The sequence below is a fragment of the Eimeria tenella genome, genomic scaffold (genome assembly GCF_000499545.2).
Source record: "Eimeria tenella Houghton genomic scaffold, Eth_scaff112, whole genome shotgun sequence".
Lineage (NCBI taxonomy): Eukaryota > Apicomplexa > Conoidasida > Eucoccidiorida > Eimeriidae > Eimeria > Eimeria tenella.
In genome coordinates this window covers 1-69,082 of record NW_013543592.1, presented here as the reverse complement: position 1 = coordinate 69,082, position 69,082 = coordinate 1, and the positions used below count along the sequence as shown (strand labels likewise).

The window sequence follows — 69,082 nt, the reverse complement described above, 5'->3', positions numbered from 1 at the left end:
CTTACGGAAATAATTATCGAGCAAAGAGTGTTGCGCATGCTTCAGCAAGTCATTGTTCGGTAATTTCTTCGGTAATGCAGGGATAACCGGGATAACATTGCGAAGTTCAACCGAAAATGCATTCAGAGAAAGACATCCCAGTCACATTACCCTAACACACAAGGTAGCCTCTTGTCTTGCCGCCTTCGATCTGATGAAGCTCCACTATTGGGAACAACTCCGTGCGTGCTGAGCGTCCTCTTCGAGTTTGGGAAGATGTATAGTTGTCTTGTCAATTTGACAACAAGATCAAACTTAGACATTAATGCTCCCGCGCCAAAGCGTGAGGCTTGAAAGCATTCACTAGCGTGTTGCGTTGAAGATAGCACGTCTTTTTCTGAAGGCTTTCACCTCCCGGTAGCTTTTAATAGGACGTCTGGCGCATAAATCGCGCACAGTAACCCTGGAGTAGAAACATCGCGGTGGTCAGACTCAACCCGCCCTTCTCCTGTCACGCACAGGAAGTCTGCAGGTGCTCATGAAAACAATTTCTGCTTAAAGGAAGCGCGGTACCGTGACAGCGTATGGCCATCCACCACCAACGCCAAAACGCTTACGCTTCCTTTGCTGTAAATGCTCAAGACATACTCAACCATATCGCTGCTAAAGCATGGAAGAAAACCGAAGGAGTGGCGGGACTCGCACCTATTCACACACGAAAAAAATCTATATGAGCTGACGTGGAGTGCTTCTGCATTAGCTTTTCACTAGCTGCATGACACTATTCTAAGGCTACTCCAGTTGAACAGCGTACGCCCTGCGTCAGCACCAACTTGTCGGCTCACAACAACTTTGAAAGGGGATAAGCTGCTGGTCAAGCAAGCATTCTTAGTTACACAACGCACCAAAGTCCATAGGCCACGTCTCATTGGTGACATTGAACGGGTTTTGGTATTTTGCACTCCTGGCCAACGTGGATGTGTTTCAGCGTGAACGTTCTGCGACTAGCTGAAAGGGATAGACGTCACGTTGTTCAAGGGCTTGATCGCTGGATCTTGCTAAAGGTATCTTTTGTGGCTGGACTAGTTTTTCTTAGACGTCATCAAAGTAGCCTCACGCATGAAGTGGACAAGCAGGAACGTGGAAAACATGGAAAAGTAACAGAAGGCACATGGCATCCACAGCGGGAGCACAACGACAAAACATAGATCACACAAGCACAAAGAGTGATCCGGCAATGTGGTCCTGCACTGTTCAGCAAGTGGCATTCCCATCTTTATTCTTCATTTAATTTCATGAGCGTAACGCAATTCAATGGACGGTGCTGCCTCAGAAGTAGTCAATCACCCACACAAAACGCAAGTTCAGAGGCTGAGGCCATCACTAAGATTCAGACCGCCTTTTCCGTTTTTCGCCGGTCAGCATGAGAATTCTTTTGCAGTGCCTGGGCCCACCTGCCCAAGCTTCAAAAGGCTGTTGAGCATCCTCATCCGCCAAAAGAAAGCTAGCCATCGAAGAAAAAATTACGCACACGAATATTAGTCATTCGGCTGCCATTTTACTTGATTGCCGGAACGTGGCGGTTCCCTTCGGTAATCAGCGGGCAATGTTAGAGTGTGTCGTGGTTTTCTATGGACACTTGCCTTCATCGGCGAGCCCAGACTTACCCCGCAACCGTCTTCGTCTTCCGCCGCTAACCTTCGTGTAGTCAAATCGTATTTAATGTAATTCTGTTGAGCTTTCAGTGACTTGTAGCACTGCAATGTGACAAAGGCCACGCCCAATATGACGATGACTGCCGATAGTTTGGTGAAGACAGACGCGTCGCGCCAGCGCGTGTAAACCGTTGCAGAGACCCTTTTAGAGTTTACAGCGTCTTCATTATGCAGCGTGATGTGTTTCGTTTCAGGGAAAAATGCGCCTTCCGCCTTTAGGAAATCGTTCACTGCGAACGCCGCAAGTGGGAAACTAGACACAAGCAGTGGAGAATAGCACATCTCAAGAAGTAAAGAAATCAAGGCGATAAAAAAATGTTTGTACTTGTTCTTTCCTTGTTTATTCTTTGATTTGTAGATGTTGCCAGTTTCTGCGTTCCAAGACGCATCATGGAACAGCTTGAACACTCCACGTCACCATGTTCCGGGGGTCTCCAGACAGGGTGAGCGGCACTGCAAACAGCAATAGAAATACGGTTTGAAATGCCTGCGGTTCTGTGCAACGACATTTTTACATTGAATCCATTAAGATTCGGAAGAAAGGTGCCAATTTCATGTTGTTAATGACATTAGGAGTGTATTTGGAATGTCCACAGTGGCGCCTGTGGGGTGCTGATACAATGTGTGTTCTTTTACATCATACTTCGGCAGGGTCAGCACTATTGCAAGACTTCATTGTATTAACACTGCATTTGGGCTGCCAGAAAAAGAGTTAGCTCACAACACTAATTTTCGTCTCCAAGGAGCCCATTGGATTGCTTTTGCCGACTCACGCGGAAATTCAAAACAAATGAACGGCCTAAAACGCTAAACTGCATTTTTTTGTGTTTTATGTGACAATCTGTATCCATCTGAGAGTAATTGCACACTATGTTACTCTCAGCGTTGGCTGTCGGCTGTGGCGCAGATCCACCATAACCACACCGCCCTGTTCGTCGCAGCGGCTCACATGAAATTCCTGTGTGATGCAGTGCTTTTGCACCGACTAGTATGCCCCCGTCTACATCAGAGTATACACATATGTCTTGTTTGCTTGTGAGACACTGAAAGACAGGCGTTCGTTTTGTTTTTAAGGGGAGGCCGCTACTTCACAGAGTCTTTGCAGCAGGACACCACCTTCAATGTACATGCAGAATCCCCACCGTAAGCGACACAAAAAAACGATGAGTAAAGTACGAAGAGGAACAGTACGTAAAAAGATATTTCGGAGCACTAAAAGTTTTTAACCATGACAAGCAGCTCAGTCGTTACAAGGTAGTTCTGGAGCCAGTACATGTTTGCTGTCCGCAGATGCCTATTTGGTAGGTCGGGTCATGCATCTCCCTTGGGCAATTTTTGTGTTTCGCAAATGTGCCTAGCATTTATTACCATTTAATCATTTGGGGCATCGTCAAAGGGTGGGTTCGGCTCCTCACGAATGATCCTGCATTTCTCATGGGAGGCTTTTCAGCTTCAAGCACCGTCTTTTCCTCAGATCATGAATAGTATTGATGTGCTGATATTACATGTACTGGTGATTTGCATTTAGGGGAGGCCACGTTTCGGTCTGAAGCATTGGTGATAGGACTTTGGCACTGGTTCGGTAGGACGTGGTGTTTGTGCGGTGTCTGACGCTGCCTCTTCTAACGTTCCCTTCAAAAGATTGGATGAATTTTACGCGTACCATTAAAATTCTAGAACCTCAAAAGTGAAGCTCTCAGCATGCCCGCTTACTGCTGCCATATTCTCCAATTTGTCAATGCCGTAGATTGCTGAATATGTGTGAGATGTTTTGGGTCCATGAAAGAGCAGCTCCGCCTCAAAAAGGCGCATGTTTTTCTTTTAAGCATGAGGCCTTAGGCCTCCGCTGGGGGCACGAGCTTGCTTGTCAGCCTAGGCAGCAAGCTAGCTCGCATGACCTAGCAGTGGCTGTGGTGACAGTACTGACCTACTCGCGACTGAAGCCGATATAGGTCTATATTGCTTCTCTTTTGCACTATAGGCAAGTTTAGGGCAAGGGACACCGGCTACATTACTGCAAAATGACCTCACACGTGGTCAAATGGCCACCTTTTAACCTGGCAATATCCGTGGAAAATTCATGTGCGAGACACCATGCCTGGCAGCCAAATGGGTGACGGCTACGAGGAAACAGACTAAAAGTCATCTGCATTTCATACTTTGTTATCGAAGTTGTAGCTTTCATTGTCACAAGATTCTGCCTTTTACGCTTTACTTCTACCCGCTGGCTTCCTCCATTTCGGGTTTGACACGTTTGAGAGCAGAATATCCCCATTTTTTCTTTTTCTTAGTCTTTACAGTTACTATGTGCTGGCGTTTAGGGCTTCTTACAGTCAGGTCCTGGCATATTCGCTTTACAGTAACCGATTATGGACGCTAAGCAGCCAGCCTGTTGCAAGCATGCGCTCCCAGAGCAATAAAATACAAAAGCGAAAGTTCAAAGTTACTTGAGAATTGGTGCCATGCATTACAATTTGCATCGAAGCCTTTTAGTGGGCGTCTTTGCACATGAGCCGACAGTGGTGTACTGACGCTCGTTCAAGCCTCGGTAGGGACAGAAGGAGCCAACTTCGCCGTTATAAAGATTCATTTGAGAAGCCATAATTAGCTCTTTTCATAAGCAATTTCTGCTTTAGCAATAATCTGGAGACTTTGCCGCACGGGGCTAGCCAGTACTACCACCTGCTGCGGACATCTAGAGGCCTAGCTACTGACAACAGCCCCGTCTGCAGCCTACCTGTGGAATGCAAATGACAAATGATGAAAATATACACAAAGGGTGCGAGTAATCTTCTATATTGCGCAGAGGAGGGTAATGTCAGCCACTTCAGACTCTGGTTGTCACCTAACGCCTTTCCACAATCTACTTCCCGAATGCCAGTACTTCGATTTAAATTGCGCATTATACTCCACGAACGTATTCTCATAGTTCCGCTTTAAATGTTGGTATTTCATGCTGAGCTTTTTCCCGAGCAGAACCTACTGGGTCTCTGCAGCGTAACAGTGAGTGGAACATACAGAAGTGAGATAGGACTTCACAATTCCGCTCAACCGCGTAACGGTGAGTGGAACATGAAGAAGCGTTCAATACGATTTCGCTGTGTCGCCAAACCCTAAATTAATTTCTATGGGCGCATCAGTTATTGAGCTCAAGCTGTTCGAAAGTCGCATGAAATGTACCGAGAGTCTGCTGTATAGCACGCAGGTGGCGGGCGGCAGGAAGTACACGCCAATATCGCGGTTTTGCATGGGCTGAGCATAAGCCCTCTTTCATCTATATGGTTGTGTTGATTATTTACTTAATGCTTGAAGAACACAGCAGTGGTGCGAAATATGATTCCAGCAGATTTGTCACGTTGCCGCTAGCATGCAATCAATCTGGGACCTTCACCAGCCTACTCCTCTACAGTTACAAGTGAAACGCTACCGTCTGAAACCTCAGCCCTTACATTGCCGCTCACAGTACACTATAAATAAGTGTCTCTGCAAATGACTCATATATTGGGTGGACTGTAGCTTGCGCATATGAGAGCCGGTCACCGATACTACCTTTGTTTCGCAACCAACTAGGGCTCCTTTCACTTAAAGCTCTTCCGGCTCCGTCGTCCAAGAATGGTAGTCCTCGTGCGATTTTATTGAGCTCATCTAATTTGTCCAGGCATTTCACTGTCCCATCTTCTCTCGGCAGCATTACGGAAGGCTGCAGATGCGCTACCAGTGTAAGGCTAAGAATCCCGAGATCCGGGAAAAGCAGATTGAGCAGGAACAGGATTCTGCATATCAGAGGGCTTCCCGCAGCACAAACACATTTTTAGGAGTTGAATGTTCGATCCGGCATCAACGAGAAGGGAGACTGGAGCTGAAGCTATGAGGGCCGCAGGAACAGCGATAGGCGTACATACGCGTGAGCAACGGAAGCAAACGCAGCATCTGCTTTGAATGAAGGCAGCTGCGGCGCGTGGACGGAGGGGTAGAGTGGCTGTTGTAGCTGCGTAAGAGCAGTCTGAATTGCAGTACGGGCAACAACGTTCAACGAATCGGTCTGTTGTGTGGCAGAGAAGGCGGCCGCGGGAGCAAGATCGGGGACAGCAGCAGGAGCAGCAGAAGGTTAGATCCTCACGTTTTGCCGCGCTCCAAGATTCATCAGCTGCAGCAAGGGTTCAGTGCTGCCTTTCTATAAATTTTGTGCGATTGCCCCCGGTGGTTCTCTCAGCAAAAGCAGCAGCAGTAGCCCGAACAGCAGCACAACGCGAGGGAACCACACCAAACTCGACAGCAACACCACCGACTATTCTGCAAATGTAACTAAAAACAACTTGACGCTGAACGCTCGTTATCGCGCACAGAGGCTGCAGGAAATGAAGCTATGGCAGAAATAGCACACGGCAGGCAGACCGATTCTTTCAATTACATTTACAACGAACACAGGCACCGCAGGAACGTCAACATAGTGTGTGAGTTGGCTAGACCAGCGGCGCGTCTCTTTGACAGCAACAGCGGCAGCGTCGGCAGTAGCAGCAGGGACAGCAAAACCGCGGACAGTAGATACGACAGCAGCAGTGGCATGACTGACTGCCGCTCGATGTTGAGAGGTCCAAGGGGCTGCGAAAGGAATAGCGGCAGTGGCAATAGTAGCCGGAGCAGAAGTAATAGCCGAGGACAACACTCCAAGCACCTTTGCCCTGCCGAAGCATTTGAGTTGTCCGCAACTGAGGGTGAGGAGACGGCGAAGGCAAGGGATGGCACGAGTAGCAGAAAGAGCAGCACGAGATGCAGTAGTAGTAGCCCCATATCGCAAGACAGACGCGTCTGCCCAGCAAGTATGGCTAGTGGGTACGGTGACGGGGCAAACAGCAACGACAGGTGCAGCAGTAACAGCAGTGCCGTCAGGGAACTAATTGACCTTGACAGTGAAGAGGACGATGACTGTCTTTTTATTGGTAGAAGAGATGCCGCACCAGCAGCGGCAACGGACTCGGAAGCAGAGCGACTACTTGGAGTGCATCATAACGGCTGCCCGAGGAGAGCCAACGATAGCAGCAGGAGCGCACCATTACCATTCGATTACTCTCTTCGTGGAGCGCCACCGCATCAGCAGCACCAGCAGAGTCCGCTACTTCCAATTCGCTTTTTGCCCTGCAGCTCCAGAGGGGCAGCGGAAACGGCAGAGGCAACAACGATAGAGGCTGCGGGAGGCTTTGGCAGGTTGTCACCGACGGCAGCTTCTGCCAGCTCCGCCCCAGCATCTGCTGCTGCAACAACCGTGGAAGGTTTCAGCGTCGATTCAAGTGATGAGGAGCCTGAGCTATGTGGCTTTACAGCCCCTACTTCGGCGCGGGCATCTGTGTTCGCAGCGGATCAGCAGCAGCAGCGCCTGCAGCACGAGACAATCTGCGATCGAGATACAGCAGCATTTTTGTGGGGCGAACTTGGTCGGGATGAAAGGTCTGCCACACGGATGAGCCACCGCAACTTTCCTCCAGCAGCAGCTACCGCTGAAGGACACCTAGCTGCAGTTGCAACACATCATGCTGCTGCGGCTCCTGCAATGGACGAGGCCGTTTCGGGACTTAGGTCTACTGGTCTCGAGCCAACGGACTTACTGCCATACCTCGTGATTCCACAGGGTCTCCCACACCAACTGCAACTGCTGCAGCACCAACAGCAAGTTCACCAGCAGCTCCGGCATCAGCAGCATCCGTTAGCTGGGACAATGAGATCACAGCAGAACCTAGCTGCAGGCTCTGCTGCAGCCACTGCTGCTAACCGTGTTGTTTCCCGCCGCCGGATTAGGAGGACAATGCTGCCATGGCAGCGGCAGTTGCAGCGGAGTGCAACAAATTCTGTAGTAGCAACAGCCACATCAGGAGAAGCGGCTGATAGTGCGTTTGGTCAAGTGTTAGTGTCGCTGCAACAGCAGCAGCTGTGGGGTGAGATGGACTTGTGGCAACAACCGCAGCAGCAGCGAGGAACCCCGCTTCACGTGCTGCAGCAGCTACCGACTCTTCCTTTCAAACACCGGACATCAGCGCCCCGCACCACTGCTGCCTCTGCGACCTGCTGCAATAGCGGCGAGCGCAGCAGTGGCAGCAGTAGCAGCGCTCAGGCTGGGGAGGAAGATGACAAAGAAAAATGTGCCATCTGTTTGGATTCTTTTGTGGAGGCTCAAATAGTGCGTTTCCTTCCCTGTCTTCATTTCTTCCATGTGAGCTGCGTAGATACGTGGTTGCAGCAAAGTGACGTATGCCCCATTTGCAAGTGGCCCGTGCAGTGCACGGCTTCGCCTCATACAGAAGCTATCTCTTAGGATGTCTGGTGCAGGAGCAGGTGCTGCCGTTGTTATTTAAGCTAGCGTTGGCAGTAGGAGCAGCTTTAGATGCGGGTACTCTAGCTTTGCCCAAAAAATTGGGCAAAGCTAGAAATTGCGGTGCCTTGACGACGGTTGTTGCTGCTGCACGAGCAATGACTGCTATCATGAGGTGTACCAGTATTGATGGTACCATCATGTTGTGGTTGAAAATGTTCATTTGCAACTGCGCAAGTCCCAGCACCTTCAGCATTTGCTGCAAGAGCGAAGACAGCAGCCTTCGTTGCAGCGGGAACGCCTGTTGCGCTTGTTCAAGCGTGACTTATACCAACAAGTTTGGCTGTTCCTAGCGCTGTCGATTTTGCTGATGCTGTGTGTTCCTTTCCACGACCTACTGAGCTGCCACTGCGGCAAGGAGAATTTTGCCCTCGCCTTTGACGTTTCCCGCTCGTGTGCCATTCTTCATCCGGTCATAGTGAACCTTCTGCTTCTTTTAATGCCAGCCTTTTCAAGGACATTAGCAAACCCATTGCGGCTGTAGGTCTTGGTCGTAATCGCTGTGACCTACTTACTTTCGACTTAGCGTCTCTTCCACTATCTAGTTGGCGTGTAGTTTAGGGTGGTGTTGTGAATGTTCTCCGGCTTCTCGCCGTGCATTTTTTGACTGCATATCACAGTTGTTGCATCGAGCTGAAGGCGGCTGTAATACCCGCAGCGACTCATCACGTACCTTAGCAACATATTCAACCTCCAGGAGCTGCAATGCAAGTCGCTAGAAAGACTGCATGGTGTGCTGTCGCTATGAAACAGCAGCTTCGTGCAACGATGTGCACACTGATTGCAGAGGGCAGATGCCAGCCCAGTGGCGGCGAGGACAAATGCCCCACAAGCAGCAACATGAAGGCCAAGGAGAGTGCAATGTGTACACTACAGCTAAACGTTGACAGCCCAACATTTAGGTGGGCATGGAAGAAGTAACAGGGCATCTGATGGCAAAACGATCCATGTGCTAATTTATTGGGGCTGGAACTGATATACGATGCTTTGAAGGGAGAAGAACGTGAGCTAGAAGGCAAGCATGATTAGATTAGTGGCGCACGGCCAGTACAGGAACACCAGTGCGCAACCCTAAGATTGGGGCTGGCGATAGCGCCTGCACCGGTGCGGGCCACCTCTCCACGGGGCCAAGTAAACAAGAACGCTGAGTGGGGGGACTTTTAGGTAAATCGGATTGAGAACTCGCAAAGATGACTGATTTTATTGATGCTTTGGTATTTGTTTCATGAGAGATGTGTTGAAAGTAGGGTGGTTTTCAAAGGGTGCGCTATTCGCGGGCCAGTTAGCACCGTAGTCGCAGCAGAAGGTGCTATTCACTACATAGCTATCTTCTTAAGGTCACCAGCAAGCCCTCTTATAGTGCCTGCGCACTATAACTTCCCCCCTTGCCGCACTGCACCGGCCTACTCAGAACACATTATTTCTGCTTTTTCAGTCTCTATTCTCTTCTAAAGCTAATGCCATGAGGGCAAGCGGTGCGCAGCGCTCCCTCCCCGCTGCGGGTGGCGGAAGCTCACGGACTCAAGCCTCTACGCCTCAGGGGGAGCAGCACGGTGTCGATCCTGGATGTGTCTTAGCTGGAGGCGGTGCCAAGCATGAAGCATAGCCGGGCATCCTGTGAGGTGGTGAGTGAGCTCTCAGGTGGGTTGATCTTCAGGGGTTCCGCGCCACTTGACGAGGTACTGGCCGTCGGCTCCCGAGCCGCGCTGGTCCACGATATAAGCTACCCCATGCTCCTCTGTTACACTGCCTGCCGCATCGCGTATAGGGGGCCAGGCCGCGTCGGCTTCCTGGGGAACACCAATCCGGGAGGGCGGGGGTGATGGGGAACTAAGCGCGAAACATGGAAAGCGTTTTGGCATTCATAGGTGGGAGGCAGAGCGAGACGGTAAGCGACTCCCCCTATACGGTCGATGACTTCAAAGGGTCGTTGGAAGTGGGGCTTGAACTTAGGGCAGCTGTTCAAAGCCGGTAGATGCTTCTTACTGACACAGACCTTGTCGCCCATTGCATACTCCACGGCTTAACGCCTTGTGTCCGCGTAGTACTTCTGCTGCCATTTTGCCATCAAGATGTGATTCTGTGCTCCGTCGCAGAGCTGCCGGAAAAACCTTAGTCATCCGAGGAGTGAGCATAGGGGCTAACCCGCCTACGACATCAAGATTCGCAGCAGTTAGCGGATTCTTGCCGATCACGGCATCGAAGGAAGAGAATTCAGTGAATGAATGGCTTGTCATGTTGGACGCAAGTTCCAAGGCCGGAAGCAAGCTCTCCGACTCGCGTTCGCCAGATTGAATGTAGGTACAGAGCATCTGCTCCAATGTGCGATTAACCCTTTCAGTTTGACCGTCACTCTGGGGATGGTGGGACGAGGGCATGGCGCAACTGATGCTAAAACGCCGACATAGTTGTTCCCAGAGATCCGACAGGAAACGGAGGTCTCAGTCCGATAGGAGCACCTCCGCAAAGCAATGGTAGCGGATAAGACGTTCCGCTAGAAGCTCTACGGTATGAGCTGCTAGTGAATGACTCCTTTGTAGGAACGAAATGGGCCATCTTGCTGAGACAGTTGACCAGCAAGACAATAAAGCTCGTGCTTCTGTCGAATTTATCCATTCATCGGAGAGTGTGTGTTCGAGTTTTGCCGTAGGCCATGGAGACTCTTCTTCATCTTCCGCTGTTATCAAGGCAGTAGAGGCCAAAGGACGGCTACAACCGGAGGCTTTGGGTCAATTCCGATCAACGCGCAGCAAAGTGCGCCTTGCCATTCGTCCGTGAACCTCAGTGCCACTGACGAGCCATCGTCGGGCATGGCCAGGATGTAATGCAAACCGTGCAATAGTGCCCTGAGATTCTTTGCGTCGGCCGCCGCCTGGCGAACAACCGACGTTATATGTGCCTTCGCCTTAGTCTTCGCGTGGGAGTTATTTATACCCTGTAGGTGGCGGCCGTACGAACATTTCAGCCTCCCCGCTGACATACCCGCCACGCATCCTCGCATGAACTTCCTGCGAGCTCAACGCGAAGTACCGCTGTTGCATTCACGTAACAAAAGTCTCCTCCTTGGTTGCAAGATTCCTTCGCGGTAGTTTCCCGCCACCAGTGCGGCATTGTCTCTATCGCTTCTGGCCCGCAGGGTTCTTCTGTCGCTTCTGTAGATTTCCCGCTGCTATCCGCCTTCACGCACGGAGCCTCTTCATTCCGCATTGGCGCCGGCCCAAACTCCAATCGCGCTTCCAAAGGCGGCTGAGTCCCCTGCACGACCTCATCGCTCATTTTGTTCTCCTCTTCCGTGTTGCGGAGGCTGTTTCCCCGCTCTAAGGATACCGGAATGGCATTAGGTCCTGTCGCTACCGCACGCATCATCCCTTTGCCCTGGCTTCGCGGCCTGGAACGCTCGTCTCCAACCACGCCTAGGCCTCGCGGTTTAAACGTTCGGTCTTCTCAGTACTAGGACGGATAGGTTGCGTACTGCTCTTGTTTTCCAGCTCGGCACGGCCTCAGCGTGTGTAGGACATAACGAGCATAGTGACCCACACATCCACACTTCTTGCAGGTCTCGCGCGGGCGCTTGGTTCGTTCCCCTTTGCTGGGACAAAGTCGTGCGGGCTGTCCACGACCCTGACACTCGCAGCAGTTACCGGAGTTTCCTCCAGGCCTAGCTCCATTTTCCTGCCTCTGTTGGGTTTCATTTGCCTCAGTACCAGCTCTTACGGCTCGACTAGCCTTTTCACGTAGCTCTAGCACGGTCTGCTTAGGTTCATAGAGTCGCGGTGCTGCTGTTGCCGCTTGTTCCGACGAAGTATTCTTCACCAGCCCATTATTTGTAATGAGAAGATGGAGGTCAGTTGGTAGCCTAGTGCAGTAGAAGTCAGCGAGTTCGTCGGGGGCGATCCCAACTCCACGCTCCGCTACAGCCGCAAACTAGTCCGTACAATCTTGTCAAAACGTTCCACAAGCCGGCGCTATACAGTCGCCCAGTCGCTTAGGTCGATAGTTCGCTGTAGATACATCCAAATAAGTTAGAGCCGGACCTACAAAATGGTCGAAAAGTGTGTTTGCCCACTCACTGGTCTCCAATCCCATCTGGGTGTACCGTCGTTGGGTACGCATCAAAAAGGCCTGCATAGTACTGCAGTCTTCAGGGAGTATAGGCGACGTTGCGCTCAATTCTCCAGACCCGCCTATAACATTCTCTATCGCAGCCATCGCAGAGTGGAATTGGTCTCACGTGACGTACGGACTGTCCCCTGACATGCCGTTGACATTTGCTGTAGGTGCCACCTGCTGGGGTTTCTCCTTATGCCCGTTCGGCCGCTCTGCCACAAGTGCTTTCGGGGTAGCATGTTGAAGTTGGGTTGGTGTTCCACTGGGCAATTTGTTTGCTGACATTGTAGAAGTCTCCTGTTGCATAGGTCCGAGTACGCGTCCGTTGCGTAGGTGCATCGCTTACTTAGCTAAGATATCTAGATGCGAATCATTAAAACAAAGTATTTCTACTCTCAGGTCCGGCAAAAATAGTTCTTCTTCCCGAAACAGCCCTCAAATGTAGTACACTGCGTTCTCTATAGCGCCTACGATGTAGTGCGCGGCGCCTACTGCTGCGACTACGTTGCTTCCTACCCCTCGAGCAGGTCTACAAACTAAGCCTAGCGTAGCCCCATTTCTCGGACTCTACAGCTTTATTCCATCGAGATACAACAATTCCAAAGTGTTTCAAACCTGTCTAGTCGATTAGCCCCCCCTCTGGGAGCTCACCTCCTAGGCCCTATGGGGAGGAGGTCCGCACTGGCGCCGGCGCTACCGCCAGCCACAATCTCCACACAATTTCCGCACATTTCACGTATTAATTAGAACTAACTAATAGTTTTTCTTATTTTTTTCCCCTTGGGAGGGTCCTGTCCTCCTCCAGTGTTGCGGCCCCTTGTAGGTCGCTAGCTAGCTATCATCTGTAGGACACTCGCCAGCCTCATTGTAGTCCCTGTGCACTGCATACGATGCTGCACGACCCTCAACTCTGGCGTTCTATGAAATCTTCTCTTCTACAGAAGCATCGGTCGTGTAACGTCAGACAACTTATTAGAATGACCATCTTGTTTCAAGTTCCCAAAATCATATTTCATAAAAGTCATTTCTTATCGTTCTTGCTTTGCTTGTGCGGTGAGGATGTGACGCGCACCGGTTCCGGCGTTGTCGGCAGCCCCAATCTTCGAGAGTTCTCAGGCATTTCTAGTTAATACATGTTAATTTGCTAATAAATTGCATTTCTATTTCACTAGGAAGAGGTTACAGCGCTCAATCTGCGTCTCAACCTCTTGACCGCTTATAGGTCATCAGTTAGCTATCCTCAATAGGTCACCAGCAAGCCCTATTGTAGTGCCTGCGCGCTACATATGCTTCCTCTCACTGCCTTGCTTGTAAATTACCCGCTTAGGAGCCTGCAGGACTGCTCTGACCGGTGCTTATTCTCTCTCCCTGATGGAATCAGGTCAGTGCCATAGTTGAGAAGATTGTTTAACAAACTGTGTGACCAAGGACAGAGGGATGTTTTATGAGCGAAATTGCGGCGAAAAATATGCATTGACTGCATAAGGCGTGGCGTCGAGTTTAAAGGAGACAAAGCCTGGCGTAGAACTGAACGCGTACCCGCTAGAGATAGATGCATCAAATTCGCTCCGTATTGTCGCGAAAAGATTTATCACTAGACGGCTCATCTGTTCCGTCATGAAAAACTTAGTGGCAGCAACCCATTAATTGCTGTATTTTATGATTTCAGAAAGGGTGATTGATATCTTTTTCTGTGACTCTTTCTTTGCAGACGTAGGATAGTGACAGTTTGCTTTGTCAAATTTTATAATAGCAGAGGTGGTTGCCGGCCTACCTCTCGTCAGGCTATCTGTCACCCCTTTCCTGCAGATGAGAGGTAATGACAGTTTACCTTGCCCCACCAGCATACGCTGTCCGTGACACTGCTCATTGTAGTGCGCGGCGCCTACTGCTGCGACTACGCTGTTTCCTGTCCCTCTACAGGCCTACATTCTACACCTAGATTAGCCCCATTTCTCGGTCTCTACCGCTTTATTCGTCGAAATACGACAATTCAAGACGTGTGTGTGTTCTCTGTCTTCGATTCGCTCCCTTCTCGGAGCTTATCCCCTAGACCCTATGGGCGGAGGTCGCATTGGTTCCCGCGCTATCGCCAGCCCCAGTCTCCACACGATTTCCGCACAATTCACGTTTTTCACTAGAACTCACTAACGGTTTTTCTTAGTTTTTCATGTATTGGGGGGGTTCCTGTCCCCCTCCAGTGTCGCGGCCTCTTGCAGGTCGCTAGCTAGCTATCATCCCTAGGACACTAGTCAGCCCCATTGTAGTGTCTCAGCACTACAACTTCCCCCTTTGCCGGACTAAAGAGACCTGTCCCAAACGCATTATTTTTGCTTTTGCAATCTCTGTGCTTTCCAAAGCTGCCGTGGTGAGCGCGCGCGGTGCGCAGCGCTCCCTCCCCTCTCCTCATTGAAGGGGTGCTCGTGCTGGAGGAGCTGGAACATGGCGGACCCGTACTTCTACGCTTCGGAAGAACCCAAGTTGTTTCGAGCCTGAAGACGTCTTCGTTGGCGGCGGCGCCAAGCGCGGAGCAAAGCCGGGCAGCCGGTAAGGTGATGTGCTGGCTCCCATGTGGCGTGATCTTCAGGGGCTCCGCGCCACTTCACGAGGTACTGGACTGCATCTCCAGAGCCGCGTTGCTCCATAATATAGTCGACTTCGTATTCCGCTGTGGGATTTCCTGCTGCATCGTGGATAGGAGGCCAGGCAGCATCGGCTGCCTCGGCTGCCGAGGAAACCAAAGCGGGAGGGCGGGGGCGGTGAGGAACTAGCTGCGAAACGTGGAAAACGTCATGGCATTCATACGTGGGAGGCAGAGCGAGACGGTAAGCGATGGTTCCTATCCGTTCGATGACTTCAAAGGGTCCACGGTAACGGGGCTCGAACTTAGGGCAGCTGTTGAGAGGCGGTAGGTGCTTGCTGCTGAGCCAGACCTTGTCGCCCACCGCGTACTCCACTGCTCGGCGCTTCGTGTCTGCTTAATACTTCTGCTCCCATTTTGCTTTCAGGATGTGGCTCTGTGCCCTGTCGCAGAGCTGTCGGAAGAGCGTAGTCATCGGGGGAGTGAGTGTAGGAGCTAGCGCGCCTACGATATCAAGGTCCGCAGCCGTCAACGGGTTCTCGCCGATCATGACCTCGGAAGGAGAGAGCTCAATGGATGAATGACTTGTTGTGTTGTAGGCAAGTTCCAAGGCCGGAAGCAAACGCTCCCATTCGCGTTCGTCAGATTTGATATAGGTACGAAGCATCTGCTCCAATGTGCGGTTCACTCGTTCAGTCTGGCCGTCGCTTTGGGGATGGTAGTGCGAGGACATGCACCGTTTGATGTTAAAGCGGCGGCGGAGCTGATTCCACAAATCCGACTGGAAACGGGGGTCTCGGTCCGATATAAGCGCCTCTGGAAATCCATCGTAGCGGATAAGGCGGTCTGCGAGTAGCTCCACGGTGTCTGCTGCTGTCAAAGATTTCTTTGCAGGAACGAAATTAGCCATCTTGCTGAGGGAATCGACCATGACAAGGATCGAGTCGTGCCCTGTCGTTGTAAGGGGAAGATCTGTGATGAAATCGAGGCTCACGTGCGCCCATCAACGAGAAGGGATGAGCAACTGTTGAAGAGGGCCTGCAGGCTTCTGGTTAATGGATTTTGAAGCGCGACAGTGGGTGCATGACTCAACATAAGCGGTGGTATAGGTACGCATTCCAGGCCAGTAGTAGTGCTTGCTGAGGGCCGCAAAGGTCTTTTTCTGGCCTCGATGGCCTGCTGTGACATGGTCGTGATGCGAATGCAGAACGTGAGTAAGGAACTCAGGGAACTGGGGGACGCAGATGCCCCACAGTCCATGAACGCGGATGTGCAGGTAAGGCTCTACGTAGCGAAAGGTAGATTGGCGGTGACAGAACTCGATCTGCAGAGCTTTTCCTGGTTGGTTTGCTGCGGCTTCGTAGGGAACTCGAAAAACAGGGCACTTCGAGTACGCTTGCGGCCAATGGCGCGCGTCAGGGGGGCCAGCGGGTGCCTGCGTTGTAAGTGTAGGAGGTTCCGGCTCTGGGTTGGGTTCCTGCGGCGCAGGGGAAGGCGCAGACTGCATGCTGTGTCGTCGAGGGCGGCGCGGGCGAATTCCGGCGAGCTCGCGATAGTTGGGAGGCGGACCGCAAAAGCGGGATGCCGCGCTCGCTTCTCCTCTTGCGAGCATCAGCGGTGCCGATGGTGTGTCGTGCGAGCAGGTGTTAGAGAGGCCGGGACGGCGAGACAAGGCGTCGGCAACTTGATTGCGCGCTCCCTGAACATACGTGATGTGCAAATCCGGGAACTCTGCAAGGAAGTCTAGCCACCGGGCGGTGCGTCCGCGCAGAGGCTTCGATGCTTGGAGTCGTTGGAGATGGGTTAGAGCTTGATGATCAGTGAACGCCGTCACCTTGGAGACACGGAGCAAGTGCGACCACTTGTCCAGCGCTGTGACCAACGCCAAGAGTTCCTGATCGTAGATCGAGTATCCCTGTTGCGTGGGGTTCATGACTTGACTGAGGGAGCCGATGGGTTTACCGTCCTGTTCAAGAACTGCTCCGACTGCGTAACCAGAGGCATCTGTCGATAACTCGAAGGGCTTCGTCGTGTCGGGGACCTGTAAGGTAGAGAAGTCTATTAAGCGCTGTTTGAGCTGCCGCACCGCTTGCGTGTGAAGCTCTGTCCATTTGAAACTGACGTCTTTACGCGTTAGATCAACCAGCGGCCGAGCAACATCGGCATAGTCTGGCCCCATGAACATGCGACAGTAATTTATGGTACCGAGAAACTGGCGCACTTGCGTTTCGTTCTCCAGCACCTCCGGCCAAAGCCGGATGGCTTCGATTTTGTCTTCTGCGGGTTTGATCCCCGTAGCGGATACAGTATAACCCAAATAAGTAATGGTTTGCCTTGCAAACTTGCGTCTGCGGAATTTTAGGTAAAACTGATGTCGAAGAAAAATACTTAGGACTTGTCGCAGAAGAGAGACGTGCTTAGAGAGATCAGAGCTATAGATAAGTACATCATCCAGGTACGCAATAACGCCCTGCCCCAATAAGGGTTGTAAATAGGCATTAATATTGGCCTGGAACATAGCGGGAGCTCCCTTAAGACCGAAGGGCATCACGCGGCACTCGAATAGCCCGAGAACGGACCGGAAGGCCGTCTTCCACCGGTCTTCCTTAGCCATACGTATTTGTTGGAATCCTGCTTCCAGGTCCAAGGTGGAAAAATACTTGGCGCCTCCGAGCAGCTCCAGAATGGTTTGAATGGGAGGTAGTGGAAAATCAGGGGCTATCGTAAGCGCATTCAAGGCTTGGTAATTAACAACCATCCGCATCTTCCGCTCCCCGGAGCCATCATCACGCTTGTCCACCATGATCGTAGGAGAGCAAATAGGCGAGTAGGTCGGTCCAATCCAACCATATTCCGATAATTTGGCTATCTCCTGTTTGTGGAAAGTGAGCTGATCTGGGGTCATACGGTAGATTGCGGATCTCGCTGGTAGTTTTCCAGGCGCCAGGAGAATATGAGGATCATGAGGGCGCTTCGGAGGTAAGCCTTTAGGTAAGGTACCGGGGAAAACCGCCCGATACTCGTTCAGCACCTGAGCAACCTCACTTGGAATATCCTGCGCCTCAGTTGAATTGATCCATTCGTCGAATAGAATGTGTTCGAGTTTTGCCATAGGCCAGGGAGACTCCTCGTCACTCTCCGCTGTCACCGAGGCGGTTGAGGCCAAAGGACTACGGCAGTCGGAGGACGTGGGTTGACTCCCTATCAACGCGCAACAAAGCGCGCCTTGCCATTCATCCGAGAGTCTTAAGGGCACTGCCGAACAAGCCTCAGGCAAAGCCAGTATGAGATCCAAACCGTGCAACGGAGTCTTGAGATCGTTAGTATCGTCCGCCGCCTGACGAACGAGCGATGTTATCCGCGCCTTGGCCTTAGTCTTCGCGCGGGACTTGTACCTCTTTGGCGGCGGGCGTAGGAATACAGCTGTCTCCTCGGCTGACATACCCGCCACTTGTTTGGCCAAGAACTCGTATGCTTGCTCTGCTGGAATCCGAGGGTGGACTACGGTGGAACTATCGCTTTGCAGCGTCGATTCACCCTTCCGAAGGACTGGTAGATCGCACCGCTGGCCATTCACATAGGTTCGGAGTTTGTCAGACTGGAAGTACCAGGCCACCTTGTGTTCCGTCAGCCAATCCAAATCCAAGACTAAGTCGTAGGGAACGGTTCCCACTAGAAAGTCCCCGGAAAAACGTGTATGTCCACACCACAACGTCAATCCCGTCACTACCCGATCAATGCGTAATAGTCCACCTGTAGCTATGGTGAACCTATGTTCCCTTGTTAGTCTCCGCACTTTCAGCTGCAGTTGTTCGGCCAAGTTAGGACTGATGAAACTTCTCGAAGTCCCAGTGTCCAAGAGGGCCTCGCAAGGACTCCCCACAAGCTCTACGCGAAGCACCGCCGTCGCACGCGCACAGCACAACGCTCCCCCTTGATCGTAAGGCTCTTTCATGCAAGTCTCCCTCCACCAGTGTGGCACAATCTCTGTCGCGTATGACCTATTTCCTTCTTCTGTCGCCTGTGCAGACTTCCTGCTGCTATTCATCGTCGCGTCCGGAGTCTCTTCACTCAGGGTCGACTCTGACCCAGACTCCCGTCGCGTTTCCGGAAGCGGCGGAGTCCCTTCCGCGCGCTCGTCGCTCTTATCGGCTCCTCCCGCCGTGCGGAGGAGTTGGATTCCCATCTCGTGGGAGACTGGAATGGCATTAGGGCCTGTTGCTACCGCACACATCATTTCCTTGCCATGGCTACGCGGCCTAGAACGCTCGTCTCCACCCACGCCTAGGCCCGCACGTTTGATCGTTCCGTCTTCTCAGTACTAGGACGGGTGAGAGCTCTACTGCCCTTGTCCACCTGCTCAGGCCGGCTTCGTTCATACGTAGGACATTCCCGAGCATAGTGTCTGACACCGCCGCACTTCTTGCAGATTTCCCCCGGACGTCTGGTACGTTCCCCTTTGCTAGGGCAGGCACGTGCCGGATGTCCGCGGCCCTGACACTCAAAGCAGTTAGTGTGGGTTCCCTCAGAACGATTTTCAATTTCCTGGCGCCCACTAAGTCTCTTAGCTTGGGCGGCCTCGCTAATGGCGCGGTTGATCCTTTCTCGGAGTTCCAGCACACTCTGCTTGGGCTCGTGAATCCTCGCTGCGGCGGTTGCCGCTTGCTCCCACGACTGGTATTTCACGTGTCCGTTATTGGTGATTAGGAGATGGAGATCTGTCGGTAGTCCAGCGCAATAGTAGTCTGCGATTTCGTCGGGGGCTAGGCCCAAACCCCGTTCTGCCACCGCCGCAAACTGATCGGTGTATTCCTTTGGGTCGCCGTTCCACCGTACCTTTGTCAACTCCGTTAACAATTGACTCTGTGACATTGTTCTGTCGAACCGCTCCAAAAGCCTGCGCCGTACTGTTGCCCAGTCACTTAGGTCGATAGTTTCCTGTGGATACATCAAATAAGTTAGAGCCGGGCCCACAAGGTGGTCTATGAGTGCATCTCCCCACTCGCGCGGTTCCAATCCCATTTGGGTGTACCGGCGCTCGATGCGCTTCAAAAAAGGCCTTCATAGTGCTGCCGTCTTCAGGTAGTATAAGAGTCGTTGCGCCGGATGCTCCGGCTCCTCCTATTACCGTTCTAATCACACTCATTGCAGACTGGAATTGGTTGCAGGTGACGATGGGACTGTCCCCTGGCGTAACGTTGGGCAAAGGTATTTCCTGCGGGGGCGCCTCCTTATGCCCAAGCGACCGCTCTGCCACGGTGGGTTTCGGAGTCGCGTGGCGGTGGTGGGCGGGTGTCCCGCTCGGCAACTTGTTGACCGACATCGTTGGAATCTCCTGTGGTGTGGGACCGATGACGCGTCCGTTGCGGAGGTGCACCCCTTGCCGAGCAAGGATTTCTAGGTGCGTGGCATTAAAACAAGATAATTATACTCCCAAGTCCGGAAAGAATAAAGATTTCAATTCCCGGAACGGCCCCCAAATGTAGTGCGCGGCGCCTACTGCTGCGACTACGCTGTTTCCTGTCCCTCTACAGGCCTACATTCTACACCTAGATTAGCCCCATTTCTCGGTCTCTACCGCTTTATTCGTCAAACTACGACAATTCAAGACGTGTGTGTGTTCTCTGTCTTCGATTCGCTCCCTTCTCGGAGCTTATCCCCTAGACCCTAGGGGCGGAGGTCGCATTGGTTCCCGCGCTATCGCCAGCCCCAGTCTCCACACGATTTCCGCACAATTCACGTTTTCCACTAGAACTCACTAATGGTTTTTCTTAGTTTTTCATGTATTGGGGGGGGTCCTGTCCCCCTCCAGTGTCGCGGCCTCTTGCAGGTCGCTAGCTAGCTATCATCCCTAGGACACTAGTCAGCCCCATTGTAGTGACTCAGCACTACACTCATGTTCAAAATGCGAGAAATTGTGGTTGGCTATCCGGCAACCCGGAGTCGAACCAGGGACCAACAGATAACTGCAACTTCTACAGTCTGCCGCTCTACCAACTGAGCTATTGCCGGTCGACCCGCACACCCGTTTCTCGCATCTCGCTCCACTGCCTTCACAGAGGTATCAGGCGAATGTGCGGCATTCGATAGACAGAGCACTGGATCTAAGCAGCAACCGTTTTGAGATAGCAACATAGCCCCGGCAATTAACCATTAGCATGAAGGTAGGCAACTGCTAATAAGACACGCCGACGTTAGACATCGACACTGACAGAGACAGGAGGAGTGTGTACAGGGTCGAAGCATTAGGGCTACAGAAACCACTGAGACGGGACAAACGCCCACAAAAGCTGCCGTGGATTACAGACTGACGCAAGCGTTGGCAAAAAGGGTAAGATGCTGTGACGAAGGCACAGACACGTTGAGAACGACGGAAGTTGCCGCACAGGCGAAGCGAGAGAAAGCGACTGTTACGAGGGCGGGAGCAAACAAAACCAAAGACAGCACATGCAAATGTGCCAAAGTGAAAAAGGCGAGTTCAAGCAGAAAAAAGGAAACAGCGGAGACTTTGAGGTGCTCATGGGTTCATGGAGAAGAAGTACTCTTCGCACATCAGTCGTCACAAAATTGAGCGCATGTGACAAGCACCGTCCCTTGATACATTGCCTTTCACGCTTTCAGAGAATGTGGTTGGCGGTATTTCTGTCACATTTTTTTCTGAGATGAAGACACTGACAATTTGGTTTGGTCTACTTTATTATAACAGACAGCGTGGATGCCGGTCTGCTGGGCTAGGGCAGTCGTGTTTATTTAAGCGCAATGCGTCATTTATAATTCCTTCGATATTCAAAACACAGGGAAATTGCGTGTGGGGCGCAGCCAATAAAGCTAAAACATCCGGCAACCCGGAATCGAACCAGGGACCAACAGATAACTGCAACCTCTACAGTCTGCCGCTCTACCAACTGAGCTATTGCCGGTGGGTCTGCACGCCCGCTTCTCGCATGTCACTGCACTGCCTCCGCAAAGCTGTCAAACGAATACGTTTGACGCGATACACAGTTGACTGGATCTAAACAGCGATCCTTTCAACAGAGCAACATAATTCCGACAGTCAACCACTGGGCAGGAATGTGGACGACTGCTAGCAAAGTGCTAGTAATTTAGGACACCACGACGTTAGACAATGACACTGACAGAGACAGGAGGGAGTGTGTACAGGATCGAAGCTTCAGGGCTGCAAACACCAATAAGAAGGGACAAAGGTCTACGAAGACTGCAGTGGATTACAGACTGACGAAAGCGTCGGCAAAAAGGGAATGATGCTCTGACGAAGGCACAGACACGCTCACGGCGACGGAAGTTGCCGCGCAGGCAAAGTGACGGGAAGCGACTGTTACGGAGGCGAGTGCAAACAAAACCAAAGACAGTACACGCGTATGTGCCACAGTAGAAGGAATAAATTCAAGGGCAAAAAGGAAACAGCGGAGACATTGAGTTGCTCATGGTTTGGTGGAGAAGAAGCTCTCCGTGCGTGTCAGTCTAGAGAACTCTCAGGAAAATGAGCGCATGTGGCAAGCGTCATCCCGTGACTTACTGTATTTCATCTTTTCAGAGAATGTGGAAGCCGGTATGTCTGTCACTCCCTTTTTGAGATGCAAGGCATTAACATTTTCCCCTGCCCCGAGAGAATACGGCATGCATACCTCTGCCGACTTCCAAATTGTGAGGTTTTGCTGGTGCGGCCCATCAGACAAATGTAAAGCATCCGGCAACCCGGAATCGAACCAGGGACCAACAGATAACTGCGACCTCTACAGTCTGCCGCTCTACCAACTGAGCTATTGCCGGTGGACGTGCACACCCGCTTCCTGCATCTCGCTTTACTGTCTTCACAGATGTATCAAGTGAATACTCGTAATTCCATAGACAGATCACTGGGTCTAGACAGCAATCGTTTCAAAAGAGCAACATAATCCCGACAGTCAACCACTGGCATGAAGGTACGCAGCTGCTAATAAGACATGGAGGCGTTTGAAAAAGACACAGGCAGAGACAGAAGGAAGTGTGTACAGGATCGAAGCCCCAGGGCTGCAAACACTAATAAGAAGGGACAAAGATCCACGAAGACTGTCGTGGATTACAGATTGACGCAAGCGTCGGCAAAAAAGGAAAGATGCTCTGATGAAGGCGCAGACACGGTCACAACGGCGGAAGTTGCCACACAGGCAAAGCGAGGGAACGTGACTGTTACGCAGCGCGTGCAAACAAAACCAAAGACAGTACATGCACATGTGAGGCAGTAGAAAAAGTAAATACAAGGGGGAAAAAGGAAACAGCGGAGACTCTGAGGTGCTTATGGTCTGGTGGAGAAGAAGCTCTCTTTCCGTGTCAGTCTAGAGAAACCCTCAAAAAAATGAGCGCATGTGGCAAGCGTCATCCCGTGATTTGCTGTATTTCAGCTTCTTATAGACTGTGGTTGCCGGCATTTCTATCATTTCCTTTTTGAGATGCAAGGCATTAACAGTTTTATATGGCGTCCATGACTTTGTCCTTGTCCAAAAGCAAGATATTGCTGGTGCGGAGCAGCCCATAAAGCGAAAACTTCCGGCAACCCGGAGTCGAACCAGGGACCAACAGATAACTGCAACTTCTACAGTCTGCCGCTCTACCAACTGAGCTATTGCCGGTCGACCCGCACACCCGTTTCTCGCATCTCGCTCCACTGCCTTCACAGAGGTATCAGGCGAATGTGCGGCATTCGATAGACAGAGCACTGGATCTAAGCAGCAACCGTTTTGAGATAGCAACATAGCCCCGGCAATTAACCATTAGCATGAAGGTAGGCAACTGCTAATAAGACACGCCGACGTTAGACATCGACACTGACAGAGACAGGAGGAGTGTGTACAGGGTCGAAGCATTAGGACTACAGAAACCACTGAGACGGGACAAACGCCCACAAAAGCTGCCGTGGATTACAGACTGACGCAAGCGTTGGCAAAAAGGGTAAGATGCTTTGACGAAGGCACAGACACGTTGAGAACGACGGAAGTTGCCGCACAGGCGAAGCGAGAGAAAGCGACTGTTACGAGGGCGGGAGCAAACAAAACCAAAGACAGCACATGGAAATGTGTCAAAGTGAAAGAGGCGAGTTCAAGGGGAAAAAAGGAAACAGCGGAGACTTTGAGTTGCTCATGGGTTCATGGAGAAGAAGTACTCTTCGCATGTCAGTCGTCAGAAAAATGAGTGGATGTGACAAGCATTGTCTGGTGTTTTACCGTATTTCATCATTCTAGAGAATGTGGCGGCCAGTATTTCTGTCATTCCTTTTCTGAGATGCAAGGCATTGACAGCTTACCTTGCCCCCAGCAGAATACCCCGTTCATACCTTTATCCATGTCCAAAATCCGAGGAAGTGCGGTTGGAGGAGCATTGTCCGGCAACGGGGAATCGAACGAGGAACCAACAGATAACTGAAGCCTCTAAAATCTGTCGTTCCACTCACTGTGTGGTGCGCAGGAACTACAATAGGGATTGCGGGTGACCTTCAGAGGGTAGCTAGCTTATGACATATAAGTGATTAAGATACTGAACGAGCGCGAAAACTTCGTACTAGTAACGGAGTAAGGCAATTTACCAGCAAAATACCATGTGTAAACTAGACGTGCTTGTGAATACCCGAAGATTGGGGCTGGCGGTAACACGGGCAGCGGTGCAAGGCACCGCCCCAACCGTGTAATGCGCAGGCACTATAACAGGGCTTGCTGCTTGCCTTAAGAGGATAGTTAGCTGATGACCTATAAGAGGTTAAAACGCTGAACAAGGGCAGGATCTTCTTATTAGTAACGAAGTAAGGCAATTTGTCAGCAAAATGGCATGTGTAAACTAGACGTGTATGTGAATACCCGAATATTGGGGCTGGCAATAATGCTGGCGCCAATGCGGGCCACCGTCCCATAGGGCCAAAAAAACAAGAACCCTGAGTGAGGGGATTTTTAGGTAGAATGGAATGAAAACTCAAAAAGATGACTGATTTTATTTATACTTTAGTACCTTTTTCATTAGGGATGCGTTGACAGTAGAGGGTTTTTAAACGGTGCTTTATTCGCGGGCAAGGTACTGTAGTGCCCAGGCACTACAATAGGGCTTGCTAGTGACCAATGGAGGATAGCTAACTGATGTCCTATAAGCGACTAAGAGGTTGAGAGGCGGATTGAGCGCTGTAACTTCTTACTAATGAAATAGAAATGCAAGTTATTTACAAATTAACATAAATAAACTAGAAATGCCTGCGAATGATCTTAGATTGGGGCTGCCGACAACGCCGGCACGGGTGCGCGTCACAACGACAAGAAACGACATGTATGAGAAATATGGTTTTTCAGAACTTGAAACAAACGGACTTTTTAATAAATTGGTAGACGTTACGCGACAGATGCGTCAGTAATAGAGAATATTTCAGTGGATACCAGAGTTCAGGGTTGTGCAGCAACGTGGACGCTGTTGCGAGCGCAGTGTACTACAGCTACCAACGTAGTCGCAGCAGAAGGCGCTGCGCACTACATTTGGGGGCTGTTCCGGGATTGAAACCTTGATTCTTCCCGGACCTGAGTGTAGAAACAATTTATCTTAATGATTCACATCTAGATATCTTAGTTCGGCAAGGGATGCACGCTGTTATCTTTGCGGAGCTAGGAAGTGTGACCACTTGTCAAAGACGGTGACCGAAGCGAGGAATTCCTGGCCATACGTTAGATACCTCTGCTGAGCTTATGCCAAGAACTGGTTAGTGAGGCCAACTGGTTGTTATTCCTGTCCAAGTACTGCTTGTGTCGCAAAACCAGAAGGTTAGACAGGCGGCTCACGGCGTCGGCGCTTCGCATACGTATAGACAATCGAAGATGTTCCATGGCAACAGCAGGTTGAGGTCGTGAACACCTTTCTATGCTTGGCTAAGACGGTGTATATGACAGCCGAGGCACTCCGCAACGGCTGTGGTATTTCGTAACGTCGGTATGCGGCGAGCGCCTCACTTGAGTACTGGCCGCATCATCACAGCGTCGAAGTTAAAATAGAGGACTAGAACAAGGCCGAGGCAGAAATCGCATAGATGGTTTTTGCATCCCGTTAGGTAGTAAGCGCGACCCGCTCTCAATCCACAGAATTTCCTCATTGGAAAATGCGGCTACACTGCCACTGAAGACCAAAAGATATTTGTTTGACAGCTCGCAGGCAGGAATAAAACGAATAGTGAAGATGTCGGGGGGCTGGCTTGCCAACCGTAGCTCAGTTGGTATACCGACGAACTTAGGACCCTGGAAGGCTCTTAAGGCCCCTGGCTTGACTGCAGAATGCAAGATGTTTTGTCGATCCCAAAGTAGCCGCCTACAAGATGCTCTCTGTGCTACGCAACGGGCAGTCCCCGGTATTCCATTGGCACCAGCTTAGAGTAGCTAGCGACTTGCGCATTGGTGCGGAGTCGTCGCTCTGCAAGCAGTCGCACTTGCTACCCTCCTAATTCATAAAAACAGTTTTCATCTCAATAACTCGAGCAAGCAGTAACTAAGGAGTGGCACAGTAGCAGCCCGCGGCCCCTACAGTAGCAACTGACGGCAGGTAGAACATGTGGCATCTGACTCAAACTTCAGCAGACAAATTAAGCTCGAACATGCGGTTGCATTCGCAAGTTGGATGGATTGCAGCGCAGCAGTTACACCTAGGTTCATATCTGAGAGGCACCTGGCTGCAGATGGAGCACCATTCAGGGCTAGTCAAAATTATTCAGTGAGCTCCCCGTATGCGCTTAAATGTTCCCATGTGCATCGAAGGAAAAACCATGTTTTTTTTCGATCTTCTCAGCCGCTGCTGCTTTTTGAAGTCTGGTAAAATTAACCGTGAAAAATACCGGAATACTAAGGAATAATTTTGCCTGAGCGTCCAGAAGCCGCTGTACTGCATTGCCAATAACGTTGGACGCTCGTGCTGCCGGGAGGTCAAGAGCAGTACTAACCTGTTCTGCTGCTGTAGACCCAACAAAAAAGCAGAAGCAGCATGAACAGCACCAGTATACTGGTATTACTATTGTTCTTCCGCTGTGGGTGGAGGCATTACCTCATTCGGCTGGGGAGGGCCTTGATTATAAGGCGAAAAATGGAGCTTTTCCGGGTGTACAGGAACGCCCCCAGACCCTGCCTCTCTGCAGCAGCAGCAGCAGCAGAAAGATCAGAAGAAAGTACTAAGTGCAGCAAAAACACCAGGAGCCCATGCGTACGTAAGGGTCCATGCAAAGGCAGATGCTCCACATGGCTTGTTCAGGGCCTTGGGATCCATCTACAACAGAACTTGTGGCATAAGAGAGATAGGGCAGTAGCAAGAGCTGGCTCCCACAGAAACCACACTCCCAACTTAGGTCCTGCTGTCAAAGCAGTTGGTTTAGTTGCAACTGGATGTTGTGACAGGTCTCACTGCAGGCGGGCTCTAATCAAGTCAGGATGCAATAACAAAACATGGTGACCCTGCAAGTATCTGCAGCCGCAGGAGCAGCAGCAGTAGCAGGAGCGGCAGCAGCGACAAGATGAATCACGGGAGGCTGCTGTTAAACTGACGCACGTGGCACCAACAATCGCAGCAATATAGGCTACAGTGTGCCACCAGTAGAAGCAGTGGGCGTCATGATTTCAGCGATACTTCGTGCCGTGCAGACCGCTGGAGCTGTAATAATCTCCGACGCAGCAGCAGCTGTAGCACAGCGAGCGCCAGCAGCAGCACTTTTACCTGAGGACGCCAATCTCTTCTAGTGTCCTCTGAATGTCTTCAGGGCGGATCGCTGTGGCCCGTACCAGCTCCTAAAAAAAAGCAGCAGGGAACGGATAAACGAATGATGGGAGAAGTGCAGCTGAGGCAAGCACAACGTATATGCTGCAGTATTCAAATGGACACATTTCGGAGAGAACGAAAGAGCCACACTTAGTGCGCCCAAAATGGCACAAAAATGATGCAAATGTGGATAACTAACTGACGAAAGCAAGTTGGGTAGAAGCAGGCTAAAGATACATGGAAAATGATAAGGGCAAAAAGCACCTTGGACGAGACCAATAGAGGGGAGCACATTCACAAACAGTAACAACTAAGATTCGGGAATGAAAAATGGAACATAAAACTGCTCACATGGCGGCGGCAGCGACCACACACAGTGGTCATTTCTACTCCACCACAAAAGCGCGCCACAAAGAGTTGATAAACAATTTCAGACGAGCCACTGTTGCTGGCGTCTCCAGCAAGACCAGCCAATGCAGCATGAATAGCTACGAGAGCACCCGTAGCTTGGACGCCAGCAACGGCATCCGCAGCCGCACGCGTAAAAGCTAACACCGGAACCTAACTGTAGCGATGCAACTCGGAACCACGAAAACAACAACGCGTAGCAGCTGCAACGGTGGCACCAAAAGCGAGAGCGGCAACAGCCCCCGCAGAAGTCAAAGTAGCACCAGCAACAAAAACCAGAGCATCAGTGGCAAGGATAGCCACAGCAGCAATAGGCGAAAACACGGCACCAATACACGTACGTGTATAGAAACTCTTTTCTTCGAGGCCCACTGAGGCTCTGAGAGGAGATTCAGTAGGCGCCAGCTCCACCAACCAATATAACTAAGCCGCCCTAGATCCGACAAGGGCCTTTCCGGTCCTCCTCGTTTGTTTTCTTTCAATGATAAGACGTAACTAAATGATATTAAGAAGCGTCCGTAGCCTTTGCGCTGATGCTGCGGAAGAGTCAAGATGCTGAAGTGGCAAAAAACAGAATAGTGCAACCAAAAAAGATTAGCACTCCTATCACTGGCCCACCGCACTCAATCAAGCTGCCGTTGTGGCTATCACTAGTGATCCCGCAGCTGCTAATGCTACCGGCACAACTGATACTCCTGGCTGCTGCTGCTGGCGTCGTAGCTTTTGTTGCTACGAATTTCTTGTTGGTGTTGGATAGTACGCAAACCACTAAAAATGTGCGCAAATATGTTGGAAATGCGAGGCTGAATTAGAGCCTGCTGGTTGATGCAGTACCCCGCCGAAGCAGCGGAAACTGTGTCCATTGTAAGAGCAGCAACAACAGCAGCAATTGCCTCACCAAGCAAGATTGTAGCCCTGCAGAGATACTTTTTCCTGAGGCAGGCAAACAACTGCAAAAATGCGCCGCTTCTGCGTACCCGGCTTCTTTGAGACTGCGTGCTGCTCATGTATCTTGCCGCTGGCCAGCAGTAGCAGCAGCGGCACATGCGAATGGCAAAACCTGCAAAAGGTGCCAGCAACAAAAGGCATCCTCTCACTTTGGAGAAGTATCCGATAAGGTGAGCTCCTCCGGCGTCCACCTAAAACAATTTCACATATCCAGCAGGAAAGACTTGCAGCAACAATCGCACCAGCGATTGGGATTGCGAAAGCGACAAAGCGTTCGGTGCACTGCTCATAGAGACCGCAACAGCAAGCGCCCAGAGAAGGAAAATCTGACCAGCATAATCTCCATAAACTTCTCAGCCACAGCAGCACCGGATCGCACTAGCAATAACATCAGCCAAAGCAACAGTAATAGCAAATGCTAACGCGGCAAAACGCAGCGGTAGCAATAGCAGTAGCAGACCTCTGTAAGGACATAGAAAAGAAAGGGCTCGACGTCGAACTGCAGGGTTTTGTGGTCCAGGAATAGCTTTGCCAAAAAGCACAAGTTCTCCTGAATAAAATACACACCTGCAACGTCGCATGTGCTCCTGCTGCTGTTGGCGAGCACACTACTGCAAAATTCGTCTGCCTGTTGTCGACGATAGGGGCAAGGGTGAGTCACTCACGCTGTACACTCGCGCGGCCTTGCCATCGACTTCAAACATTGACAAGCTGCACCAGGCATGGCAGTAGCAGTCACCAACAGCTACGCGGGCTTTCCCTCGCAGAGCCGGCGCCCGCACATGTGCAGTAGTAGCAACAGCGCTTTCATTAGGGAACCAAGCAGCAGCAGCAGCAGTGAAGCGTAAGATGAAGGTGAGTTTGACCTAATCTGTCTGTCCTTTTCAACAATAATACATACCACCAGGTACAGCAGCCCCGGAAATCAAGAAGCAGCAACAGCAGCAGCGGCAACAAGAGCAGCAAAATCAATAACCGAACCAGCCACAGCAGCAGCAACGGCATCACTAACAAAACAGCTAGCAGAGCATTGCGTGTTCTCCAATTTGACTGACTGTCCGTCTCTGTATATTTCGTTGCCGGGCGGATGTCTGGCGGTGCATCTTAGTGCGTGAGTCTGGAGCTCCGAGGCTTTAAGGAAGAAAGAAAGACAAAATTCACAAATATGCAGGTCTGTTGCTTGAGCCTCCGCAGGGTATGGTGAGAAATACCAAGTGTCGATCTCCTGACCCCCAAAGTAAATCTTGTTCACTGTCTTAACCCGCGTCGCTTCTTCGTGAGCAGCAAGAGTCGCTGAGTCCATGCCTTCGTGCTCTTCATCATCGTGCTGGGATACAGTGACACACAAGTAGAATGAGCAAGACTCGGAAACACGGACATACATAGAGAGAACGCGACAAGAAAAGAGGACAGCGAAGAAAAGCCAAGCAGGCAAGGGGCAGAGAGATATACAAGAGGACCAAGAAGACGGGCAAGTACATCAAGTCACAGGAAAAGACGGAAGCGATAGTGGACGGTGAACTTCATAGTCCCATGAAACACCCCCTATACTAATGCAAATCAGCGTACATCTGAGAAGATTAGAGAAGGGTCGAATAGCAGCGCCTTTAGCTCCTCTGCCTCCACATTTCCATCAACCTCTAATTGTTTCCATGCAGCTGCAGCTGCAGCAGATTCAGCCTCATCATGCCTTGTTGTTGGTGTTCCTATTCCTGCAGCCACTCCTGTTGTTATCGCCCCTGCGGCAGTTCCTAGAGCATTAGAAGCATGCTTGGGAACACAATCGGTGGCACCTGCTTCTCCGTGGGTAAGCTTCACTCGTTTAGGCATGTGTTCGTCAGTTCTGGTGACATCTGACACTGCCACTGGCTCTGGTCCTCCAAGCTCTGTGGGCCCATCAACAGCAGTATCAGCAGGGTACGCTGAGACGCTTCGAAATCGTGTTTCCGGACGTTGGAAGTCTGTAGGGGGCAAAATATGTCCACTGGCATTCACTGGCAACAAATCTGAGAAAGGCAGCCAACAGTCCAATCTTCTGTTGGTCAGGCGGTAGTGCACGTAGTATTCATATGCACCAGGGTTTCCTGTCGCTGCCGCAGCCGTTGTGGATGCTACTTCGCCGCTGCTGCTGTTGCTTGCTGAATCGCATGCTGCAGAGCTAGCGACAACCACTGCAGCCTTCGATATTGGGCATTTGCTGCTTGCACTGCTCTTGCTACTGCTGCCGCTTTTGTTGGTGCCGCCTTTTTGTAGCCTCGCTAAACCAGGCTGCAGCACCTCATCTGGTAAGTGGGAGCCGGTCTCGCCGTGAGTCCTCACCGATAATATCTGCAACAACAGATGCAGTATAGTTGCCAGAAAAGCATACAAATGCGCATTCAGGGGAGGCAATTATGGGCAAGGGAAGCATTAGCAGGTTTCATAGCAGCAGCAGCCGCACCGCAGCTGCAGAGTTGACAGCAGAATAGGCCTCAGAGGCAGAAATACTCTCCACAATCAGCAATAATCGCAACGAAGTTTGCGTTCTAGTTTACCTTAGCCAGTCTGTGTTTCCCTGTTGGCTTGAAGAGAGCAGCAACCCACTGATTGATGCTGAGGCACCGCGCCTTCTTCCCTCCACAAGGCATGCCCCGCGCTTGCTGGTGCTGCTGTTGGTGCTGCTGCAGCTTGCTACTTCCGCGATGAGTTCCTGTCCCACGGAGGGAGGAAACTGGGTTGTTGGCGCTACTGCTATTGCTGCTACTGTTGTTACTGTGACCAGTCGGTGAAGCTGACCCCTCGGCCATCTGTTGCAGTCGCTCTCCAGCAACAACAGGATCACTTGCCACTGCAGGAGCCGCAGCCTCAACGCTGCTTGGAGCAAGCATTCCTCCCCCGTGTGGTTGCTCCGGGGGCTCCATGGCACCCTCACTAGTATTGCTACTGTTACTGCTGTTGCTACCACTGCTCATTTGCCGCTGCAGTTGCTGCATTTGTCGTATTTTGCTCTGCTGCTATTGCCGCCGCCCCTTTTTCTGATGCTGATTGTGCAGCTAATCCTGCTGCTGTTGCCCTTCTTCGCTTTACTAACAGAGTCAGCGAAGCCCACAAAAGAAACGCCGCCAAGCTTTCGTGGTGGCGGCGCTGCTGCTGCAGTTTCCGCACCTGTTGCGTGACCGACAACTAGTTCTGTTGCGCGGTTTATCATGTGTCTGCGATTTCCAATGGGGTTTAAGGTGCTGTTGTCCTTGCAGCGGTGGTCGCTGCCACGCTCCGCAGCTTTTGCTGCTGCCACTGCCAGTGTTACTGCCTCTGCTGCGGCCGCTGATGTCGAAAAAAAGGACAGAGAGAAGCTACTTGTTCTGTCTATCTGAAAAAAACAACTGCGAGTGGTTCATTTCGCCTGTTAAAGCAACGGCAACAGCTCGCGGACCGCAGCAGCAAGAGCAGATTCTTGCCGTTGCTGCTCCTGGTGTTGCTGCTGGAGCTGCCAAAACACCCGGAAAAGGACAGCCGTTCGTCACTCTTTAAACGTTTTTATTTTTCGTATCTTAGTTGAAGGGCTTTCATCCCAGTTCCTGCTACGACAGCTGCTGGAGGCCCTTTACTCCAGCGCTGCCGACAAACGAGCGAGCAGTTCCTAAGGGCTCTTCGCATGCACACCGTGATGCATAAAACTTGGATGTTATAGGCACTTCTGTAGGCTCCACGTGCAACATTTTTCAGAAGTAGGGAAAGAAGGCCGCAGCATCTGCTCAGAGTGTGGCTGCCCAGTTCCCAGGGCGTCGTGGTTGAGCTCAAGCCCTAGTGCTGTAGAGTCTTCGCTGTTGAGCCACATGCATCTGCACTGTATGAAACAACACGACAGAGACCCTGACTCTCTCTAGCTGCAGAGACATCTCAGAATTACGGTGCCAGAGGCTATCCAGAAGTCGTCCGCCATGCCACGGCCGGGACACAGATCCAGGCTGTTTCGCTGAACGCTCACCCAGCTGCAGCTGCAGTAGCCGCAGCTGCTGAGTAAGCTCACCATGCTGGTCGCAGCGTAGTGTATCACAAGACTGGCAGCTGCTTCAAGGAATTTTGCCCCACGTGATACCCGGATGCTGGAACAGAGCCATCATTATTTGTGATATGCGCACCACAGGATTCATTCGAAGCAGCTTCTTAGACTGCATATGCTGCAACCACATTTGACGTATGCATTCGTAGTTACTGTTTCTATCGGCGATGCACTCTGTTAACATGGAACAAGACTTGCTCTTCTGTGCAGCAACATCATAGACTTCGCCAAATCCCAAAATTTCATCAGTTAACATGTTTACTAACAGCCGGATACGCATGGACTCCATTTTTTCGGCGACTGTGCTCGAAAGAAATGTCTTGAAGACAGGTGACCACCCACTTGCTGTAGGCCAAATATCTGGTTCGTGCCTAGGGCGCAAACATCGTATTCAAGCGCCGCAAAAAGCAAGCCACTGCAAGCGCTTCGCACACAAAACACTAATCAGGGCGACAGTATGACCAGAATGAGAAAAAGCGCAGCCAGTCAATGCAAGGGCCCGTCGAAAGTTCGAAAGTACGCTTTACAGGGGGTTCTTACGTCAATGGTATAGTGTACTGTGAGAGAAAACGGTCAAACAAAACTGCAGAGCTACGCCAACTACGGGCGGTCGAAAAAATTCTGTTTTTTGAAGCTAGTGACACTTCTTTGTCAAAAGGCAACTACACTGATGCTCATTTAAATTTCAACAATACAAATGTCTTGGGGAACCAGAGATTGGAAAGGATGACAACAAAATGCATACTCAAGGTATGTTAAGAAATATCGGCGGTGAAGACCATCAACAAAATGCGTGTCTTCCACTCTAAAAAAGCTAGATGGAACCTCAGGACCGTACTTCGTTTGCCAAATAAATTTTTGAGAGAGATGCGCCGGCTCCATGAGACGTTGTCCTTTCCCAAGTAAAGCAGGAAAATTTCAAGGTAGTTCTTGTGCACTGTTGCCTCCTGCTGTGCAGGCTGGTGCCTGCCCTTCCCGGAAGAACCACATAGAAGTGAAATGCTAGACTAAGACATAGCTGCACGCTACCCGAAAAGAATTAGAGCGTATAACGTTATTGTGCTTGCTCTCCTTTGAAGCAGGGAGCCTGCATCGAACCAGCGAGAAACAACCCATGCTTACACTTGCGCTTATTCTGCTGTTGTTACGGATTGGCGGCATTGGAGAGCGGCTGTGTTGCACGATCCCTGCAGAGGCTGGTTTTGGGCTGTAGGCTGCAACAGATGCCATCTTATTCCCGGATAATGTCTGAACAGTTGAACCATTGTTCAGACACTAAGGTCCTTCTATCGGGCAATAGTACGTGAAATTTTGTGCAACAACAGATAGTATAACATAGCAGGATCACTTTTTTTGAGACATTTTCGTACTGGCTCTCAGCTAAGTTTGCCCATTGCCACAGACTGCAAGGCTTTCTTCGTATAATGCATGCGACGCCTCTTGCCTTGCAGCATCGACTGCGTCCGTGCTTCGTGGAAATGGCTACTGTGGTAAACATTCTTCGAACAAGGAGCTACGAGGAGTAACAAAGCTACCCCAAGAAGAGCAGTGTATAGAGTCCACTGCATTCAGGCGCTGTGATAAACAGCATGCGCTTGTTTGAACATCGCTATAAAATTGGGAATGCCGCTCAGAAGACATCATGGAGTGGAGCAAGTTCTCCTCCGTGCTCTGCAAGCAAGTTATCCATTCCAAAGCTCTTCCGAGGAAAACCCAATAATGGCCCAGGGACCAATAGGAAAACTGAAGGGCCATCGCAGAAAGCCCTCTAGAATTTTGATGAGCATGGTATAATCGTTCTACCCAGTGGGAGAAGAGCCCTTTAAAGGCATGACTTCTCCTGCAGTCAGACGTTCAGTGGGGCGCCTCAGTTCGGTAAGGTCAGCAGACTAATACAGCGTAATACAATGAAACGGTACATGATAGCTCTTGCTCGGATGCCATGATAGTGGTTTTTCTACACAATCCTTTTTTACACCGCAGGGATCCACGATGGAGCTCTCTGCCCTCTTGCAAACGCGTCTTCTCTCCCATAGTTGGTGGACTTGGGCTCCTTCCAAAAGAGAAGGGCACGCTTCGGCATACTTACATCTTCATGATACCGTGTGCATCATACACGGCGCTTAGATGTGTCTTCGAACCCGAAGGTTACACGGAAAGCCTCGATGTGATGCAGGGAGAAACCCACTATAGGTTGTATATCAGCCTGTGGCCTTTGTCCATTTGCAGCTTAGCTACTAAAGTGCACATTTTGCTAACCTTTTGAAACACATGTGCGAAGATGAATCTGCATCCTGCTAGTAAACTTAAAGACGGATCTAGCTACGCGTTGCATCTTCCCTGAAGCTGAGAAGATCTCCCCAGAGAGGTCTTGTCAAATAAACCAAACAATCTTCAGAACATTGCCAAGTTTCCTCGAACACAGCTGGCGCCTCTATTGCGCCATCTCTAGATTTTTTACTGCGCAACCCGTAGATTCAGCCCTCCAAAACGGTCCTTGTTCTTGCCGCGGTTCGCCTCTCAGTAGTTTAATCGACGTGCGGTTTTATGAGCTGCCCATAAGCGACTTGTTTTGCTCACAAAGGCAAATGGTTCAGCGAACTATATGGCACGCTTATTTGGAACCGCTCGTGCAATATTAGACCTTTTTCATTTGAAGATGCAAACAATGAACAAATGGGAACCGTGCTGTTGACAAAGTACCTGCATACTGTGCGCAATGTGCACACAGTAGCTGTTACTACACGGAAGACGACTGCAAAACTACTGGCCACGGCATCTAGACACTTTCAGTTAATAGCTCTTGACTCGATGCTCTATGGTGGTTACTGCACTTCAGCGCAGTGCATTTCAGCTTTACGCCTTGGCATCTATAATATGCAACGTAGTGGCTGCGCGGCTTTTACGAAGTCTTCATATAACCCAAGCAGTAGGGTCTGATTTTGGGCACTCAAAAGGATGTTTTCATAGTGCAGCACTCTACATATTAGTGAAAAAAAGCAGTTTGAAAAACTGCAGCAGCCCCTAGATCGTGGATGCGCGTAGTCTACACGAAATACAATCGGGAACATTCAGGAGAAAAGGCGCTTCTTTGCGATATTGTTTGTTTGGGGTGCATCTACTGTGATCCCTTAGCTCACTGGATTCCTATCATAGAGACCTTTATTTCAATTTCAGGCGGGCCCAATTTACACGGATTGTGAACTTCTTCAAATAGAACTGAAGCTTTGATTGGCGCTTACAGGGTAGGAAACAGTATTAGACATAGTTTGAAATTGACAGGACCATGGGCTCCAAGAGGGCTGTGCAAGGGCGCCCCTGGGCCACCACATTACAGCCTGACTCCTGACTCCTCACTGCGTCCACGGAGGAGTATCGCTACTTAAAATCGTGACCATGGGCCAGGTGGTGATCTACACTAAGCCTGCAACCTTCACAAAAGTGACGAAAGCTGCTGAACTCGAATATTTCTGAGAAAGAAGGGCTGCTGGTCGGAGTAGGGTGAGTCCCACGCACCTCAAAGTGCGGCACGTCACTCGACAGGCGGAGGACTGTAAAGAACACAGTGTTACTAAGCAGTTTGCAGACCTATATCTCCCTGAGCATGCACGAAGCTCACTCAGTCACACATATTGCGCCACTTGATGTGCATATCCTAAAAGGCTCGCCTTGTGGCCTGCGCATTTTCATCAGAGGTGCCGTGTTCATGGCACGGTGTGCCACTAACGTCACCCTGGACTCCATTAATGCTCTAGTATTACTCACGGTCGTGGAAGGGTCATGCCCTACGCTACCACAGACTGGGATACAGCAGCGCAAGGCAGCCCGAACTGCCATGCTGCTCAGCACTAAAGCTCCCCAAGCTTTCAGCACCACACTTTTCACTCCACTTCTGTGCTTCCATTGACTGGAGTTGACTGCGAATCCACTTAATGCTATTGAGAATGGACAAGCGTAAATGAATGCCAAACGAATCTTGAGGACGCTACTTGTTTGATGAGGCAATAAATCGGCTGGAACTGAACAGCAAATGCGTCCCAAATCTTATGAAGAGCTCAAATTCATAAGATGTCCCACATCTGAAGTGCATTCTCGTTAGCTTATCTAGCAGGTTTTCATAACGCTGTAGTGCCATGTTACTGCGCAGTTCTGCTGTTTGTTAGTTGCTCACCTTCCGAGGCCAACCCAATGCCAGCTCGAGGTGAAAAGAGCATAAATTGCTACTCAGAGAAGCGAATCAGTCCCTATTCTTCAGAATAGTAGCAAAATTAAGTTAAACGCCGAGCCACTCAAGTAGGGGCCCTTGGAAAATGGGTGGCGGGGGCCCCCTGTGTTGCTGGCTTGATTCCAACGACAACGACAGTGGAGCTGTTGGCTTTCCTCACTCCCGTGTTGTTTTTCCACTTTTTATTTGTTGTTTGCTGTTATTCAGCACCTCAGAAGTTACGTGAAGGCGCTGAGATGTCAGCAGGTTCAACAGGAGACGCGGCTCCTACGTCTGCTGCTCCTGCAGCAGCAGGCAGTACCAACAGTAACACCAACTGCGCCAGTGGCAGGAACTGCCGTGTGTCACTGAGCTTGTTTTACAGCTGCTTAGCCTGCTTGGGTCTTGTTTTGGGATCCCCCTGGCTGAGTCCCCCGCCTGTGCTGCTCCAGATGGTGCTTTATACGGCCCCCATACTTTATATAGGGAGCCACTTGTCTTTGAAGCAAAACGAAGTAGACGCAATAACGGGCGAGAGGTTAAACAAAGGGGAGGCCATGGACAGAACTGACGCCATGCTTTTTCCTGTTTTCGGCTCCATAGCACTCTTCAGCTTGTGCGTTCGAGCTCTAAGGTTGTCATTGGGCGTTCCAGGTCGAAAGCCCAGGATTCACGATGCGCTGATAGCTTAACGCTTGGTAGTTACTTTTCCCATCATGATGGCTAGAGTGGGACGTGCGTGACTGGATTTGATTTTGGATGTGGGACGTCGGGCTTGCCGTCCAAGGCTTCCTTTTCGATGCTTGCATTGCTTTTTTAGGTACCTTGCCTACAAGTTCTTGGGAGCTGGGTGGGTGAATATGCTCCTGACGTTCTACTTGACGGGCGTAGGTCTTCTTGCGTTAGGGGGAACAATCTTCTCTGTGTCCGTAAGCCGCGACTTACAAACGGACTCGACAGTATCTTTTCGTGTTATTTGCTCTTCCAAGCGTTTCCCTGCTGTAATTGCGTGTAGCCGTTATCGTGTTCACCGGTGGAATATCGCTTGTTCAGGAGAGGTCTCTTGTTTCGTCTGTTGCTCGTCTATCTGCTATTTCGCTCTGAGTCTTTGTTTGTTTTCTTTGACGACTGTGTGGCTGTTCGCACTGCTGTCTATCTCCTTCAGAGGCCTCTCTGTCCAGCCTGGCTATATGATGACAGTTGGCTTGTCCTCCGTCCCAGAGGTCCTTTCCTTTGGGTCCGAAAGTGGCTCAGCGGCCCAACGCCCTCAGAAGCGACACGCATGGAACACGAAGAACACCAAGAAGAGCAACAGGAGAAACAGCAGAAGAAGCAGCAGGGACAGGAAACCAAGCTAGCCGTGGACTGGAGTTGGCGATTCAGTCCTCTTTGGCTCGCTTCGCATCTTCTAGCTTTGGCCATATGCATTCTGTGGCTTATAACGAAGCACTGGGCGCTACACAACATTTTGGCGATTGCATTTTGCACTCAGGTGTTTAGTTACAGCTTTTGATGCCGTTTCATTAAGCCTGAGTTGTTTCTAGCAGGCAAATCGCCCTGACATTCCTTCTGTACTGCCCTTTCCATGTCGTAAATCCGTCAAGCATGTTGTATTTGTGGCTGTTTCGTACATGGCGCCCCTGTTTGATTCGCAGATATGGACAGTTAGGATTTGCGTTTGTTAACTACGCTTTTTTTGTAGCTGCAACAGCAGTGGTGCCAGCTGTACAGGTGCTAAGTGTAAAGGCAGATTGTGCCACTTACATTCACCGCTCCGCTCTGAGTTTCAGTGCTGATTTCGGCGTTGCTTGTGATGCAGGCGATAGCAATAGTGAGCGTGGGAAGTTTCGGAGTTGCTAGCATTCTACTGTGCGGCCTCTTCGTATATGATGTGTTCTGGGTGTTTGGGACTGAAGTGATGGTTTCAGTGGCAAAGGTAAGGCAAAACAAGTACATTTTTTAGGTCTCCATCTGTACCACTACTCTTTTGCTTATCGCGACGGCGAGAGGCTAGTAAGGACGCTGGCTGTGGGCTTTAGTAGTCGCGATGTGCGTTCCTGCACTTGGCTTCTTTGCCGATATGAGCTTTCTGCATGGTTGATCTTTTAGGTACTTTAATGTTTGTCTATTTTTGTTTGCGTTTGGGACTGTCGGTTTCTGCATGCTTTTTGGTTACTTCATGTGGGCTGCTCGTTCACAGTGATTTCGACTATTTTTAGCCCTGCATAGCTCGGCGTCCTTTCCACCAACCAAACCTTCGTTCTCTCATCCAAAGGCAACTTTTTTCTGCTGGCATTTTTGGCTAGTTGTGTCTCCAATGTGCCACTTGTGATGTTCCGTCGTCAACGTTGTCGTTTTGTGGAAGTCACCGAGCTCTGTGTAGTGAACCTAGTTCCGTGGCTGTCTTTTTCCTTGTGCGGTTTGTAGATTCCATTCGCAATCATTGCCTGTACCTCTTTTTTCTGCGTGCATGCCTGCCTTGCATCCTTTCCTTTGGCTGTGCTCTCCCTGCAGGCTTTTGAGGGTCCAGCCAAACTGATGTTTCCAGTGCAGCTGTCGCCATTGCAGTACAGCATTCTCGGCTTGGGTGACGTGGTTATTCCTGGTGTCTTGATAGCCATGTGCCTACGCTTCGATCTGTTTCTCTACCAAAAGCAGCAAAACGCAGCAACGAAGGCTCTGGCGGTGGACATACACCAGGTGAAATAACTTCGCCTTGTCTGCCTCACATTGTCCCATCTCACAAATTGAGCTATAGCATTCAATTCATTCACCCGGGATGCTGCCTTTACAGGTTTATTTACCCATTTTTGCTAGCCTTACGTAAACTATCCTTGTTTTTACGCACGTTTCTCTTCGGTTGCACTGCCGTTCTTTTTGGATTTTGTTTGTTTATTTCTTTGCAGCGTTTCCCTAAGTTCTACTTTTGCGTTGTACTTGCGTTCTATGAGTTGGGCCTGCTGACGACGGGCCTCGTAATGCTCTACGCGCAGCATCCGCAGCCTGCGCTTCTTTATCTTGTCCCTTACTGTCTCTTTAGTCTCTTTGGCGCCGCTGCTCTCAACGGAAAAGTTAAAGAAGTGTAAGCAGAGAAGAAATGGTAGTGTCCATGCTGTACCCAATGTGGCTGCTGCATGTCCTTTTTTGTTTGAGTGCTCATGCCTTAGGTGCTGAAAATTAGTATGACAAGCTGCAGCTTCTTCTGTCAGCCCTGCATCTTGCTGTCCCCTAGTCGTCGCTTATCAGCGGCTAGGAGAAGTATGTGAACTTTTCTGCTACTGGTGTCTCCATTTGCCGCGGCAGGCTGGCGTACAAGGAGGAAGACGAGGAGGGGAGCAGCATCCTGCGAGCGTCTGCGCTGGAGACAACAGAGAAGAAAGAGAACTAGGCAGGCGAAGTTGATGCTCGCCACAGATGGTTTAGACACGAGCGCATAACTTGTACAGGAACTGCAGATACATATTCTTGCGCTACCGCACTCGCGTATTTGTGTACATACACTTGCTTTTAGCGACCTTACAAGAGGAATGCGGCGCAGAAAAAACACGACTGACGGACGGGCATGTGATCTGCGCAGTACTGTTTTGTTGGCGTCTTTCACAGCCTTTTATTGTGCTGGAAGGCATCTTGCGCATGCATCGCCCTCATGCACTGGTTCCGCATGCATTACAGCCATACACATTCGAAACCTACAAGCGCAGCCGTGCCGTCTCTTTGACGCATGCAATTTAATCTTACTGTTTAGTTTTAGCAGTGCATCATGTTGCGTGCTCAGTAGCATGCTCTGAAGGGTGGTTGAAACATTGGGTAGGGACTGTCTCCACCTGGCAGCGGCAGCAGCTGCGTATGCTTCCGCTGCCTCAGCTGCAAGTTTTGCAACGCTGTGTGCAAGACAGCTCTGCGCGTTTATGTCGCATGCAGAGCAGCAAAGGCAGCAGCAGCGACTGCTCCTGTTTTGTGAGCAGCGAGGTCGAGCTGCTGAGTGGCTGCTCGTACGCTTTGGATATGGACTGCTGAATGTCTATCCTCCCAAAGAAGGGACCGGGCGTCTGTTGCGCGTTTTCTAAGTGTCGCATACAATCCAGATGCCGTGTTTGTAAAGCGACAGACAACTTTCTTCAATCAGCTAATGAGTGCAAGGATGAATACACAAGTGCTTCCGTGCATACAGCGTGGCACGGTGGCCACGGTGGCCGATAGACAGCCTGCGCAGCAGCCGAAGCTTGTTGAGTGCGCAGGCCGGCAGAGCTGCTTGGCGGCCCTTTTGCATGTGTCGTTACACAGGCATGTTTGTGAAGTCAGCATTCGCGCCGAGGTGTGTGCAGCTGACAGCCTAGTAACTGCGCCTTTGCATAGCGAGCACATCGCTGGGCGTTGCAAGAGAAGTCTCGTTGCATATCAGCTGCTGCTCTTTCGGGACAAAGCAAGATAGGCAGCATGTGATTGCCTTCATGACTGCAACAGCAAACTGCCTGGAATGCTGCTCCGCTCTTGCCTTGTGCAACTCGCTGTAGCAGGTTCGTTTACTGCCTGCTCCAGCCTCGTGGCCCTTGCGTGAGTTACTTTGCTTGGCTGATGCTACTCCTGCTGCATGTAGTTGCTGAATCAAGGTCGGTTCGCCTTGTGCAGTTCTGTTTGGCTCTTGGTTGCGTCGCGGCGGCTGGCCCCGCTCATGCACCCACGAATTACGGAGGACCGTTATTGAGCAACAGATTCTTCACACTTGGGCTCACTCAAAATGCGCAACTGCTTAATCTACAGCATCCGGGAAATGCCAAACTAAAGCGTATATGAACGTGGCACTGCGGAGGTGCTGACCAGCTGGTCACCGACGACAGCACCAGCTAGACAGCCAGTTATCGGTGAAGAACTACCAGCCAACAGGAAAAAGTCCAGCAAAAGAAAAAAGCGTAGGAGAGCTCCATTATTGAGATTTACCTATCCAGTGGGGCGGCGACCCAACCTTCATTTGTGTCGCAACTCGTATAAAACAAGATGGACGCGGCGCGATCTGCTGCAGCTGCTGCAGTATAGCGGGGATCCCGACGATGAGCGTAGGCTTCTAAAAGAAGGGTTCCTTGACCCTAGACGGCGGTTCCTGCTGCCGCTAATGCACCTGCTGTGTGCAGCCGAGACTGCAAAATGCGCGCTAACGTGCAAAAAAATTTTGAGCGGATGCAAACACTCACAACGCTGTTGACTTGTTCACCCTCTGCGCTGACGCTGTGAACGCGTTAAATGAGCTTCTCTGCCGACGCTCTAGAAGACGTTGTAGCTGTTTCTGTTGCTGCTGCCGTTGCTGCCTCTGGGACTGTCGGTACTTCCGTTGAGGCAACTGCCCCACTGGGCTCAGAGGCCGACGTATCTGGAAGCAGCTTGAATGACTCCAGGGCCTGCAAAGCTGCCACTCGCCGATGCCGACGGGGTGTACAAGTAAGTGCTTCTGATTGCTGCGGCGCCACATTGGAAGCAGTACTTACTGCAACCGTAGCGACAGCAGTATGCATTGCTGCATTGCCACTCCCTGTAGGGGGGCCTGCCATGCCAGATATGCCTTTTCCTTGCCCGTCGACTTGCGAGCGCAGAGACACTGCAGGACAAGCAACTGTGTCATGGGCCGCATTACCCGTAGACGTAAAAGAAACAGCTACACCTGCTCGTGCTGTTTCTGACTGGGGCGGCTGCTCAGAAAGTGAAGATGCAGCGAAGCTCCATGGCCTTGAGCAAGGCCTCTTGCTATCCTTATATGCAGTGAACATCTCGGCTGAGACAGGACCATGGGGAGCCAACGCCGCAGTACCACTTGCCACCCCTGTTGCTGTGGTTGCTGCAACTGCTGCTGAAACCCATTTATCCGTTGTACAGGGTGTCTGGGTCGCCTGCCGAGAGAACATTGGGCTACTACTATTGCTGTTGCAAGCTTCCACTGCTGCCTGGTGGTGTTCAATGCTACTACTGCCGCTACTTTCAGCATCCCAGCAGCTCTGGGGATCTCCAGCTGCCCCTGCAGGATCATGTGATACTTTAGGCCTCAGCTGCCTGGACGATACCTCAGATGCTGCTGCGCGTCTTTGCAAGTGCAGGTGCGTCTCGTACCGAATAGCCAAGAGCGGCTCTGAAGAAGTGTTAGGCAGCAGATCTGCAGCAACAATCCCCTCTCGCCCGCAAAAGCCCCAAACTTAAGGATCAAATCTCCCATGTGGCGCTGCGTCCAAAAGCAAGATGCTAAATATAGACGCTGCCTCCAAGTGCTACCTATCCAACGCCGCTATCTCCCTGTTTAAGTACAACGTTGCCACCCCCAAACCCAAGTCTCTACGTGACTGAATTGCTGGGGGAGACATAGACCGTTAGCTGCTTAGAACAGCAGCTCATCGGATTTAAACAGCAGTAGTGCATGCGGGCTGGCACGGTAGCCATGGGACTGGCAGGCTTCATCTGTCTCGCCCACAGACAAAGTGCCAAAAAACCTCCAGCGTCAATGGCCAGATAGGCTGCTCACTCAATAACTAACTGTTTGGAAGTAAATAATCACGTAGACGAGCGAACCGCTAACGCTTACCGCACGCATCGAAAAACACCAGACGATTCATGGGTACGGGGTTCAGTGGTCCCTTCTCATCGTCGTTTACTTTGAAGCCCCCAAAGCAAAAAATCCATCCGCCGACTTGCCAGGCTTGGTGACCTACTAACTGCAGCAGCAACAACAAAAGCAGCGGCAGGAGCACCAGTAATAAAAAGCAGGGCAAACAAAATGCATTATGGACATTCGAGTTACTTGGAATAGCATTGAGCAGCGCAAGCAATCTCAAAATTGGGGATATACTGTGCCTAAATTTGCAGCAAGTTTGGCCTCTGGAAGCGGAATTAACTAAAATTAACTAACGTACAGCGGAAATGTTAGCATGTGGGAAAGATAGACTGCGGTGGCTGAGGGCGTCATGAGAGACGATCGGTGAGGACACAGCACAACTGCAGCAGTTGCAACAGCAGAACCGAAAGCAGATTCACAAACGATAATGGATGCAGCAGCCCAAGAAGTCGCCCTACAACTCCAGAAAACCGATGGGACAAATAACAATGAAAGCTTGAGCAGAGTGGCGGCTTCCAGACATTTGAGAAACAAGAAAGTAAAAACAGTTGATGACAGGAGACAAGAAGCAGCAGACATGTATAGTCAACGGAAATGCGAAGTGCTTACGGTGGAGCTGACGGTCTGATCTGCAAGCCGCCACATAACAGCAACGAAGAGCCCGCACAAACTGACGCTGCAACAGCGAACGCAGGAATAACACCAACGCTTGTTATATTGTCAAACCAAGCAGTTCTACTACTTCTGCAGAAATTGCACTTGGTATAGCTGCGACAAACTACGAGCTTGGCAACAAGCCCCGTAGCTGCAGCATGACTTGAGCAAGATGGCAGCAACTGCCGCTCCAACAGGTCCAATTACAACACCGGGAGCAGCCAAAGTTAGAGCTACGGATACAGCAGATTAAGCAGCACAAGAGATGATGTACTAACAATGTACTAACAACAGAAGATGGCAAATAAGTGCACTCTAAACAGCATAATAGCAGTGGTATGACTTACCATGCATAAAACGCTGATCTGCTGCGTTCGTAACTCGGACTGGCAGGAGACACTGCGAAGGCACAGACACAAACATCTTTTGGCACCGTTTCCCGTGCTTCTGCCTCCATCTCTGGGGCCGTCACCTTCACTCCTACAGCACGTAGGCCTATCGATGCCGCGCCTGCGCTTGTTTCCGTTGATGTGACTACTGCATCACTTGCTTCTACTTTGCTAATTTCTGTGTCTGCCATCTGTCACCGCCGTTAGACAAACTGACGTGTCTCCAGTGGCCCTTAGCGTCTCTATGGAGAGCGTAAAGACGAGCACGAGGCAAAACTATAGAGGTCCAACCCCCCGCTACCACCTGCGGCAGTAGCAGCAGCAGAGCACCACAATTTACGCATGGAAACTGCAAAAGTAAAAGGCACCACTGAAGGCAAGCACCTACACTAGTTGTTTCGGTACGAGATGAAACAGTAAAACCTAAGCCGGCAATTCCAACAGCAGTAACAGCACGAAATGCGAAAATAATGCGTACGATGCAGCAGGATCCGTCGCCCGTAGTTTTGAAAAAGACACTACAAGAATGTAGGAAGCGGCCGGGCGGTTTCAAAGGAGACGCCGAAAGGTCTAAGCAAACCCAACAAAGGGAAATATTTGATGCTTCTGTTGCTTCGACTGCGCGCGCTCCAACTGATGAAACTTCGCCTGCTAGTGTTGATGTACTCACACCAACCGATGCTGCTGCTGTTGCTGCTGCTACGGTTCCCCCTGATGCAGGCCGATGCACCTGCCGCCAATCAAAGATGTCCAGAAGCCACACGTCGCTCAGTAGCTGGCCCCTGTGACAGAAAACGATGCGTGGCACAAGTTGTATAGAGCCAAACTAAGCGCTGCTATGTAAGCACAACCGATTACATAAGCTACACATGCAACTTTGCCAGCTGAAAACTCCGTCGCATCAGCAGCAGCAAGGCTAGAGTACGTAAGGAAAAGGAAAGGTTAACCGCTGTCAAGAATAAGAACCACCGTGTCGCTTTACCGCTCGTCCTTGCCGCCATATAGGATTAGATGAGGCTCCGCGTAAACCAAGGAATGGCCGAGCCTCGCTGAAGGCTTGCGACCAACACATAGCGGTACTCGCCATCTTAGCAACGGCGGGACACTGCAGTTGTTGCTGCCTCCGCTGTGACGCCCTGCATCTTCTTTCGAGTCAACGTGTGTGGCTGCTGCGCTTGGTGCGTCTGATGCTGTGGTAATAGCTGTACGCCTAGCTGCTTCCGTTGCTGGCATTGTCGGGACAGTCCCTGCACCAGTTGCCGCTGTTTCTACTGTTGCTGCTGGTCCTTCTGCTCTTGTCGCGTCCGAGAGAGCCAGATATAATAGTTCTCCCAGGATGTAAAGAGGCAGGTCTAAAGAGAGAAGCGCAGTCACCTCCAACAGGTACAGCTGCACAGTCGCACAAGCACGAATCGCAGCTAAGCAAATATCACGGGTCATGCAGCTGCAGAACTTCCTCAAATTTTCTTTAGAGCAGCTGAAATCAACAGCAAAATCACACACCCAGCAGCGCCAGCCTACAAACAATTTGCACCCGCACTCTCCCGGTTGCTCAATGCACAGCAGCATCAGGCATCACAGCAGCAACAGCAGCAGCAGAAACCTGCCACAGTCCATACTTCATTATCTGCGAAGGCTCCATCCGCTTTCCTGCCCCCAAAGACCGCGACAGCCGAGCACTGCCTCTCCGCTGAGACAGAGGCAGCTGCGTGGTGCACCCGACATTCTGGGGATACCGCAGCGGCAGCACCAGCACAGTCCGTAGAAGCACCCGGACCCCCAGGAACGTCTGAGAGGTGCAGTCGCCACCACAGCCAGCAACGGCTTCCAGCAGAAGACAGGCGCAATATATACGTCTCTAGCCAGTGTCTATCCAGCGCTTCTCCTGCGGCTGTTCCACGTCTTCCTTCCGCTTCTGCTGCTGAAAACGGCAAGTCAGTGGCAGGAAATGTCATGGCTTGCTGTTGCTTGCGTGCTGCTGCTGCATTTACAGCCTGCTGTAATAACAAAAAAGGGGTCTGCCTCAGGGAAGCCGCCGCTTCTGCTGCAGTGAATCCCAAAAACGCATCTCCAGGAACAACCGCCGTACCTGCAGCAGCCGTATCAGCACCAAAAGCAACAGGCGCAGCATGCCACGCTATGCAGAAGTAGCAACGACGGCGATACATGCAGGAAGGGCCGCAAAAAAAACAAAAAATAGAAGGAGAGTTTCACGCTTCAGCTGAATAGACGGCTTACTCTCTACGGCTTTGTATATGTTTGGTTCTGCTGCGGCCGCTGCAGTGGCTGCATCAGCGCTGCAGCCGCCAACCATTACTGTTCTGACCAGTGAGCGTACCCACAGACCCTCGACGGTGTCGCTGCTGCCGTTTTTGTTGCTGTTGATGTCATCCAGCTTTACGGAAGAATGCGTCGATGCCTGCAACTGCTGGTGTCTCTGCTGCTCCCGTTGTTCCCACATGTGTCTCAGCCGTTGCGTTTGATGCTTCTGTTGCTGTTGCTCCTGTTTTCCTTGCATCTGCAACGGCGTCACTTTCGCCGGCAGATTGAAGGGGCATATTGTATGTCCCACGCGGGGCAAGGGATGGTGCAAGCGCACGGGCGACAAGCGTTGCTGTTGGTGCTGGTGTTGCCCCTGCTCCTGTAAGACTGGCTCGCTTGCATCTCCCTCCGCTGCCGGCCTTTCTTTACTGTAAACTTCGTCATTATCCACCGGCGCCGCCGGAGGTATTGTTACTGGAGGCACGGCTGTTGCTGTTGCAATCAGGCCAACGCCATATTTCTGCGCCTCCGCACCTACGGCGTCCCCAGCAGTACTCCCGTCAGCACCAGCATAGTCTACTTCCATGCAACCGCTCATACTGCTGCTGTTGCTGCTGCTTTAGCTCCTGTTAGACCTGTTGCCTCGTTAGTTGCTGCGCTCGACGCTGTTACTAATGATGCAGAGTACATGTCGGCTGGCTTCAGTCATGTTGCCGAGAGCGTCTTTGGAGCAGCCGTAGCCGCGAGGCCTGTAAGCGCTCTTGCCTAGCTTCTCCTTCTCTTAGCGCCGTTGTGTCTGTAGGAACGGTCTCTTCTCTTCTCTGCTTGCAGCAGATGCAGCGACCACGTGTTGGTGAGTTGCGTGCGCTGCTGTCACAAAAGGACCGCAGCAGCTGCTGCTACTCGTGCAGCTGCTGCCACCGTTACTCCTGCTGCCGACCCTCCTTCCTTCTCTATCGAGCAAATTTAAGCTCCAACAAACGGAATACAAAATCAGCCGACGCCGAAATGCTAATACAAGTAGGTAATGCAGTGCCGCTGCTGCTGTTGTTGCGGTTGCCACTGCAACAGCAGCATAGGACCCGGCGGGCCCCAAGACTCGGGGTGGGCCCTCCAGCCTTCGTACGTTTCCGATAAGGTGCTGTTCACAGATTTACGGTTTAAGGTTTATCATTTTGCATTTAAAAACGAAAGACTCTGTGAGGGCTACGAGAAGAGGAACGAAATCGCACGGGGGCTGCCGCAGCTGCAGTGACACCAGCAGTTGCTGCAATCGACTGAATTGTAGGGCTAGCGCAATAGCAAGCGGCAGCGGCATGCAAAAGCTACTGCGTGTTCTGCTCCCAGTGCTGTGACTCCTTCCTGTCTGGTTTTTATACTTGAGAGGGGAAACTGACCGATTTTCCGTGGTAGTGCTTTTGCTGCTGCCGCCACAGACAGTCACCACCTTTGCTGCGGCGCTTTGCACGCCTCAACACCTGGGAGGTGCACCTATAGGAGGCCAACGAGAGCACCTTCTGTGGCAGCGATTGGCAAACGCAGAAGGAACGGCGTCTGCCATTGCAGCGGCGGCCTGTGCTGCCTCACATTTTGTTGCGAGCGTAGTGGAAGCGAAATGCACTGGCTGCCGCTGCTGCTGCAACGGGACTTTGGATTCTGTGTCTGAGCTAGAATAATCGCTTGCAGAAGAGGTGGCAGGAGCACTTGCAGCAACACAGCAAGCAGCAGGGCTAGTTGCGGAAGCGTGGGCTGTGGTTGTGGCCATAAACGAAGGCGCCTCTTTCTTTCTTACGCAAACGCTGATGCCATCGCTTACACCAAGTGTCACCGCCGGTCCAGAGGCAGCCTCTACCAGCAGCAGAAGCAACAGCACATGCAGTGCACCCGGCCAAGCCATGCCTGCAGCAACGCAACAGCCTAAAGACCATGGGATTGCAATGCGTGAGGCAGTGAGTGGGTTGTCCCTACAGGCCTATCCGCAATCGTCGCATTGTGGATCCTCAATCTCAGTTTTGTCAGATACACAATTTAGGGCTTGGAGTGCACCTTATAGGAGCGCCTCTGGTGCTGCTGCCCTTGAACGGAAATGTCTGATTTTTCCTAAAGCACTTTTCCGCAGCTTTTTGCCGCTGCAGCACATGCTGCCGATGTTCACCGCTGCTGTTCCGGCTGCTAATGGTACTGCCGCTGTATGTGGGGTCCCTGCAGATGGCATCTTGCGCTGGGTTGAAGGAGCAGTATGATAGATGCTTTAATCATTGGTACCGACACCACTTTTTGCAGGTTTGTTTTGTTCATGATTTTGAATGCATTTCTGTTTAATCGTGTTTTGGTTTTGATCACTCTTCTGTCCACCTATCCCTTCATTTCTGTTCTTTTGCGTGCTGGTTGTGTCGGATTTTGTTTGTCCATTTGGTGCAATTATTTCTTGTGTTTGTTTCCACCAGTGCGTTATTGCTCCTATTCTGCACACTGACCGTCTCACCTTTTCGTCTGCTCGTCGCATCACGTGTCTGTTTGTTTCTCGTGTTGTGTCGTTTTTTCATCACTTACCCAGACTCCTTGTTTTCGAGTACTTCTGCTCACAGTGTTTTTCTTGCGCTTTTTGCCGTTGACGGGTTTTCCGCTTTTCTTGTTCCTCGTTAAAGCCCTTCTATTTTCTCCGTGTCTCTCGTGTAACTCGCGCCTGCTACCATCAATATCTACTTAAAGATTTCTCCCTTGTCTGCCTTCTCAGAGTTTGCCAGTTCGTGTCCATTGTTCACATTCCTGTAGGTTGTCCTAACAAAATAACTGCTAAACTGATTTCAAGTGCATTTTGTAGTACTTAACTGTGCGGGTTGCATTCATCGATTGTCTAGCTCATTGCTAAATTCTTTACGTTCTGCTGTTGTTTCTCTACAGGGAGACATGTCTCGTAATTGCTTTCATTTCTTTGCGGACTATAGAGTCTGCATATCAGAAGAACTGAAGCAAAAGGGGCTTGAGTGATAAAATTGGCCTGGTCCCTTTTTATTCGTTCTTTTCGGTTTTCTTTTTTTGCGCCATGGTGGTGGTAGCTTTGTCTGCATTACTCTGTTCTTTATTGGTCCCCCCTAGCGAAGCCTTATCCGAAGCTTTCCCCTTTCATTTATTTCTGGCAGCGGAGGCCTGTGATGCCGCACATTTTGTAGCACGGGCGCACTAGGAGCGAAGCGTACCGACTCATACGGCAGCAGTTGCTGCTGCTGCGCCGAGACTTTGAATCCTTTGTCAGAGTTAAGATAATCGTTTGCAGAAGGATTAGGGAAAGTACTAACAGCAGCAGAATACGCAGCAAGGCAAGTTGCGGAAGCGTTGGCTGTAGGTCTCTCCATAAACGAAGGCGCTGCTTCTTTTCTTACGATCATCATCTTTTTTGTTCCGGACCCCATTTTCCCTAATATGCTTTTAGTCCGTTTATGCTTAGCTATCTTCGTGCAAGTTTGAGTCCAATATCCGTTACTACTAGTGAGTGTATATCCGAAAGTGGCAGTAGCAATCGCAACTTGAAGACAACACAGTCACAATTAAAGGTAAGGAGCAGCCGCCACTTTCCTCAATTGCGCGGAGGTTTAGCGGATCTGTGCTGGCGTAATTCCAGCTATGGGGTATACTACGCCAAGGCTACTAAGGAGGTTTAGCTCCTTTTGCTTTTGTATTTAATTTTGAAGTAGAATTTGCATGCAGATTCAAGCTTTGAAGAAATAGGATTTGTTTCACGTTCCTAACAAAGTATTTTGAATTGTCTTACAAAAGCAGCGGCTGCATCCATGCGGACTACACATCTTTTTTTGGGGGCCTGCCCGGTACTTCGCAGTATGATTCACCAGCAGTGGCTGAATGGCTGAATTGTGCTACGGTCATGTACACAGAAGTGCGTCGACTACTCCGGAAGTTTTTGTGAGCACGAATGTTCGATGCGCACTAGCTTGGGTGTCATACCCACGTGTGGCAGTAGCTAGAAGCCCTAAAAGGCCAGCAGCCGCAATCTTTGAGGGAAACCCTTTAGAAATAAACTGGGGTGTGCTTTGGGCGACTGACGTGAACCCACCTTCAGTGAAGGTTTTTTGCTTTGGAGAGATTGCTTTTTGCCACTGCTTGACGCAAAGTGTAGGGAGAGCCATATTTATGTGTGAATGCAGTCTACCACTTACGCAATACATGAGTAGAAAAGCGATGGTAGGAAAAGAAGACTATATGAAACATTGATCGTACTAAAGGCGGGCAAGTAATTTTAAGGACGGAAAACTCTACTCGAGGGCTTGAAATAAAAGTTCCAACTTTTGAAGTGCCACTACTGATTTTAGTCCGCTGTGCAGAAACGCACTAGGAAAAGCAAACCATAGCATTAGGCGCATGCAGAACATCCCTGGGAGGCACAAGGAAATGCCTTAATTAGGTTATACAATTGCTTTGCTGACGAAAACGACCAAATCTACATCAAGAATCATCGCAGCACACACTCAAGGGTTTACTATGTAACTTTGATGGCTTGTCTCTTCATAATGATAGAAAAATACTCCAAGGGACTAAAGGTAGGGGCAGAACCAAACTTTTTGATGGCTGAAAAAAGGTGTACTGGCGGCTCTCAAACTGTAGCAGCTACTGCAGTTGCTGAGCCACGCCAAGGGCTTGCTACACAAATCCCAACCTACTTGAAGGTAAAGATGCGTACATTCAAAAACTAAGAACGTGTAGTTCATGATAGAAGGGTTAAGAATATGCCATTCTTTGGGTTTTATCACAGAGGGCCGGCTATCTGCGCCGCCCGGCCTTCTGGACCGATACATGATTGTGGAGCAGGTGCGCCACCGGCACCCCCGGTAGAAGCTGCAGCGAGAACACCTGCTGCAGAAGAAGCACAAAAAAAGGCAGCCGTAGCAGAATGGGTGCCGCTGTTTTTACTACGCAGCAGCAAACCGCCGCCGACTCCGGACGGCAGTAAAGCAATGGCAGCTGCACGTCAATCTTCCCAAGCAGCAGCTTATAAGGCAGCAGCAGCAGCAGTGGAGGCTAATACAACAGCAGACATGGAAAATGCGAATGGTAGCACATCCGCTGCAAAAGCAGCAGCAAGGGCTGTAGGCCTAAAACCAGTACCACCAGCTGAACTAGTGGGGAAGTACATTGCGCTTTTCTTCGGGGCGTCCTGGTGCCCTCATTGTCGGGACTTTTCTGCACGGCTTCACCAGGTTTACAGCCAGCTAAAACAGCTGCAGGGGGAGCAGCAGCCGCCTCCGTTCGAGACAATCTACATCCCCTGCGACCGTTCCCCAGCTGAATTCGCCGCATTCGCATGTACAATGCCCTGGTAGGGTTCATTGTCGTAAGTTTAGGATTTGCTGCAGTGATCTAATGTCAGGACTGATTGCACATGACTTAGTATGTAGCGTTTGGAGTTTCTATGCAGGCTGTCACTTCCCTTCGGAGACTATTGTGCGCTAGTGCGGCGCTTTGGAATTCGCCGTTTGCCCTCCATCATTCTGATTACACCGGATGACCACATCCTTACCTGTAGGCTCTAGACTTACAAACTCTCAAGATGTAGAGTATAGCGGTACCGCAGTTGTATCTCGTAGAGTCCGCATTCCATTGCTGACGCACCGCAGACATCTCGCCGTTGCCCCTCAGAGGAAACCAGTTGCCTGAGAACGGGCTGCAAGCTTAGACTTGAAACGATACGCTGTGAAGTCCAACTCTCCGGCTCTGTTGCGCAGCGGACGCCGTGCCGATCTTCGACGACCGCGATGCCGCCCAAAAGTTGCACAGTATCTTTCAACGGTATGGAAACCGCAGCTGTAGACTCTCGAGCGTAGTAAACGAGTTCTTATTGACAACTGCCATACTCTTAAGCCGCAGCGAGACTCTATGTTTGCGCGCAGTTTCGGCCCCTTTGAAAGCAGCAAGGATAGATACCAGTTTCTTTTCGGGGACAACAGCGAGCCAAAATCCTGATTTTCAATCCAATTCTTCTGGTTCGTAGACTCACCAGGTGCCGTATTTCCGCGCATGCGTTACATTTCATTCAGGTTGTAGTGTCTACGTATCCATGATGAATTGCTAAAGGAAAATGTGGATTTGTTTTCTTGTACCCATTCCCCCGCCGATGCCCGCACCCAGCTCCGTGTCTTTCCTCCACGTTGCTATTTACAATCCCGACTGTAAATTAGCTTGACTGCTGCCGGTCCATGCTCCACAGGTGCGCCTAGCCCCACAGGCACAACCCACTCCCCACTGAGGCTGTGCCTGAATGTGTGAGCTTCAGATGACAAGCTTGTCTGGCCCAGGGTACTCTTTCCGGCAAGGCTCACGACAGCGCTACATACATTAAGTACGTTTTAGGAGAGCAAAACTTGAACAGGTGTTGAAGTTGTGCCTACTCAGTCCCTTGTCGTGATGGTTACCGTGGGGAGCTCCTGCGTGCGTTTCACTAGCTCTGTACATACACTCCATACTATGGCTACACAATTTTTTCAAGGTGTCGCCCCAGTCATGAGCCGCGCGTAAGCATATGGCCAATGAGTGCGGGCCCGGCGTTTGTCGGACGCCACACTTGGCGACTCGCCGTCGCCCGTTGCAGCGTCGATGTGTTTACGCTAACTCAAATAATGTCTCAACAAAAGGCTTACAACGCCTACGGCCATTCTAATAGCCGGCAGTTACGCCTTTACGGGAGTGACAGATGGTCCTTCACTGTGGTTTTTCCAGGGTCATCCATGGACTTCGGTTCTGATGTTGGAATCTTGTGTGCCGAGACATAAAACCCACGCGGATTCTGCATAAGATGTTCATGGGGACCCCCTTGGGTATCCATGAGCGTCGTGGGTCGTGTAGGACATTGAGTGTTTTAGCTCAGTACGGAGGGATTCCTTTATTCACGTGGGGGTCTGTTCTGCCCGCTGGTGCTTGCACGAGTCGGAACGGCTTTTGCAGAAGGCGGAGACAGTAAGTACTTCAGTCGTGTGAGGAGTCACGTCGAATGCCTTAAAGTAGGCAAGCTCGTACCTGCGTAGACATAGTCCTCACTAGGAATGAGATGCTGTGATGGACTCACTGACGCCGTGGCGCGCCCCTGGAACTATTTTGCTACTCCTAGAAGCCCAAGAGAGATTTTGTGAGCTGTACTCTTGCTCGAGATGCAGTGTGCAACAGCAAAAGTAGGAAGAGCCCATACCCGACGGCCGCAAGTGCCTTTGCGTCTCGAAGAAATGCTTGCTGCTCATGGGCAATGTAGACAATACGCCGGATAGCTGCTGCGGTGACCAAGCGCCGAATCTCCTGCACCAGAACAAGGCAAGTAGAGCTCTGCAGGCAGTCTCAGTAGGGCAAACCGCACGTGTTCCAGAAGTATAGGCGCAGTAGAACTGAACCCCCAAAGCAATGTGCTTGCCTTGTTTAGCCCCCTACGCGACGGAGAGAGCAGTAAAACGTCGGGGAGCTCCGACGCTGCAGTCTTGATGGCTTCTGAATCCAGCGAAATGAACTCAACGGAGATACAGCTGCCAAGACGTGAGGATACGTCGTAGGCGCACGCAAGAACATGCAAGAATCATCTGCCACGGCGCGGCGAAGTGCTGCTCACCAGATGTTACTATTCCTTCTAGCTTTGACGCTGCATTTAGTGACTCTCGTGCAGCTGAGTCTGCTGGTGTCAGTGGCGTTGCTGTGGTAGTTGCAGCCGATTCGGCTCGTTGTCGGCAGCCCCCAGCACTGTCCTTCGCCGTCACACCTCGCTGCAACGCGCTTCCCTCAACTCGGTGGAAGCCTATCTCGGTGTCCCGTGCCACAGCATGCTTTGAACATATGGGAACATAAGCAGCACAAAAGCGTGGCAGAGCTACAGCATACATGGCCGCATTAAAGGCCACGTCCATTTCTCGGCTTGACAGAAACCACATAACCGAACATTCACGTCTGAACATGGATGTGTCCGTAAACTGCGTGGCTACGCATTCTCTGGAAGTAGAACGAAGCAGCAGCCATTCACATTGGTTACATCATTCGAAACACGCCGTTTCCGAGCGGTCGCTCCTTTAGGTCTTTCAAGGCAACATTTCGTCTTTGGGCCTGACCTGCACCAGCTGCGCTCGGTTTTGTTCCCGAAGAGGGTGATACAGCCCAGCTCTGGCAGCCAGGGCCGTCGCAACGTCTCTGCAAGCAGCATTAAGTGAAGTGCGCCAGCTGGATTGGGAACACGCAACGGGGACTGCAATCATTGGGATGCTTAAAAATCGCAACTGCCCCAGCAACCCCTCAGAACCCACTGGCTGTTTGTACACTCCACCACTTCGGCCGAGGATATGCCGTTGAGGCCAAAGTTCTTGCGGGTCTCATCCGCGTCGCGGATGCCAGGGGCAAACACCACCACCTGCAGTGCAGCCGCATTCTTACACCTGCTGCGATATCCTGAACAACGAGCAATTTGACCTCCTGTGGACGGCGGCGTGATCTGTTGCAGCGATGCCTTGCTATGGGTACTGATCAAGCAACTGGGAGGGGTGTCGCACTAGAAAAAAGACAACCCTTTTGGGGCTGACTGCATGGCCTCTATCTACGTCTGCTGCCTGGCTGCCTTCCTGGTTTTGTGCCCATAGCTGCTGATGTGTTGCTCTCGTTGCCTGAACATTTGTTTCTTTAATTAGCGTAGACTTCGTAGTCTATTCTGGTGCTCTTGCGTGCGCAAATAAGCCCTGAACAGCTGGCCTGAGCTTCACGCCTTGCAATTCATGCACCATGGCTAGCTTCTGCAATTCCCCATGTTCTATCTCTGTTTCACTTACCGTTCGAATACTTGCCCGTCACACGAAGGCCACATTAGGCTCACCTTCTCAAACGAGGAGGACAACAAGACTTCCAAAAGACCCCCAGACCCTAAAGCCCCCCACAGACACCCTGCTGCCCCTCCCGTGGCCTCCTTCAACGCATGAAAAACTTGCTCCATCACTTCTCCCCGACTTGCAAAAGCCTCGCGTGTTCCGCCTCGTCACACAAAACAGAAACAGAAAAAATAAGGACAAATAAAATGAAGACAGAAGAGCACGATATCAAACAAATGAGGTTGCAGAGGGGCACACGCGCGTAACGGAGTACAAGCAACAGACGGATATACGTGGGGATATGACGCATAGACAGGAGCATACAATAGGACGAAAGAAGGGACAAACATCAGCAAGAGTGAAGACTGTCTGCGACAGCCTTTATTTTTGCTGGCTCAAAGGCTAAAAATGGCCCGAAACAAACAAAAAACGCACGGCGTATCACAGTAAGAGAACCTTCCATGGTAGCAGGACACTGTAAATCTGCAGTGGGTCGAGCCCTAAAACCAAGTGCTTGAGCTAAAACTATTCGTGGCACAAGCCTAAAACGTAGGACCCTAACCCTTCCAACATGTGAACGCAAAAAGCAAACTCAGCTTGCCGTGGAGTTCAAGGCAGCGTTCCTCACCTGTTATTCGATATCGCCACCCAAATACCGACACCAGTAGCGCATCCGTGCCAGCCAAAACTTCATCTGGAGCTTGCAGCCTATAGCAGCAGACCATTACAAACAGAAAGAGGTTGCAGAATAATAGGCAGCAATACGTACAGCACCAAGGAGGGCCAAAGCATATACAGCAGCACCAAAAATAGCAGCGACGAGAGCAGCCGCAGCAAAACAGGGAAAACTGTGGCATTAATTATGGCAGCATTAGCGAGGCCATGAACACCAGCAAAGGAACAACAATTGCAGAAGCACCTGCAGCAATAGCCCTTGACTCACCTGCGTACATCACAGAAAGTAACAGCCTTAAGAGAGGGACAATACGTCCTCAGCTGTTGCGCAAAATGAACGAGTTGGGGTCGCGCACTGTCTTCGATGTGACCTTTCAGCCGCAGCAACACCGCACCGTCGGGCGCTGTGCTATCCTCTGCACACAAAACATAAGGGAGTTGCCCTTCGGAAAAGTGTCCAAAAACGCGATGAAACGCCACACTCTCCAATTCAGAATTAAGTTTTCAGTCCTTTGTTGTGTGTCGTGCAAAACATGAGGCCAGAAGGCAATCTCTCAAGCACAACACAAACAACGCCTCTGTTACACACCGAGCTCTTACCTGCAACAGCACCATTACCAGCAGCAACAAATCAGTTTGTTTGTCAGTGCATGAATTCTCTTACCCGCAAGTCTGAGAGTGAGACCGCTTAGCGTTCCTGCGCCACAACGAGGGTTCAGCACTCGCAGTCGTTGATCTTCCATGAGAGGCAGAAGGCTTTTTCTTAGCTGCCTGTACACCTCACTCACTGCGGAGACCATAGCCCACAACAAGAGCGAGAACAATGGCTGTCTAAGCACAGGGTTGCATAAATAACAAAAGCACTAGTAGACTGGCCAACACTAACGAGAACATCCGCGGGAAGCTTTGGCACAAGCAGCAACAGTGGCAGCACAGGTGCCAAGAAGGCCTACTAGGGCGTCGCATTCGTAGGCATTCCCGGATGTCGACAATGCTGACGCTCCCATCGAAGGCCGGGAGGCCTAACCGCGGTTTTCCGTCGACTAAGTGCAGCAGGAAGTCTACCCTCGAAGCGAACCTTATGCATGAAGCAAAAGCAGTAACAATACACATACCTAAAGCCTTAAGCGAGACAGTGTGTGTCTTTGTGGTGTAGCTTTTGCTGCTACAAAGACACAGCAGCTCGCGCATTCGGTGTGCGATCCATACTCTATCTCAGAAGAAGACGGCACAAGCGGCACGACTTCAGGACATGTCCACTGTGGGTGTTGCTCCCGTTGGCGCCGTAGGTGCTGCTCCTGGTGCAGTTCATGAAGCATCTGCTGCAGCAACTGCTGCTTTGCTTTCCGTTGATGAAGAAGGTCCAAGTGGATGAAATGGCAGCCACCGCAGCCTTCAAGAAAGTGCGGGCAAGGGGACGCTCGCTGTCCTGGAGCTGCAAGCACACAATAGCCACGCATTCTACAGCGTGAGCTTCAAACCCTAAATACCACGTACTAAGCCTCGAGAATCTGTGAGTATCAGCACGAACCTACGTTGTAACGGCAAAAGCCCGCATTTTGGGCAAGGATAGGCTCGAGTTGAAAGTGTACTTTCACTGAAAATTTCTTGGAAATTCCTCCGGAAAATATGCCACGGAAGCCACAAGGTAGCAAGCGTCAGCATCAACAGAAGACGGACAATTGTCCTTATCAGCAGACGAACTAAGCGAAGTTAAGATCAAGATCGAGAATTGCCGCATGTGCAAGAGCACCAGCACCAGCAGAGAGAGAGCAGTAGCAGCAATGTCAAAAATACTTTGCGCGATACCATTATGCACACTAGCAGCGCCAATGCCATCAGTGAGGATTCTTCTTACCAGTCGAATCCGTGCCTAAGAAGGCCATTTTGCACTTGCCTTTGCGCGGCTTAAGCTCCTCGAGGCGCACGGTGATTTTAGCTCCAGGAAGAAGACGCCTAAATTGGGCGCTCACCTCCCAGGACCACCGTTGCAGCAACAGCCGAAGCCGGCTCTGCCCCGTCCAGGTCAAAGGGCCGACCTGTGCAGACTTCAGCAGCAAACGTGCAACTTTGTAGCACGCGATGTAGTGCCATCACACCACAGACTGACTGAAAAAAAGGGCAAGAAATACGGATAAACACGTACACGTGGAACCGAGATACCACAGACTGGGGGAGAAATTCGTCAAACGCAAGCAATGCACACGAAAAAACCGAAATGCAGCCAACGGAAAACGGTGAGGGTGAACCTGTGAATGACACACGGCAACATGTCATGGTTCTTGATTACAACAGACCACGAAGTCCACCGAGGCAAGAAGCTCACGCAAGTGCTTGAAGCCTCCAACAGAAGAGTAGACAAGTGAGCGTCTGTATGCCATACTATTTCAAAGTTAAACCCTATGTTCTACACTTTGGCGCTGTACCTTCAGGCCCCGTAAGATGTCGCCCTCCTCAGCCGTGTTCGCAATGTTTAGCGGCCCAAGAGCAAAACTGTTGCTGCAACTGCTGCCTCCGCTCTTGTTCCTTTTGGTCTTGTTGCTGGTGGTGCTCGTAACGTTGCCGTCGCTACTACTGCCTTCACTGCTGGAGAGGTCGGCGCTGCTGTTTGCGCTGCTGTTGGGGCTATCTCCGAACGCACTACCACGTGTATCTGTAGGACACGCTGCTGCTCTCGTTGAAGCCATAGATGCAAATGACATCACAGCGAAAGCTGCAGCAGTTCGCCAAAGACTGTCAATGCTCGTCGCAGGCAGCCTCAAGGAATGTGTACGTGGCTGGTTTCTCGGCGATGCACTTATCTGTCTTGTGTTTCTCGAAGACAAAGTTGTTAAGCAATGCCTTCCGCTACAGTATTCATGAAAGCTTCCAAATATTCCACGCGTGGATACGCGCACCTTAGGAGGCCTTCGGCAAATCTCCGGGGCTTCCGTAGGGCCCTTAAGGGGCTCTGTATACAGCGTTGAGGGCACCCAACAGAGCTCAGGTTTCTTTTTGCAACCCTCACGAGCTACCACAAGGGCCGCTCCATAGACGCCGATGATCCGTCTATGCATCCCCAGGGTCGTCGTGGGTTTCCTCAAGGCCCCCATGGTTCTTGGCTTAATGGCCGCTACTAGCCTTTTAGGCAGAAAAAACACCCCATTCGTTGCATGCAACTGCAGGAGCATCGGCCTGCAGGGCCCCAGAAAGTTGTTGCATGCAGAACGAAGACTGAATTACTCTTTCCATGCACAGTCAGGCACACAAAATTTCCTGCATATGTCGCTTCTGGACGATGCTGTAGCAGCGCAGCCACCTGCGTCCCCAGTATGCAGGGCAAACACCCGATGTTAGCACCAGCGAGTACTGTAAAAATTCTACAGTCTGCCTGTATTACCGCTGGTACAGCTACCTGCGCTCAGCAACAGCAGCAACTCTGCGAGAGGCCACCGCAACAAGCCCTTTGACCGAGAGGTAGCGAACGAGCAGTCCTTCCTCGCAAGCATCTAAGTTACATCTGACATTTCGGAAGGCCCGGGTCTTCTTTCATAGTCCTGGTCAGAAGCGGCAGTAGCAACATCAAGCGGCGTCTATTCTTGTAAATGAAAGAAGCCCAAGTAAGCCACGCCAAGTTGAGTTGCATAGTCGGTAACAGCGCCTACAACCGTTCGTGGCCATGAACCGTTCCGTCCAATGGCGTCGCGTTTATAGCAGATTAATTGAAGCATCGGCATACAGCTGGACGAAAAGGCTCCTTGTTGATCATGTGTGTGAAGCTGTAACTAGACATAGCCAATTGCAGTGTACTTCCTTGCTTGGAGCTGCAACAAGCCCTTTCCCCAATGCATGCGCCAAGACTTACCCAGTGAGACTCACCCAGCGAGTCCTGCAGACCACGGATAAATGCAAAATAAAAAGCGGAAGGCTGTGTACATTCACAGGGCTACACAGTTTCGCATAGTATCCCGGTTGTTGGTGTTACCGGGCAAATATGGACCTGACGGTACCTCCAAGGAGAGATTACAGCTGGCGCCCGTTCGGTCTTCTGTGCATCGCGGCACCGGCATGCCGAATCGAAAAGCCTCAGTTACTTCATCCGTTTCATGCTTGTGACCAAGCACCGACGCAATTCTGCATTTGCACTGGTTCGCGCCACATCTGAGGTGCACGGGCGCTCTAAGCATGCCAACAAATTGGAGCTAAACACAAAGCTCACGCCTCAATCGAGACGAAAAGCCTCATTAAATTTTTTTGGTGGGACAAGACTGGTGCTGTTGTATGGTAGAGCGTTCACTCATCTCGGGATCAGGCCGGTCAAGGCCAGGATCCAGCAGAGTTTCAGGGAGCTGTGGCCCATTAGCCCGAAAGCGCTAAACACAACTGAATGTAACACAGGCTGTACTTGGGAAAAAGTGATGGGGTTGCATAATATTAAATTATCGAATCTGGCCACTGGCAAGGCCGCTGCATTTGACTGAGCTCGACGTAAGCGCTCCTGGCGTAAGCATCCACGCTAGGCTACGCTACCGACTTTCGTAGACAATTAATGCGTCCAACTTGCTGCACAGTGTCTTGGGGTTAAATATCAATTTTTACACTATACCTACTGCAAGCCACCGCAGTTTCTGGATCCGGGCAAATTGTTACAGAAACTAGAAAACGAACCAAGTGGGGAGGGCCTTGCACATCCCTTTTTTCGAGCTCGAAGCAACACAAGGAGACTAGTGCAATGCTTTGAATTTTGTTTCTGAGTGGGTAGTAGGGGTTTATACTATTCGATATCCCTTGACAGCTGCGGTACAAGAATGGCACGCGATGTCCCTTCTCGTAACGCGGGCGCGTGTTTTAGCACAGGAGAAGCGAGTTACCACCGCTTAAAACTGAAAAGGATCGATTTTCGTAGAGCCACGCGGAACAGAGCGTGGCTGCGGCAGCGTCATGCTTGCATCTGGCTAGAAAATAACACCTCTGAGCTGAGCTATGCAGTGGTCCAATCAGCGAACGAACAAACCACGCTGCTTTTGCAAACGGCATTGAGACCCCGATAGGGCCATTATACGCCAGTCGTAGGCACTCGACATAGGACGGGTGCAATCATATCTTTGCGGGATATGCATGTTGATATGGCCAAATGGACAGACTTGCTGGGCTCAGACGACGGTTGCGCCTACTGAGTTTTCTGTAGAATGGTCAAGGTATTCATCTCTGCAAAGTGCTGCACGGACCACTTGTCTAGAAAGAGCGACGAGTTGCATTTGGGGACTCCAGATTCCGCGGCATACAAATTCTGGAGTCCAAAGGAGCCCAACAAAGCCCACACAGCACGGGCAGATGCACGTCGCCTATTCACGTCGAACCGTTTTAGGGGATCCGAACACGACGCATCTTAGCCCTTGGAGATCCCCACGAGGAAGTTGACGTTGACATCGATGACTCTCGGGGAAGCTGTCCGTGAAGAATTTACGTGACTGCCTGAGGTGCACCACAGGCACTATGGCGAGGATACTCGGGAGTCACAGCAAGAGCCGCCCTCGAGGCAAGAGTATTTGCCGTCGGCTTCCTGAGGAACGTGTGTTCCTTAACGCTCGAGTCGTTAAAGTCCCGCTGGCCCTTGAAAATTACGAGGACAAATCCGCTTCTACAATGTAAGTCAAGTGATTCGTGAGAGGCAGTCAGTAAGAAGTCTACTGGGGTCGCGAAGCTGGTTGCAGGTCTTCAAAATACCTTTTAGGATAATCTGCCCACTAGAATAAACCATTATACTGGAGATCAATTATGTTATACACCTTTTACCAAAACAGATGCGAAATATCGAATTTTCCTTTTTTTGGAATGACGTAATTGGTCGAAAGTAGAGTAACATGGAAAGTTCGGAAGCAGGAATTTTGTAGACGAACGGCTTCATCTTAAGCGTGTGAGAAAAGTGGGTAACTCATTGAACAAATGACGTGCAAGATGCAACATATGGAGGACGAAAGGTCATAGTTCGAATATGTGAACAGCCACATTCGAAAGATGTCAAACGCAAGATGTGTCACCTGAGAGGGGTGATACCTAAATTTTACTAGCTAAAAGGTGAAAGATAAAATGCAGCACTTGAGGGAGACAAGAAAATTGCAGAAGAAAGGGGGTTAATACCAGTTACGCAGGTGTACATGTCAAGGGGAAAACAAGAGAGGCCAATAGACTTCGGGACAGCATTTCAAGGAGGCGAAGGTAGGAACGATCCAGTGACAGAAAAGATGGAAGACGTTAAGGGATGAGTATGAAGGGCAGCATCTCAATGAAGTTGAGCGTAGCATGCCAAAGTGGTAAAACGCCAAAAATGAAAAGTTAAAGTAAAGTTCATTTCCTTGCACCCCACTGTGGACTCTTGTAAAAAATTGAACGTGCACATTAGTTTTAGTAATCACTGATGTTCTTAAGGCGATAACGTTCGTAGGGACTTCCCCCTTTAATACTAGCTGTCCAAAGATTCGCAGCTGCCTTGAAAAAAGCAATATTTCAGAGTTTACATAAAGATGTCGTGCACTTTTGTGTAGGTCTACGTCCAAATTTCGATGGCTGGACACGAAAAAAGATTAGATGTAGAATGCTGCCTCTATTTAAGGCACACGTTTGTGTTTTTCAAATGAGTTTCAAACCGGCGTCCAGCCGCTCAAGCATTGCTCCTTCTCACGTTCAGAAAAAAATTGACGAGAAAATTAAGTTTCCCCTCTTGAACAGCTCAGTATAATGATAATGCAGTTGAGGGTAAATGTCTAGAGAAATTAGAGCTGTAGTCCAGTGCAGTTGTACAGGCTCTCCCGTTCGCCAATGCCTTTTTTATCACTCGCTGCCGACGTCACTGCACACAGACACCTTAGGGATTAGCATTCTGACCATTCAACCCATTGCAAGCGGCCTTACAATTGGAAACTAATTCTAGGATTGCATTTCGCGGGGAGGTAAAGGATAACGTTTGAGCTTTCGCTAAATTATCGCAACGTCCTGCGGATAAGGAGACAATGTTTCAGATATCCCACTGCAATCCATGACGCATTAGAGTTTCCAGCAAAAAATTCTCTAGCCAGACACCCTAAATAGCTGCAGATTCCAACATTTAAGCGCTTTCACATCTTAACTCGAAAGAAATGACAGCTTCAGCACTGCTGTCTTCCCAGTATGCAGGGGCGTTATCTGTTCAGTGTCTTGAACAAACGAATTTCTCCATCTTATGTCAAGTTTCAGCAGAAATAAGAATCACACAAATTTAAAAAATTATTTTAAATCAGACTATTAGGAATACTTGCCTGTGGAAGGCATGTAACGCCGAATCGACGTTGAGCGAAGCCGAAAAGGGCTGGGGACGAGGCCATCAATCCGCCCATTTCTGAAATTCGGCAAAGTTGAAACAATTACGGCAAATGCCAGCAAAAAAACACACTGTATTCTTCCTATTGGTGACCTTTCTCCCCTATACTTCCCGATAGGCCTCAAATAACTCGGCCGTTCTTGAATACGCAAGGAGATCCGTTGTACGGCCTCGCCAAGCGCAGTAGGGGTGGAATTGTGCCAAGTTTCACCCTTTTCGGCTCATTTTTGCCCATTAATTTATCGTAAAAATGGCCCTTCGCTGGATGGAACCTCTGATGGGTTTCTGGGTGGTAGGAGCCATTGGGAGTGATGGACCACTCCGGCTCTTTGATGCTGCTGGGCTGGAGTCAAGCCCGTTTCCTTCTGAAGCAATTGACTCGCCCGCTGAGTCAGTATTTGGACCACGTCTGAGTCCGGTCTCCTCTGGTGGGAATCTGGGGGAACTGCTACCGCGGAGACATGCAGCGATCGCACTTTTCACTGCGCTCGCTATGGCTTTCGCGTTGCTGAGATGCTTCAGAGCCATAACAACAAGAAAGCCCTCGAATGCAACGGAAAGAAAACTCTCCGACGAAGTATCATCACCCGAAAGCGAATGTGACGTCCGTAACGACCTTACATCACGCAATGCAGAGAACAAACGCACCAACTGTGTTGAACTTAAAAGACCGACAGGATTTCCACTCTAGGAAAAAGTGGCTCCATCATATGCAAGTGCAATTTTTCGGACTTTCAAGAGCTGACCAGCATTTGCCTTATGGCGACTCTACTGCCCTTGCTGGTTCGTGGTTTTCTCTTTATGTACGTTTACGTACACATAAAGTAAGTACACGCAGCGCTCACTAATGACAATTTTGTTCTGGTAGATGACTTGAAAGAAGTTTGCCAATGACCGTGTTTTTCGGATTCCAAGCAAAGCGCACTAGTTGTGTGTATCTTCAAGGGTGAGATCAATGGAGCGCGCAAGGCTGCTCCTTCCTTTCATCCAAAGCAAACTTTTGCTGGTACTTCGAAGCCTATGGCCCTTCTGAATTTGGTAGAGTTTCACCATCGTTCCCCTTTTCGCGCCTGCAGTTTCAATGTGTCAGCAACTTTACTTCTGCTGAAGCAACGGGCCTTCACGGAAGGAATATCCTCACGAAAGGCTATTTGCTGCAAGAAACCTTCTTCATCGAGTTCATTGCGTCTTCAGTCTCAGTAAATAGACTGAATGCCGTAAGGAACAGCTGCCAAGCAAGCGACGTACGGCGACATCGACTAAGTCTGGACCAAGCCGGCAACTATGCCTTTTTCTTGATTAATCAGTAATTTGGGACATCATCATACAGCACGCTTCTGATAGTGCCCTCACTGTGCTCAAGCCTGTGAAGCACGAAATGCAAAGCGCCGTAACCCGATGGTTTTTGTGGCACAACGAAACTGAGTCAGAAATGCGACAATGAGAGGGTTCAAAGGCAAAAGCTTCTTGGTAGGAGGTGACTGGTGCTGAAACTTCACGTTACACAGACGGTACGTTGGGGACACGATGATCAGTGCATTTCATGATCTACGAGCAGAGATTTGTGTGGAGCTACGATCTGCACTGGACATCAATTGCGGCAATGAATGAGACACTGCCTTGCACCTGAAATACGCACTGTACACACCACAGTGCCATAATCCCGACCAAGCAGTTCTAGCACTGCGAACATGCGTCCTGTTCTAAAATTTATTTAGCCAATGGAAAAATGAAAAAGATGGAAAAATTTCACTTTACGTGCTGCGCGGATGCTGCATAATAGCCATTGTGGAATTCATGCTGGCTCTTTCATTAAATAAGTAGCTTGAGAACTTCAGCTGCTCGTCTGTGAACTGATATCGTGAGCAAAAATTATGGACCTATACGGAGAAATCATTATTGAGTCATGCGTTAGTTGCCCGCTAGGGCCCACTTTTAGTGTGAGTGGTTTAATCCATGTGCGCCAAAGTGCCACTGGCTCCGAATTAGAGCAGAGAGCTATCTATCGGTGACTGCGCTTCTCAAAGAACGGGAGAGACGGGGACCATTTTGCTTTTACATCGAAAGAGCATTTTAACGAGGCGCCTGTGCTGCTTCCACTTACGGGAAATGACTGTTTGCTTTTTCCTCTTTTCAGCTTTTCTCACCTATCAAATCCGCTCCGCCAGTGAGGCCAGCGCACTTCGGTGCATGAAAATTTACAATTAGTGCGTTTGAAAACTTCTTGCCATGATAAGGCCAGGATGCTGTTTTGAGGAGCGACCGAGCCGTAATCTGCACGTGTGCAGGCGATGAACAGATTTTGTGGCAACCTGCGATGAAGGTTGCATGCTTGCCGCCTTTTGACGAGTTGCAGCACTTATCGATATTCATGCAGCAACTCTCGCTCAGAGCATTTCTGCTTTACTTTAGACTGCGGCGCTGAGTGTAGACAAGCCCCAATGGATTGAATGTCGCATGGGATAGGCACGTCTTCTCAGTCTTCATGAAAGTGACAATTGAACCACATGAAAAGGAAATGCTTCCCAGCCATCATTATGGGGATTTGTGTATGAAATATATGTCCACTGAGTGGTTACAGACGATCGGTGAATGCAATTAGTGGTGAGTGTTCAGGTACATGCGCCCTAGCAGTTGAAATGCCTGCTGCTTCACACTTAGTGTGTCGCTTCCCCAACCTTGCAGTAGTGTCATATTGCTCAATTGCGAAACACCTGGCCAAGCCATTATTGACATCTTCATTTTGGTATTATGACGCTTTAGAGAGTGAGCCGCAGGATACGAATGACACGGCTTCAGACCGCATTCTGCACTCCAGATTAGGTGCAACTGCGGTGCAATTTGCAGTATGCATGCGATGCAGAAGGCTGTTTGTTGCTGATTGTGGCCAGGTAACAAGCTTTAATTTACTAGGGTGGACTTGTGAATGGATGGCAAAGCGAAGTGATAGAATAAGCCAACATTGCTCCTACGAAGAGTTACCGCACCAGATGAACTTCACTCGAATTGCCGCATAACTCCTTTCCAGTGCATGGAGAGGATTCTGTTCTGGGGCCCACTCCTCTCGGCGAAACCATTCGGGTTTCTCGTCATGTTTCAGAAAATTTTCTGACTGATTTACCTGCCTGAAGCTCGTTTAAAACGATTTTTAGTGTAACTTTTTCGAAGTCCTGGGTGCAGTACTAGCCAACATTTGATAAACGTATTGCTCAAACCTGTGCACACACATCTAGTCAACGTTACGTTTGGAAAGGACCAACTAAGATGCAGCAGTGTGATGCGACACAACTTCGATGACTGTAACGCCTAGCGTGGTCTGCAAGTGTCAGAGCCGCAGGCTTGTCGGTGAGCACATCAACCGCTACACAAATATTTTTCCGTACTGGGCACAAACCTACAGCCCGCACTTATTTACTTAAAGCATTGACCAACGTAACCTTTTCTTTCGCGGCCCTACTGACGTCTTCTAAAATCTGCGGCCTTCCATCGTGTAAACGCAGTTTTTGCTTTGGCTGCACGGTTTTCAGTGGCGGCGGGAATTCAGTGCTATTCACGTGGGATGGCGACCGTATATGGGTGTAAACAGCGCAAACGTACAGCGTGGAGTGCCATCTGGGTTACAGTGTGTTTCGTGAAAATCATCTGAGGCGCCGTAATGGGAGTCTACTGATGAAAGTATAGACACTAACGTCCTGCATATTATTACATTGTCCAGAGCCTAAAGAGTGCACACTGCATGCTACTTACTTCTGTAATTCGTGCGTGTAGCCTACGCACTCTGTACGAATTTCGGATAGTAAAGCCGCAGAGTGTCAGATTGAGTTTTGAGATGGGATTCCCAACAAATTTTGGGGATGATACATCTATCAGCGTTTCATGATGTTTTAAGCTGTTCTGTCAATGCTTGTCCTATGCGTGGTGCAATGATAGGCCCGATAATGTGAATAGTTCGACGTGTTGAATGCTTAAGGCGGTGAGTGGGGGGCAGGTTCATATGAGTTGGCTGGCATAAGCTGTAGCCAAGCAGGGCTTGACACTGCAGGCATGCACAAGAAATCGCGAAAGCTGCTCCACACCTTTTGCTAGAGCAGTGCCTGTAAAATCTTGAACAAACTGTTTTCATGTCTAAATGGAGAGCAGCTCCATCACACCATCATAGATGATTTGTATGCTATGATGCGCCTCTCCTTATTTCGCACTTGCCTTCCTGTTCAGCAGTTGATCCATATGCGTCACGCCTGCTAGGGCTGAGTGGCGAAGTATTTGAGTCCTGTCCATCAACCAAATACCAGCTAGTGAGTTGTTTCGTTATGATACCTCTCAGCGCGTGCCGTGCCATATAGCGGCTTGCTTGCTGCGATTTTTCGGCTTCGTTGCATACGTAGACACTTCAGCCTTCTTGTTTAGCTTCATTTCTCATACGCGGGGTCCCTACAAAATTACTGGATGTTGATAATCTATTATAAACTTGTTGACTGCATCGCTGAACTCGTCATACAGTGCATTCGACGCACCGTTTAGATTTGTGATTATCTTCGGAGGCGTCAATTTCAATGCGAGTCAAACATAGTAGGCGTAGAACACTTTCGAAGCGTCGAAATTCTTTTTCATTGCGAAAGGCTGTGGTATGCCCGTCAAGCATACTTGCAGCACTCACCAGGTAATTGAGGCCGCTGCAGATACCTTGAGCTACCAAACCACTTGACTTTTCCCTGCATGTTCGACTTGTCAGTTTTATTGGGGCGAAGATCTATGTGTCTGTCTGCAGCGTTGCATGCAGTTTGAATGTCTCCAACAAATATCACAGAATCGAAGGTTGCCCCTAACATCGCACCAATCCTTTCTGTACATTGTTAGCTTGTGTGAAGAAAACGTCTGTGGAGAGCTTTCCAACCTTTTTTAGTCTCCATCTACGCTTTGCACATTCACAAATGCAAATAAAAACAGCGCATTAGCTTTAAGCGACCAAAGTCAAGCGAACAAAGTGCACAATAACCTGTTGCTCGGGCTTCCCAGGGTAAACTGGTGAATACATGTTAGGGAAATGTCGTAACGAAATGCTTTTGAGCCTGTGGTTCCCAAGAGTGAAATTTTTCGGCAGTTCGAGAGGGTCCTCAAAGCGCCACGGAACCACCGCTTTTGTAAAAATGAAGCACTTGATAAGGTATCGTTACGAGTGTGAGCATAGGCACCGTAGTGTTTTAAGGCGCTGTTAAATGAAGATGAAAGA

The 69,082-nt window shown here is 50.4% G+C and overlaps 10 protein-coding genes across 10 annotated transcripts, besides 1 other annotated feature; 4 read left to right on the top strand and 6 right to left on the bottom strand.

Moving 5' to 3' along the window:
- Positions 1–6,060: 6,060 nt before the first annotated feature.
- On the top strand, positions 6,061–8,001 carry ETH_00030670 (uncharacterized protein; the record flags this gene model as incomplete). Its single annotated transcript, XM_013378883.1, has 1 exon — positions 6,061–8,001. One exon carries the CDS (start codon positions 6,061–6,063, stop codon positions 7,999–8,001), a length of 1,941 nt encoding a protein of 646 aa, XP_013234337.1.
- A 1,694-nt stretch (positions 8,002–9,695) lies between these two features.
- On the bottom strand, positions 9,696–10,436 carry ETH_00030665 (uncharacterized protein; the record flags this gene model as incomplete). The annotated part of the gene is made up of 2 exons (XM_013378882.1): positions 9,696–9,888; positions 10,087–10,436. 2 exons carry the CDS (start codon positions 10,434–10,436, stop codon positions 9,696–9,698), a joined length of 543 nt encoding a protein of 180 aa, XP_013234336.1.
- Positions 10,437–10,741: 305 nt separating this feature from the next.
- On the bottom strand, positions 10,742–11,424 carry ETH_00030660 (uncharacterized protein; the record flags this gene model as incomplete). Its single annotated transcript, XM_013378881.1, has 2 exons — positions 10,742–10,993; positions 11,041–11,424. The coding sequence occupies 2 exons, from the start codon at positions 11,422–11,424 to the stop codon at positions 10,742–10,744; spliced, it is 636 nt and encodes a 211-aa protein (XP_013234335.1).
- Positions 11,425–11,508: 84 nt separating this feature from the next.
- ETH_00030655 (uncharacterized protein) lies at positions 11,509–12,267 on the bottom strand (the record flags this gene model as incomplete). The annotated part of the gene is made up of 2 exons (XM_013378880.1): positions 11,509–11,969; positions 12,093–12,267. 2 exons carry the CDS (start codon positions 12,265–12,267, stop codon positions 11,509–11,511), a joined length of 636 nt encoding a protein of 211 aa, XP_013234334.1.
- A 2,183-nt stretch (positions 12,268–14,450) lies between these two features.
- Positions 14,451–20,215: a repeat region.
- A 6,935-nt stretch (positions 20,216–27,150) lies between these two features.
- ETH_00030635 (histone acetyltransferase, putative) lies at positions 27,151–31,833 on the bottom strand (the record flags this gene model as incomplete). The annotated part of the gene is made up of 8 exons (XM_013378879.1): positions 27,151–27,214; positions 27,464–27,534; positions 29,011–29,052; positions 29,322–29,411; positions 29,527–29,572; positions 29,917–30,188; positions 30,431–31,189; positions 31,396–31,833. 8 exons carry the CDS (start codon positions 31,831–31,833, stop codon positions 27,151–27,153), a joined length of 1,782 nt encoding a protein of 593 aa, XP_013234333.1.
- Positions 31,834–37,364: 5,531 nt separating this feature from the next.
- ETH_00030630 (signal peptide peptidase domain-containing protein, putative) lies at positions 37,365–40,495 on the top strand (the record flags this gene model as incomplete). Its single annotated transcript, XM_013378878.1, has 7 exons — positions 37,365–37,723; positions 37,928–38,036; positions 38,273–38,599; positions 38,927–39,043; positions 39,622–39,807; positions 40,014–40,189; positions 40,411–40,495. The coding sequence occupies 7 exons, from the start codon at positions 37,365–37,367 to the stop codon at positions 40,493–40,495; spliced, it is 1,359 nt and encodes a 452-aa protein (XP_013234332.1).
- A 1,846-nt stretch (positions 40,496–42,341) lies between these two features.
- ETH_00030625 (uncharacterized protein) lies at positions 42,342–47,602 on the bottom strand (the record flags this gene model as incomplete). Its single annotated transcript, XM_013378877.1, has 10 exons — positions 42,342–43,246; positions 43,670–43,799; positions 43,998–44,079; positions 44,309–44,375; positions 44,701–44,752; positions 44,960–45,046; positions 45,221–45,524; positions 45,725–46,131; positions 46,362–46,831; positions 46,981–47,602. 10 exons carry the CDS (start codon positions 47,600–47,602, stop codon positions 42,342–42,344), a joined length of 3,126 nt encoding a protein of 1,041 aa, XP_013234331.1.
- A 4,144-nt stretch (positions 47,603–51,746) lies between these two features.
- Positions 51,747–52,980, top strand: ETH_00030620 (uncharacterized protein; the record flags this gene model as incomplete). Its single annotated transcript, XM_013378876.1, has 4 exons — positions 51,747–52,336; positions 52,436–52,539; positions 52,743–52,806; positions 52,908–52,980. 4 exons carry the CDS (start codon positions 51,747–51,749, stop codon positions 52,978–52,980), a joined length of 831 nt encoding a protein of 276 aa, XP_013234330.1.
- A 920-nt stretch (positions 52,981–53,900) lies between these two features.
- Positions 53,901–59,608, bottom strand: ETH_00030615 (RNA methyltransferase, TrmA family, putative; the record flags this gene model as incomplete). Its single annotated transcript, XM_013378875.1, has 14 exons — positions 53,901–54,030; positions 54,200–54,303; positions 54,416–54,489; positions 54,608–54,818; positions 55,098–55,176; positions 55,290–55,393; positions 55,850–56,004; positions 56,470–56,549; positions 56,785–56,932; positions 57,181–57,303; positions 57,470–57,594; positions 57,726–57,951; positions 58,375–58,555; positions 58,943–59,608. 14 exons carry the CDS (start codon positions 59,606–59,608, stop codon positions 53,901–53,903), a joined length of 2,406 nt encoding a protein of 801 aa, XP_013234329.1.
- Positions 59,609–64,102: 4,494 nt separating this feature from the next.
- ETH_00030610 (uncharacterized protein) lies at positions 64,103–64,543 on the top strand (the record flags this gene model as incomplete). Its single annotated transcript, XM_013378874.1, has 1 exon — positions 64,103–64,543. One exon carries the CDS (start codon positions 64,103–64,105, stop codon positions 64,541–64,543), a length of 441 nt encoding a protein of 146 aa, XP_013234328.1.
- Between the last annotated feature and the right edge of the window lie 4,539 nt (positions 64,544–69,082).